This window comes from the organism of the source record quoted next, unplaced genomic scaffold (assembly GCF_019419815.1).
Source record: "Pyrus x bretschneideri cultivar Hongxiangsu unplaced genomic scaffold, Pyrus_bretschneideri_v1 Contig29, whole genome shotgun sequence".
Classification (NCBI taxonomy): Eukaryota; Viridiplantae; Streptophyta; class Magnoliopsida; order Rosales; family Rosaceae; genus Pyrus; species Pyrus x bretschneideri.
This window is the reverse complement of record NW_025999601.1, coordinates 3,803,669-3,875,757: the sequence shown is the minus strand read 5'-3', so window position 1 is coordinate 3,875,757 and position 72,089 is coordinate 3,803,669. Positions and strand designations below refer to the sequence as shown.

General features: G+C 36.6%; 4 protein-coding genes, 1 long non-coding RNA gene and 1 pseudogene across 7 annotated transcripts; 4 read left to right on the top strand and 2 right to left on the bottom strand.

Annotated features, from left to right (window-relative positions):
• Positions 1-3,699: 3,699 nt before the first annotated feature.
• On the top strand, positions 3,700-11,255 carry LOC103929875 (annotated as a pseudogene).
• An 8,952-nt stretch (positions 11,256-20,207) lies between these two features.
• LOC125479473 lies at positions 20,208-26,440 on the top strand. The gene is made up of 3 exons (XR_007260033.1): positions 20,208-20,413; positions 21,306-26,286; positions 26,381-26,440. It is a non-coding gene; the product is annotated as an uncharacterized LOC125479473 (long non-coding RNA).
• Positions 26,441-33,008: 6,568 nt separating this feature from the next.
• LOC103929867 lies at positions 33,009-34,233 on the top strand. The gene is made up of 2 exons (XM_009339128.3): positions 33,009-33,698; positions 33,815-34,233. Exons 1-2 carry the CDS (start codon positions 33,293-33,295, stop codon positions 34,000-34,002), a joined length of 594 nt encoding a protein of 197 aa, XP_009337403.2. The 5' UTR covers positions 33,009-33,292; the 3' UTR covers positions 34,003-34,233.
• A 10,123-nt stretch (positions 34,234-44,356) lies between these two features.
• Positions 44,357-45,734, bottom strand: LOC125479457 (polyubiquitin-like). The gene is made up of 2 exons (XM_048588740.1): positions 45,673-45,734; positions 44,357-44,846 (listed from the first exon to the last, which is right to left on the bottom strand). The coding sequence occupies exons 1-2, from the start codon at positions 45,732-45,734 to the stop codon at positions 44,357-44,359; spliced, it is 552 nt and encodes a 183-aa protein (XP_048444697.1).
• A 2,960-nt stretch (positions 45,735-48,694) lies between these two features.
• LOC103929866 (histone deacetylase HDT1) lies at positions 48,695-52,102 on the top strand. The gene is made up of 10 exons (XM_009339126.3): positions 48,695-48,837; positions 49,378-49,448; positions 49,536-49,741; positions 50,348-50,373; positions 50,476-50,523; positions 50,614-50,786; positions 51,139-51,216; positions 51,325-51,409; positions 51,631-51,763; positions 51,853-52,102. Exons 1-10 carry the CDS (start codon positions 48,825-48,827, stop codon positions 51,911-51,913), a joined length of 894 nt encoding a protein of 297 aa, XP_009337401.2. The 5' UTR covers positions 48,695-48,824; the 3' UTR covers positions 51,914-52,102.
• Positions 52,103-53,661: 1,559 nt separating this feature from the next.
• LOC103929865 (splicing factor U2af small subunit B) lies at positions 53,662-57,471 on the bottom strand. Of its 3 annotated transcripts, none has more exons than XM_009339125.3 (6): positions 57,089-57,471; positions 56,455-56,541; positions 56,256-56,337; positions 55,991-56,117; positions 54,837-55,268; positions 53,662-54,558 (listed from the first exon to the last, which is right to left on the bottom strand). In XM_009339125.3, exons 1-5 carry the CDS (start codon positions 57,323-57,325, stop codon positions 54,869-54,871), a joined length of 933 nt encoding a protein of 310 aa, XP_009337400.2. In that variant the 5' UTR covers positions 57,326-57,471; the 3' UTR covers positions 53,662-54,558; positions 54,837-54,868. The 3 variants fall into 3 exon arrangements, with proteins under 3 accessions (XP_009337400.2, XP_009337399.2, XP_009337398.2); XM_009339124.3 differs by having other exon boundaries at positions 53,662-54,032; XM_009339123.2 differs by having other exon boundaries at positions 53,662-53,959; positions 57,089-57,470.
• Positions 57,472-72,089: the final 14,618 nt, after the last annotated feature.

Here is a 72,089-nt window from a genome sequence, read left to right as displayed (position 1 = left end):
AATGAAAATAAATTTTATTAAAACTTATTGCAGTATATATAGTAATTTAAGATAGTTTGACACAAAAGAATAAAAAAATATAGTTTTTATTTTTATTTTAGAAAGAAAAATCTACATAGTTACAACTCCGTCCCACCTTTCCCACACCAATCCCATCAGTGGAGTCCGTTCACTTACCTCTCTCACATTACCCAATGTTCTAATTGCAATATCAGAGATTTGGATGCCATTCAGATCCAAATTGTGGGGATTCTAAAGATCATCACATTGTAGCAATTTGTCGTATATTGTCCGGTTAAAAATTATTTTAAATTTTATTATTTAAAATTAAACATAAATAGTACATAACCAAAACTGATCACACGATATACCATAAATGATCATGATGTGATGTGAGGATTCCTAGAATCCTCACAAAGAGAATCCAGAGAAGATTCTTATCCCAATATCAAAGATAAAATAGTGCAAAAAATATTAAAGAAATCAATTCTTGCTTTTTATGATAACAAGGAAGATCCTCGCTGGATTCTCTTTGTAAGGATCTTGGGGATCCTCCAATCATATTTGTTCATCATATATCATGCAGTTAAAAATTATTGTAAATTTTTTTTATTTACAATTGAATATAAACAGTACCTGACAAAACCTAACCGCACGTTATACGATGAACGAATGTGATTGGAGGATCTCCGGGATCCTCTCTTATGATAAGGTCTAGTGGTAGACATGACTGTAAAAAGTGTGATGGGTACACGCAAGACCTTTTGACGTCTTGAAAATCGAAAACCCCTTATTTTGTATTATTTTTCTGTTTCCTCTTTCTCCTCTCTTTCACATCGTCTTTTTTAGTTTCCTCTGTAACCTCTCTTGTTCTTCGAGTCTAGTGTTGCGAGATTTGTAGATGGGATGGTATTTAGAGCATAATAGAATACGATGACGAGAAAATTATGCACAGAGTAGAAGACAGGAGTTCGAGACGACGAGAGATGCAGAGCCAGCAATATAAGATGACCAGATTTAGTTTGCCTAGACATGCCGCCGAGCGTCTAGGTGGCTGCCTTGCTCTTCACCGATTTTGTAGATGATCTGCCCCAAATCGCCTCAGACAACCATTGCCTAGAACCTAAGCGGCTACCAAGAGCAATTTTTAGAACACTACCTTTACCTAATAAAAGGGAATAATTTCCAGAAGAAGATTCTCTCCTCTCCTAATCTCTCTCCCTTTCTTTCATTTCCTACTTGAACGGTTATGATTAAGTCACGTCAACATCTTATATTGATTCTTTTATAGAGATAATAAGACAAAAGTAAAGTGTGAGAGGAGGGGAGGGAAGAGGATGAGAATAGGAGGGGAGATAATTCTACTCCAGAATTTCCAGCCAAATTCTGACTTTCATCTAAAAAAAGGGACTAGCCATTTGATTGGTAGCACAGACTTACGTGTGTAGCAAGTGGTTTATTTATTTATTTGTGTGGAATTTCTTAGATGCTAATTCGCAATGTTTGACTTTTATTTATTTATTTTAATATAATTAGGAATTGAGTTTTTTTTTTTGGGTTTGGAGTGCTATCAAAGTTTACTGTGTTTGAGTGTGAATGATTTCAAGACTTGATGCGTTTCTTTACTTATTCTCAGGCTTATCTCGCCCTCAAATTCACTAGTATTGTGGCAACTAGTTTGGTCGAATTGATCTTTTATGTTTTGTTTACTTTTATTTGAATTGAAGGCCTATGTTTTCTTGAATGTCCTTTTAATATTTGTATAAGCTGTTTATATTATAATAAAACCGCTATCATTTCATTTCAACAAAAAAAGATTAAGTTGTAAATTACCTTATTTATGTATTGAATTTCCTCTTCAACTCATTACATCTCTGATTATAAGTCTTCATCTTATATTAGTAAGATCACTTAATAAATAAAGAAACGAAGTACACATGTAATAAGAACTAGTGTTACCACATATTTCATACAAAGGTTTTTATCATGAAGGTTCCTAAAATTGACCAAACTCCTCATTTTGGTTCCTAAAATTTGCTGCTGCAAATTAATATGGTTATTTTGTTAGGATTCCGTAAAAACTTTTGTTACGTGCTGTTTTGGCATGTGTAGGCTCATATAACCAATTATACAACACCACATGCATTACACAATTATAATTTTTTAAATCGATGTTAGATAAGGAAGAAGGGTGACCGGCAAGAGTTGGTGCCTAGGATGATGACAAATGACCCAAATGTTAATTTGGCTATCTACGACTTTTAGCAATGTTAGCTATTTTAGCTTAAGTCAAAATATAAATATTACTTTTTCCTAACTTAACAACCCAAACTCTTTTTCTTCTCCTAAAGCCCACAAACAATGCAAATTTATAGTTTTTAAAGTGTAGTAAAAGTTTAACTTTCTCTCTCTTCCGAGCTAAATTTAGTTAGTTACCGTTTACAAAATTAAGATAGTCATTTAGCTAGCATGTTAAAGTTTGATTTTTCTACATTTTTTGTTAAAGTAGCCAAAAACCTTATTTAGCTTGGTTGTTGTAGATGCTCTTATAGCACAATCACTAACTTGTCCAAGAGTCATATTTTAGTCCCTCGACTAGAATAAAATTACAAAATAATTAGATATAAGACTAAGTACGTTAGTCAGTTATTAAATTTAATCTTGAAGTTTCGCTTATCAATTTAGATTTATTGACTTATGATCTACCTACACAATATTCCAAATTTACGATGATGACTTAGCATATTTTTAAGGATGTATTTTTACAATTATTTCGAATATCATTTTGCACCATTATTTGATTGGTGCACCCTTGATTATTTTAGCTTTGTTTCAATTGCCCCATTACATCTTTTGCACCGTTATCTTATTTTATGCATTTTTAATAGGACATCGTTGTTAGTATTCTAAAAATCTCATTTTGCACTTCAAATTTTTTATAATTAGAAAGAAAAATACACTTGTGAGAGAAATGTAGAATGAGATTTTTGAAATGTTAATAACAACTCCCTTTTAATATTGTATTTTATTTTCTTTGTTATACTACTTTGAACATTTGTATCATCGTGTCATTAATCACCGAACAATTTACAATAGCAGTTCAACTACTATCACTGTACTACACCAAGTAGGATGATAACTTGAGATAGCATAAAACCACCCAATAAAGTATCATGTGAAAATGTTCAGTTTATTTGGTCTTCAATTGAGTACCCCAGGCCCAAATTCAAGACATGGGCTAAGATTTAAACCTCAACAAAGAAACTAGGCCACATAATCAATGTTTAAAATTTCTTAGAGATAGTCGATATTTTCATCAAAATATCCAAAAAATTATAGAAAGATATGGAAATTGGAGATGAAGTCTAAACTTCATATCATATCGGAGAAACTCTTAAGTTTAGTTTAAAATCGATAAAGATCGTCAATATTTCTTACACATCTTTAAATACATTCAAACCAACGTTTGACAATTTCTAAAGTTTCATATTAAATTTTCATCATTCCCATAAAAAACCAACCAATATCAATATTTGATATACCTATTACTATTTTCACAAATTTACGTATCGATATTTCTACCAATATCGATATTTTAAACACTCCACATAACATACAAACCAATTTTACTTTATTTTCTATTTTCTATTTTTATATATTTGAATTTTATAGCGTAAAGAATACCAAACGGCAAAACCCTCTGTTTGTCCCTCTCTGCAGCTGCTTCTCTACTTATTCGACCATTTCGCCAGCTACCTTTTTCTCTTCTTCTTCTTCTCCAAAAACCCACCACAATGCCGGACCAAGACTCGCCCAAACCCACTGAATCCCAACTCAAGGACCAAGAACCCGACCCGAATTCCGACCCAGATGAGGAAAAAGCAAATCTTTCCTCCTCTGACGACTCAGAGTCCGAGTACGACTCCGACGAGTCGTCCGAGTACGAAGGAGATGGTGTTGGTGGCGCCGAAGATGGCGCCGAAGCGGATGATTCACTCAAGTACATCCGACCCGGTGAAGATATTCCCGAGGCCGATAACACACCCGAGGTGAACATGAAGCTCTTCTCTCAGGTCCTCCAGGGGAAGAGAGTGAGGAGAAGGCAGGAGGAGGAGGACAAAAGCTATGTCTTTTAAGAGGACCTCTTCGACTTTCCCGAGGACCCGGAGAATTGGAGGGAGGACTTCTTGAAGGAGTTGGGGGGGGGGGGGAGGAGATTAAGGCCGGCAGGGACCCGCCAATTGCCCCATTTTATGTCCCGTTACCGGAAGCCTTACCCGGCTATACCGGATGACCACCATGACGTTTCCAATCGCAAGGCTGTGATTGAGGAAATGGATAGGATTGAGGAGTTTCTCAAATGGGTTAGCTATGTTTTCGAAGATGGAAGCACGTATGTTTCTGTTTCTTTCTTTACTGCACTCGGATTTTGTTTCTTTTATGATGAAACGAATGTTCATTCTCTACATTCCTGCAAGATTGTATTTTTACTCCTTGTATGTTAAAAAGTTGTTTCTTTTCAGTGTTTTAACTTGTCATGTTTCTTATCACATTATGTTATGATGGTCTTTGTTGAAGGTATGAGGGCACTGTGTGGGATGACTTGGCTCATGGGAAAGGAGTCTACGTTGCCGACCCGGGACTTGTCAGGTTTGTATAGAATTTATGAATTTCAGTTGTGACCGTACTCTTATATATCGATGACTATCTTGCACATCTTTAAAATTGCTAGAAGAGAATGTTGAAAGAAAAAGAATTGTGAAAGAAAGGCAGGCTGAGCAAATGTATCTTTTTTTATTTTGTTTGTTGGGGCATATGACGGGATAGTGAGTATTTTGACATTGGCGTCCTAGGGTGCGGTGGACAAAGCTTGTATCAAAAAGATTTCATGCAGGAGATATAGTCTGCTTCATCACTATGGTTCTTTTTCGTGAGGTTGGAGTAATTTTCAAGTTCAATATACTAGCTAAAAAATAAATTGGCATTGTTACTTTGCCTTGTCTGGGGCCCCCTGTTTATCCTTATCTAAGTTTATTTAATTCGGTTAGCTTGCAAATAGTTAATTCTGTTTTATGTGAGAAATGTAATTTCATTTCCCTTCTATAGGTATGAAGGTGAATGGCTTCAAAATAACATGGAGGGTCATGGGGTTGTTGAAGTTGATATACCTGATATAGAGCCTATTCCGGGTTCCAAGTAAATTTATTATCCCTATGTTCATGTGCCCTGCTATTTCTTAGCAGTTAGTGCTTTAAGAGTTCTTTCTCTGCATTATAAACTAATTGAGTTACTCGTTACCCTCTTGTAAGGCTTGAAGCGCAAATGCGTGCTGAAGGGCACATAATATCAAGAGATTATATGACCCCGGAAGACAAGGAATGGCTGGAGATGGATATTGAAGACAGCATTCTTCTTCAAGCAGGAGGGCAGACTGAGGTACCCTTTTATGAAAGAGATGAGTGGATCAGACAATTTGGGAGGAAACTGTAAGTTAAAGTGTTTTTATGTTACATCAGTTGTAATGTTTTTTTGATGAATTTTATTTAATATTAAAAATTGGATTTATTTAAGATTGGAAGGGGAGGTTAGCTTTTTAATATGTTATCTTGATATGGCTATTTGTATGGATTATCAAGTAAAATCAAGTAAGATAATTGGTCAATGGGCTTGAGTTCCTAAAGTTGCGTCATCTTGAATAAGATGTCACTCCCCCTTCTTTAGTAGCCAACCCTTAGGATCTTATTTAGACGGTGTCAAGAATGTCAAAACAAGCCGCCAGAAAATATCTGGTGCTGAATAGTCCCATAGACAGTCTAGGTGTGAGTATAGAGTAGCTAGCTTTTGGCATCTCTTCCCTTCTTACCAATCAGAAGAGGTGAAATGGGCATGAGGGCTTTTAATTTACAATTTTCATATATCATTATCAAGGCATTTGCAAGTTTTACTGTACAACTGTAGAAGACAAATGGATATTCTTTTTCTGAGACTGGTTTTGTGATTTTATTTAATGATCTTTCTTTGTCATGGAGAAAGGTCGGTATCGTTATGCTGGTCAGTGGAAGCATGCCAGAATGCATGGATGCGGGGTATATGAAGTCAATGAGCCTACCATTTAGGTAGGTGCATGGAATATAAGCCATTTCTTTTCATAAATTCACTAAACACGTAGAGTCAACATTAAGATACGGAAGAGGTCAAAAGAGTAGAGAAATATTGCCTCTTATCAAGTACAAGTGGAGGTTTTTTCCTGTTGTTTGTCACAATAAAATACACGAAGCAACATCTTTGAAATTAGATTGAACCATGTAGATTGAGTGACCACAATATATGGGGTAGTAAGACATACAAAGTGAAAGTTGTACAATATTCAGCAGAAAGAGGACTGTTTAGATTCAAGACATGGCTAATTGATCTGGAAAAATAACTTTAATAGCAAAACTGATGTACCGGTATAAATTCTTTGCTTTATTTTATGAAGTTTATTATTGTAAGTTTAAGTGGTGCATCATTAGTTAGTTTTATATTTCTCCAATTTTCATTTTCAGTTTTTATATTTTAAAGAATATCTATAGCTTTCCTTGACCTATAACGATACTGATATATCTATTCATATTCCTTTGAATTGAGACCACCAATGTTTCCATAAAACATCAATACTTTTTCTTTTTGTTTTCTACTACTTCTAATCCGAATATGATGTAGAACCTGTCTCCCAATCTACGAGTAATAAACCAAGTTGTAAACTACCCTAGGGCTTCATAAGAACTTAATAACATCTCTTAACTCAAAATTAGATCCCTAGGTTACAACGACAGCCTCTCTCTAATAAATGTGGGACAGTGGGAAATCCCAGTATACTCTCGAGCAATACAAGATGCTTGTAGGGGATGCTAGTGAAAAAATTGACAGTGGAAAGTAATGAAATAACATGTAGGGCATCAAATAATGTGAAAGTTCTGCCCCTGTTTGTAACAGCTTCATACTATATTATGGCTATTGAGTTAAGGTACTTTATCTTCTCTTTGCATGCAGGGTAGGTTCTATTTTGGGGAGTTAGTGGAGGATGATACTGGTTGTGATGAGGATGTATCAGCGGTAAAAATATATGTTCCCTCTTTGATGTATTATACTTACATTACAAGTACAGAGGTGAAAGTTACCATCTGTGCGAAGATTTCACTAATGTGTTGGTTGCTTTTCAGCTGCATGCGGGTATGTGGCTGCTGCTAAGGCTAATATGTTTGTCAACAAGCCTGATGGAAGTATGTTTTTAATACTAATAATTGCCTTCCATGGATGTTAAGTTGCAAATTGTTGTATCTTGTAGAAACTGAAATTTGAACTCAACTTTTATAGTTGGAAGTTTCTGGCCAGAGGTTAACTAAATATGCACTAAAACATATACCGTTGTTGTCAGGAATATGACTTGCATGTTGTTAGTATTTATTCACGGATTAAATTGTCCATATAGATAGCATTTGAGGACATTGACCAAAAAGGAACGATAGCATTTCAGCAGACTATGGAGTGTACGCATTATTTTTACTGAAGAGATACCAGTAGTTCTTGAACACCCCTTATAAGTTTGCATATGTTTAGTTGAGCGCTTTTTGGGGCCTTGCTCCATTTATTATTAATATTTTTCTGATAATCTAGCCCTCAGAAATTGCAGATTTTGTTGATTTTGTAAATTTGTGTACACAGGAACTTTGAATTACTATTGTAATTTTTGCATCATGTAGATCTGGTTTATACCATAAGATCCGTTCAGCTTCTGTGTAGTCTGTGATCTCTCCTTGGTTCATGACAATGGAATTTCTTTTCTTTTAAAGTGGTTAGGGAAGAAAGGGGACCTTATGGTGATCCTCAACATCCCTACTTTTATGAAGATGATGATGTTTGGATGGCACCAGGCTTCATAAACCAATTTTATGAAGTAAGTTATCATCAATTGTTTATGGCTGGTAAAAATTTTCACATAAAACAAATGGAAGTAAATCAATATACCTTAATTAGTCAGGAAATTGATTGGTTAGGTTTAAGAAGTTGAGTATGTAATATTTCTTTTCTCATAGAAAAGTGTTTATACTTCTTTGTCAGGTACCTGATTATTGGAAAACATATGTGCATGAGGTCGATGAAGAAAGGGAAATGTGGATGAACTCTTTCTATAAAGCTCCACTGAGGATACCCATGCCCGCTGAGCTTGAATACTGGTGGTCAAGGGGTATTAATTTCATCATCCATAGACATACCCCCTCTCCCCCATCTCGCATCCATTTAAAAAAATTTGCTCTGCACATCCACCCATTTTTTTGGAGTGCAGAATGTTAGAGATCTTCCCAACATACGAAAAACTCAATTTTATGAACGCTTTTATCTTTCCATTGTAAAATTGAGAGGTGTTACCTAGCCACATAAGCCAGTGGCTTCTTCATAGAATTCCGTTTAGTGTTCTGTTTCTCCGAATATAATGTGTGGTTTGGTCTTCGGCCAAAAGGGACAAAGTTAAGTTGCATACTAAATATATGTTACATTTGCTTGATCAGATGAAACTCCAGAATTTGTTCTTGTTAACAAGGAACCAGAGCCTGATCCTGAAGACCCATCGAAGCTTGTATATACTGAAGATCCCATAATCCTACACACACGAACTGGACGGGTAATCAACTATATTAATGATGAAAAATATGGGGTGTGCTTATTTTGGCAGCCGCTTCTGAAAGATGGGGAAGAGGTGGACCCAAAAAAGGTGGAGTTCCTTCCCCTTGGTTTTGATGAGTTCTATGGAAGAAATGTTGATGCGAAGAAGAAAAATTTATGGATGCGTGTAGTATCAGCGGTAGAAAATGCATGCAAGCCCATTTTTGAAAAAGTAGAGAAATGGACTGAAGAGAAGAGGAAAGCCGGTGAGTTGAAGTTGAAGTTGATTGAAAAAGAACTTGAACTTGTAGAGGCTGAGTTGTGCCTAGAAGAGGTAATTGAGGATGTGGATGAGGAGTTAAAGAGGAGAGAGAAAGAGGAGAAGAAGGTCGAAGTGGGTTTGCAGGAGGAAGAAGATACTTCTGCTGCATCGGCTAAGCAAGATGAGAAACCCTTAGTTGAAGAGGATGAAGATGAAGATGAAGAGGAAGATGAAGATGAGGATGATGTTGCGCCATCAAGTTTTGGTTCTGCAACTGCAGATCAAGATGCAACTAAAATTGGCCAGAAGGGAAACAAACCTGGGAAATCTCCATTTTCTTCGTCTACATTGGCATTTGCGTCAAGTAGCCTCGTCTCTGGAGTGAGTTCTGAACTTTTCATTTACAAAATATTTCTTGGAATTTCATTTCATAAAGTTGTTGTGATAAGTCAGCGTTTATGAATAGAATGTCTTGTGGTGTTAAGACATATATGCTATCCAGGGCCTTAGATTCCAAAAATGAAAACCGTAGCCAATCAATATATTAGCAAGCAGTAGGAAAATTTATATTGTGGTTGTCCAAATGATGTCATGGTTTTGGATCAAGTAAGCATCTTTTCCTTTCCTCTTAGCCAAGCAACTTCATAAAGAATTTGTCTATAATTTTTGGATTAGAAATCATAGACTTATATATCGCTGCACCAGGTTTATATTTATATTATTTAATAAGGATTTGGTATAGGTAAAAAGCTAGTGCGTGGTGTCCTCTTAATGAGCAGTTGTGCCGTCTGATTAGCTGTTTACTGGTTGATGGATGAGTCATGACGATTAGAGTTCTGAACTCATAATCCACTATTGTAGAGGCTTTGATTGATCTTTTGTGTCTAGTTAACGTTGATGACAGTTAATATTTGCATTAAGGATTTAAACTGTTGAACTTGATTGCTTTCATGATTGAAACAAGAACCCTTCTTGTCTTTATGAACTACACACTTTGTCATCTTTCCATGTGTAAAAATGCTCCTACGAAATTTATCAATATGCCTCAGCAAGAAGAATTTTGATAGAATACGCAAGTCACATATAAATTGGTAGAATGAGTTAATTAGTCTGTCTACGAAGTATGTAATTGGAGCATAGGTCCAATTAGTCTGACTACCATAAATCCAGGCGTGTGCATCTATCGATGTGCAGTTGGGGACATTATTGTGGTAGCTCAGATTTAAGATTCACTTAACCAAATGATTTTTGAGTTATGGGAACTTATCTATATATCCAACAAGTTGTTGCAACTTATGGTAGTAGTGTCCTTCAGAAGTTAGACTATGTCTAATGGATTGATCATAAACGGTGTCACTTTCTAACCCATCTTGTTTGTCTGAAATACGTTGAAGATTGAGGGCACTCTAAATAATGCCAGCAGCCTTTATTTTATATTACGTTGCATTAGTTAATAATCCGTATTTGAAAGTAGTGGCTGGTGATTGTCGCATAAAATATGAAGACTTTTAATCGGTATATCAGCTGGTGTTTTCAATTTGACCATACCCCGTACTAAGAGAACGCAGTTTGAGTGATGCCTGTCAATTTGAACTAGTTCTTAAGACTTATTTTTTGGCTGTGCAGGTTCCATCCAGGTTACAACAATCTCGACTTGGAAAAGGAGTAGAGCAATGCCGAACGCAACTATTCCCTCATGCAATGAAGACTCTAGTTGCCTCCCAGCTGTTTCAGTCAGTTTCCCTCCTGTGGCTGGTCCAAAAGTAAACTTGAAAGCCACTAGCCAAAGACAGTTGAACTTCGAAGCCGAAAACTTCTCAAATGGGAGGTTATGTCGGATACGGCCCATATCTCAATTTCGCTCACCTCATTCAACATCTATGGATACCAGAATCAGCCCAAAAGAGATGAGATCAAGAAACCATAGTTGGCCGCGTGTAGCACAAGGGACGGAATCATACAGCGTTTTGTCTCTCCACACCCCGGTATATTGTTTGAACCCCTATGAAGAAACTATACATGGCAAACCGCAACTATCTTCCAAGTTAACATAACACTGGTACGCTATGGCGGTGAAAGAGGGTCAGTTTTGTAAGCGCCACATTTTTTTCTAGCTTAAATTTCATATACATACTCGAGGTTCTCCCTCCAAACCGAACCAAGATGGAAATGAAGATGACGATGATTTGAGTTTGAATGTCTTTTAGGTGTCGTGAAGAGGGCCTATGTAGCGACATTGTCACGGTTATTGTATTCTTGTAATTCTCAATATCGCTGTATGTATGCGTTTTAGGTTAATAATAATATGGAGGATGTTAAGTGTAACTCCTCCGGGGCTCCAAAATTTTCATTTCCTTGGATCGTCTCATACTTATGAATCGTAGACAACCTTCGGTAGATTGCAAAAGATTTCGAGGTTAAAGATTTACGAGTATTGCTATTATCTGTGTTTGCAACCAGAGAATTCCAGCTTCCACGTTATGGTGATGGAGATGTTGCTTAGATTGCAAGTTTAGTTGGGAAGTCTCTCAGTAGTCGCATGGCAATGCCTACTTGTCGATAAGAGTAGCATGTTAGTTGGATACAGTTCCTAAGTTCTTTGGTTTGTCCATCTCAATTAAAAAGAGTAGTGCACAAAGCAATTTGGGTGAAAGTATAAAATAAGTTGAAATGCCTAATTAATGTTAATCTCTCCCTAACAATTGATAATATTAGTGAGAAGCAATCATATTGTAGAAGGAAAAACGCCCCTCACCTTTAGTGCAATAATAGTCGGGTGCAGTTACAGTTGGATATATATATATATATATATATATATATATTTTGTTGAGTATATTGATATTTTTCCATTAAAATGAGAGGAAGTTATTTTATATTGAGAGATACGAATGGATATCAAATCTCACATAAATTTGATATCTAAGTGCTAATATTTGTTGCTAATAGACTCACATAAATTTGATATTGAGAGATACGAATGGATATCAAATCTCACACCGTTTCAAATCCATCATTTACTCAAAAAATTAAATTGATATATGAAAGGTAATTTAGAGGTCAAATTAAGTCTCTTCATAGTTGTTTAGGTAAATGTGATGTCTGTATATAAGAAATTAAGCACCGTAACTTTGATTTGCATTAAATGTGTGATCCATCTGCTTTTTCTTTTTCTCCACTTCATGATTGGTTTACCTTGTTTTTTTTTTTTTTTTTTTTCTCTTATCAATATATTAACGTCAAATATAAAAATCATTCTCATAGCACTCAAATTTACATGTCATTACGGCCTAAGATGTAAATATTTTCATCCTAACTTGATGTGTATGAATACTTTAATTCTGAAATGAATTGGAGATGGACCGTATCGTATTTACGTACTCACCTAAACTTTGGGAGAACGCCGAAATCTCACAAGCCAGCCAGCCACCTACAATTACTTGTTCTTGACTATTAAAAATGGCGGCAGCATGAGCATTCCAACATGGCTGCGCTTTACTTTTAATCGAAATTAATTACAAATTTAAATTAGAATCAAATTAAAAGTGGTCCAAAAGATGGTGAGTCAAGTTTTTAAGTCCACATTCTTCAGCATAAAGATAACAATGTTTTATTAGTATAGTCACTTAGTTTACGATCTAGTGATATTTTTTTTTACTTGTAAGTGAAAGGTTTTAGGTTCGATTTTCACCAAAAATGAATTTGAACCACATTATTCGACTGGCCTATTGTGAGACTTAACCCGCTTTCCCACCCCTAAGTGTAGATAATATCATTTATTCAAAAGAAAAAAAAATATCTTTATTAGTATAGTTTGTATTGAAAAACCGTTATTAGTATAATTTTTAGTTTTTCAAGAGAGATGCTTTGGACTATTTCTTCAATTCTGTGTTCTATGTATTATCGGTTGGTGTGTTTGGTGGAAACAAAGACACCACTAATTGAGATTATTTTTTAATATGAATGATATTAGAGAAAGAGGAAGAACCGAACATAAGACCTTCCTTGAGTATGCACTTAACAATTTGATCACTTACAACTCTCTTGTAATGAGGTTCTTCTTTGTTATTTATTAGATGTGAGGATCCAATTCTAAAATTAATTGGTAATAGGAGAAAAAACTCAAAGAGTATTTAAACTCTAAGTAGTCTTCGCTTCCTAAATATGGCGTCATTTGAACCTAACACAAGGGGCAATATAAAAAGATTAGTTTTTTTTCCTAGTACTTAAATATAGCTTTCGTCGAACAGAATACATAGATTGTTTATAGAATATATTGAGGATACCCATAACACTAGTTTCTTAAATTGTAACTACTAATATCTTACCTTTGGAATTATTATTCAAAGAAAAGGCAAAATCTTAAGTCATGTGTTAACACGCTTTATTTATTAATACTATACCACAAATTATAAACTTGATTGATCATACACGATTAGAATAATATGTATTAATTATATGTTTGTGTGCCACTCAATAATTTTCCGTCATTTTAAATGTAATATGGATCTAAAGTGGCTTGTCAAATACTTGGAGTTTCTTAGTTATTACTTTTTCTTATACTTATGTATACCAACTGATGTTTTCATGAAGTTACAATTGTCCCATGCTCTTATTTAGCCAAGTGTTATTTATAGGGTACTTACTATTTACATACTTTCAATAGAAACAAGTTCGCATCCAACATATTAGAGCTTTCAACATTACAAGCAAACTTTATTTATGAAACTAAAGAAAATAAATAAATAAAGAAAAGCCTGTCCAGGCACGGCACCATGACCAATTATATATCTGGACCAATATCCCGCCAAACAAAACCAAATACATAACAAGTAGTAGAAAATTAAGCCATGTCCACAAGAAATAGAAGTTTGAATATTTCCAAGTAGTGAACACAAAAACGGGGCGGCATTCATGCATGCGCGCTCGTGCATGAGAGTGACTGACGTCAAGATATACGAGAAGAACTTGCATGTCACGCGTACACTGTTAAAGGGAGTTCCATGCTAATGAAATAAAAACATGCATAAGTTTCTATTCAAATATCTTTGATATTTTAGCACAGACGTCACGTTAAGTATATCCGTACTATGTAAGTTGTTCTCGAGATAGAGATGGAGAATTATTGTGTCAGCAGCCAAAGATAGAGCCAAAGCTGATCCATATGGACTTGTCGTATGCATTGTTTGTCCCCTTGAATTGTAAGACGGTTTTGGAATCGAATAATGGGCGAGTCCAAGTGCATGGACCTAGTTTAGACTCTTGCGTTGCAATTTGCATGAATTTATGCCGATCGAGACTGCGACTTGGCCCTTTTTGCTCACGTATTTTGTTTGCGTAGCTTAGCTTAGCTTATATGCTAGCTGTCTTGCTAGACCAACCTGCACTAGTGATGCCTCCTTTTGTTTCTTGTCTTCTTTCATCAATCAATTTGGTAGAAGTCACCTACCCTAGATAGACAATCATGTGGTTATTGAAAGAACTATGTGTGTGTGTAGATAAATGAATTTATATAAGCACCAACTTATCCGAAGCTGTCTCTGACATTTCGGAGGTTCTGTGCAAGTTTATAATAGAGCACTTCTTAAGTAATTTTTCTCTAATAGTCCGAACTACTCGGAATACAGGAAATGAATGGTCATGATTGAATTAAAAAAATACTATTTTTATTTACCTATCAATCTAATAAATAAAAGGCCAAGCTACGCAGTCTGGACTACTGAAGACTTATTGCTTCTTAAGATAGCATTTGAAGTTTTTTTGGACAATGTATTCAAGCCAAATTCAACAAACAATCACAATTTCTACTTAATATGTTCATATGAAATATAAGAGGATGAAAATCTAGGGGGTGGGGGTGCCTAAAATTGGGAGCTTTGTGCCACTGAACCGCTTACACATCTCAACACCGTCTCTAAATCTATCTTTTATATTTTTGTCACATTATTCATGAGGATAATTAATCAAGAATTGAAATCTAACGAAACCAATTACATATTTACCAATATAAAAGTTTACTACCAAATGTATAAATCATGTGAGTCATCATAAATTATACTAGAATAAAGGGAAAGAATATATTTGGGTTAGTTGTAAAATGGATTGGATAAGATGGCACGATCTTATCCCTTTGAAGATGTAATAAGTTCATAAGAAAAGCCAAAAAGAAAAGTTGCTTATGAATTCCATTGATCCCGCAAATGATATCGAAGGGAGAAAACGAAAGGATATATTTATAAGACGAAAGCGAAGATGTTACGTATAAGAAGTCAATTTGTTAATGCTAAGAGACTGGGATGGGATGGCAACCCATATCATCCTCTGCATATTTCTTTATGCAACGGTCATCACTCGGATAAATACTCGTATGGTGGCCCTTTTCATTCGCAATAAATAATATTTGATTTGTGGTTTTACCTATCAGAAACTCCGATTGACCTATACGGCTATATAGAAAACTGGATTAGATACGTATCGTGATTGGTGTTTATTTTTATTTTTATTTTTTATTTAAATGGTACCATATTCATTAATAAGAAATAGATACGTACATCAATGAGAATAGGGTCTTAACAAAGGATCTCGATAAAAAGGGGACATTGACGATACTAGAAATGCAAAGGGGACATTGACGATACGTACATCTCATTCCATACAAAGGGGACATTGACGATACTAGAAATGCAAATTCGAGGGTGAATTTTCTCTAACCCGGAGAGGATGATGCAGATCGGTTGGCCATTACATTTATTGAATCATTGGGATAAAATGAATGACTATAACCAATCAGAAGAACTTAATAACAACCATTAGTAGCTCCTAATAATAGACAGGGCGTTTTGGACCTTTTTTGGCTGATTGGATTACTTTCTTTATGTAATTTTCAGTTTTTTTGTCATTTTAAGTTTATTGCCTTTTTTTTCTGAATGTATGTTACAAAATGGTTATAAATACCACATCTTTCTGTAAAATGGGGGAGCTGGACTTTTTTAATTAATGAAAATACTCAGAGTGTTTCCCTGTTTCAGTTTTGTGCCTTTCTCTTTGTGAGATTGTTCAGCTTTTGTTTCTAGTGTCTACGTCGTAGGCTGGTACTAGAACTAAAGTTTATAGGGTTCTCAAGTCTCTCCTTGCACTATAAGATAGTGGACCCTACTTATCCATTATATCTATCATTTTAATTCGTTTTTGTCTACTACGCCATACATCACACTCCCACATTCTCTCTCACTTCTTTCTCTCTCCTTCAATTTTAAAAACAAAATAAAAAGTTTCACAGACACTTTGTGTGTGGGTGTGTGTGTGTGTGTGTGTGTGTGTGTGTGTGAGAGAGAGAGAGAACGTGGGAATGGAGAGAAATTTATGATTATATTTTTTTAAATTAGATATATGCTAACATATGGGTGACGGAAGAAAAAAACAAAAAAATTTGATTTGTGTGAAATTACATTACTGCCAAGGTTCTAAAAGACACTAGACGCTAGTCAGGCTGTGGATTGGGGCCTAGTACCTAAGCTACTAGGCGGAGTCTAGGCGGACTAGGCAGATTTAAGTAAATCTAATATATTTCATGTAAATAAGTGTCTACTTATACTTAAAATATATATAATTTCATCATAAACTTCAAAATAGAATGACATATATATGATGAAGTATTGGAACATAATAAAAACATAGGGAACAAGGATGTAATGTGTGTTCATTTAAGTATGCAACAAGTCTCTTACAATTTATTGAAAAAGTAAATAAAATGCAAAATGAAAGTTATCTTTTTCTGTCTAAGTGAGCCTGACCTAGGTAGGTGCCTAGGCAGGTCTGGACGGGCTAGGCAAGTGCCTAGGTATTCTAGGTGGGCGCCTTAGCAGATCTAGGCGCATTTTCTTAATTTTCAAACGTCTAGGTATTAATTGGGACGGTGGCCAACCACCTAGCGCCTAAGCGGGACTTAGGCAGAGATTTTTAGAACAGTGATTATTGCCTATTATTTTAGTTGTGATATAAGACCAGATTGTCTTTTCACCATCTTTTGGTTGACAAAATTTTTTTTATTAATAAGTATTTTAGATTAGATAACCTTCAAAGTTTTTAACCATCTCATAAAGTAGTAATGTTACATATATCAAACCTATTTATTACATCACATATTTGCATGGCTATGATCCTCTTACTTGTACCAAATTTAGTTATCATATCTCTCACGGGGCATAATCAACGTTTGCACTTTTCAAGCAAAGAGATTTCTGATATGATATGCCACATGGCAATTGATAAAGTGAAAAGGTTTACCGATTTGTGGAAGTGTCTATCATTAAGTGAGTGCGTAAACTTTACTTTTTCTTTGGAGGCTTATTAGAATTGGCTTACTTGACTTAAAACCTAATAGGAAACGTAATTTCTTTTTATTCAATCGCTCACACACACAATTAGGAACAATGGAGAGAGAGAAGAGAAGAACAAAGGAGAAAGAAGAACAGAAGCACATGTACATGTGTATAAATTAATTAAATTGGCTCATCCTATATTTCGATTATTGTTCATTCTCTTTTTTTTTTTTTTTTTTTTTTTTTTTTTTTTTTTTTTTATGATACTCGTTCTCCGTCAATCAAATCGTGCATTTTCCTCCTCTCCTCCAAAAAGTGAAGAGAAAAAAAGTTCGCCCTTAAATCACGTGCCACACATGCATGATACACCAGCAAGTGGATCCGCCCATTTGTTTCTCTTCTTTAACACTGCCGACCACCACCACCACATAACTGTTGGCCAACAGTAAATGGTGAACCCATCTTGCCCTGCCGGCCAAAATATTGTAGGTTGTGTGGTGCTCTTACCATGCACCAACCCGTGACGATGCCATAAAATAAGTGGGTGAGATAGACAACGACATATAATACCAAATAAATAAGCTAAAATTCAAAATAATAATAATAATAATAATAAATAAGCTAAATCCCATGCATTTTAACCGAGATTTTTTTAAGTCGGACCATAATATTGCCTATGTTATTAATTTTCTGAAAATTTCAAAAACGCCCTTTATTTACAGGCAATTGAAAAATGAACAAACTAAAATAGTTAGGACTAACATAGTAAAACCATAAATTGGAAAAAAAAATAGAAGAAATAAAACTGGTAACACGTGTTGCCATTTAGTACTATGATTTAGTAGTATTCATTTTCACTTGTAAGTGAGGAGACTTAAGTTCGATTCTTGCCAAAAGACGAATTTGAACTATATTATTGCTGGCTCATTCTGAGGCTTAGCCCACTCCCCTTTAGTGAAGATAATATCATTTGTACAATATTATAATAAATATATTTAAATTCGTCTAGGTGACACCAACCCATCACCTTTCTAACTCTTAACGTCTTTTAAAACTATGTGTTTATATCTCTTCAAATACACAATCAGATTTTCAGTAATTCTGCAATAGAATCTAGATTTGTATCTTTTATTTAAAAGTTTGTCTCTCCTTTGAAAATATGAGATTTTTCCTATATTATAAGAGATAAATGTACAAATGTAAAAACTAAAATTCAAATTTTGTAAAATCGTCCATAGGCGTCTATTTATAAAAATATTTTCTGCATGTACAAATGTGAAAGGGGATATTTACGTGCAAGAGTGCGAGAGCAAGAGCTTGCACGTGTAGAAAGGTAATATGAAAACTTTCACCATCGCAATAAAAAATATGAGTTATTGTATTATTATATGGTAACTCTAATTCAATTTTTGATGTTCATCAACTCATGAATCGGCACGTGATGTAATTAGATGATATGTAATATAAATAGATGACTCAAACACGATCCGGTTGGCACTTTACTTGGTGTCCATTAAATAAGCTTAAATAAACATTAATGGTTTATGTGGTAGTGCCAATAATATCACAAATTTTTTAGTCATTCATTTTCAGTTATCACTAAGGAAATATCATCCATTCATTTTTCTAACCATTTTCGTTTGCCTAACTTAACATCCAATTACATAGTAGAGTAGGCAGCATTAGAGATGAGAAAAATACTAGCGGTTATGGGTAATCCCAGCTACTTGATCATTTAAATTTTACAGTTACGGTTATAAATAATCGTTTAAATAAATGAACAATTATAAATATAATCGTTTATCCGTGAAATTTAACTAGGTGGTTATGGGTATTAACTTCGATTATAAACGGTTAACTATTTACCTGTTTATTTTATATATGTAAAATTAACACAAATCACGTTCTCTATTGGACAAAACTTAGATCAATGTTATTGACTATTCTGTAGTTAATTATAATATAATGTAGCTCATTATATATTATGTTAATACTTTACATTATGGGTTAAATAACCCAAGAATATTGTCTTCTAAACAATTTTTATAGCCTAAGAATACTTAGCAAATATTATATTACCTTCATTGGTAACAGTTAAAAATATCGTCCGTAAACTATTATTTCAATTATTAGAATGATACAAGGACTTAAAAAATTAAAATACGGAAATGTATGATGAATGTACTATTGTGACATCCCGTCCCGGAAATATCGAAACGTACATTTGAAATTACAAATTTTACCCCTAGTTCGTTACATTTACGTGTAGTGTTGTGTTGTGTAGTGTTGTAGGACCACACACACTCACACACTCTCTTTTTCTCCCGTGTTTTCCTCTCCCTCTGTCTCTTTTCTGTCATTTCTCTCTCTCTCTCCCCCAAGCTCCGTTCTTTCTTCTTCTTTCTTCAAAAACGTACGGACGACACCCAAATCACCCAAACCTTGATGGATCGAAGAAACTAAGGACACCATCGAACTCGTGAAGCTCGTACGAGTGCAACCATACCATTTTCAGGTAAGAAATCATTCGTTTTCACATCGTTTCGACTTTGGCCGATTCGAGTACTGTTCATGCAAGATTAATCTAGTTAGTTTTTGGACTTTTGAAGCTTGTAGATGTGTTAGTGAGGTCCTAAGGAACCTCGGAGTACTTCGTTGGAGAAGTTTGGACGTCGGGATCATCGTGGTCAAAGTTGGCCGGAGCTTTCGAGGGGTTTTCCGGCGAAACCACGGCGAGTTAGGGGTCAAGGCAGGTATGGATGTGTTCGTCTCGTCAATACCTTCATTTTGATATATAGTACGTCGAAAATGGTTAAGAAATGAAGAAGTTATGACAGTTTGAAATTTACCCAGAAATTCCGGCAAAACACTATTTCCGGCGAAACCAGTCCGGCGACGCGAGGAAGAAGACGCGCGCGTGGGCAGCGCGTGAACAGGGCGCGTGGGGGCGCGTGCCAGCTCCAAATTGAGTTCTGAAAATTGTCACGCGTTCGTGACGTCGTGTAGATCACCGTGGTATATTCATACACCCAAATTGAGTAACGTATGAGAAAGTTATGGACGAATGTTTGGTGTATGTGCGTTAAATAACGTCAATTTGGTTACTTTTTGTTTAGGTGAAAATATTACAGAAGAAGAATGTAACCAACCTAGGGGAGGCTCAGAGACCTATGAGACGTCGATGTGATCAGTGAGTGGGCAGTTATTTTTCAGTATATATATATACGTATGCTTGACGTATTTTAAAAGAAATACGAATTAAATATCCTGTCATATATGCATCATATTTTAATATGTGCATTACCATAATTATGCATACTGTTGCATGGTGCTGAGGAGGCCCAGGTAAGCTACATTTGAAATACATTTGATATACGTATGAAATACATCATCACATGCATTAGTAGTGGCATACATTTATATATGTGTATTTGGTGCTGTGGACGCACAGGTAAGTGCCAGGTAAGTGGTATTCATGTTTGTATTCAGTAGTAGCTTGAGCATTTATTGAGCGTGGAGCTCTATTTGAGCGTGGAGCTCTATTTGAGCGTGGAGCTCTATTTGAGCGTGGAGCTCTATTGATGTGAATTATGCTTGAGCATTTATTGAGCGTGGAGCTCTATTTGAGCGTGGAGCTCTATTTGAGCGTGGAGCTCTATTGATGTGAATTATGCTTGAGCATTTATTGAGCGTGGAGCTCTATTTGAGCGTGGAGCTCTATTTGAGCGTGGAGCTCTATTGATGTGAATTATGCTTGAGCATTTATTGAGCGTGGAGCTCTATTTGAGCGTGGAGCTCTATTGATGTGAATTACGCTTGAGCATTTATATTTGATTATGAGATTCTGTTGTGGCATATTCTCGAGCATAAATGGCATATTATAGAACATGAATGGCATATTCTTGAGCATGAATGGCATACTATAAGAGCATGATTGGCATATTTATACATACGTATATATGTTTATTTTCTGGGAAACTATATTTGTTTTACGGCGAGGGGTTAGTATATTCAAAGAGAAAAGAAGGTTTTGAATAAGTTTGTTTTGCTGACCCACTCAACTTTGCTTTGCGCCCCTCCAGGTTCAAGAATTGAAAAGGTGTGGTGACTACGAGGAAATTCAACGGTGTTCTGACAGAATGGCCAAAAATTAGGTCTCACCTTTGGGTGTTTCATCTTAGAAATTGTATCTTTAAAGCTTCCGTACTGTGTAAATGGTTACGTCACTCTCACGTGACGGCCAGCATGCCCTCCTTCGGGACGGGGTGTGTCAAGTTGGTATCAGAGCCTAAGTTTCAATCTTGGACATCTTGATAAGTTCTAGTGAATTCTGTCAGAACTACACCGCCTCGTAGCAAACCACGTAGTTAGAGGAACTTAGTCTCCCTGATTTAGCTGTTAGGTGAAACTATTATTTTGGTGATTCAGTATATTATCTAAAGGGATATTTTAAGATGGGTTATGAGTTGAATTTGAATCACCTTATGAAATGATGAACCTGAGGGAGCAAAGTGATGGATTAACCAATTGGAAAAGATGTTTTAGATTATGCAAGTCAAAGGAATCTTCCTTTTGACAGAAGGGTTGAGACGACTACCTGGTTTGAGTTATGAACTTGTATCCTGGTGGAAACAGGAGTATAATTCGTTGTCACCGAAGGAAACAGCCGATTGAGAATTGTTTAAGGACTTGTTTAAAGAAAAGAATTATTTCCTTTGGCATCTTACGATGGTAGAAAGCAAGAGTTTGCAAATGTGAGACAAGGAAAGCTGACGATCAATGAGTATTATAGAAAGTTCTCAGACTTGTCTCGTCCCATTTGAATATTGCTGCTATTTTGATTGAAGTGTTATATTGTTTTAGGCTGGGTGGCATAAGGCAGTGGTACTTTGGGTGACCACTATCCATTGTAATTCTTACCAGGAGTATACAAGATGTTGTTGAGCCTTAAGGACTCTGAGATTATGTTCAGCGAGTGTAAAGAAGAATGATAAAGGAATGGGAATCAAAAGAGGACGATAAAGTTAATGATTCGTCATATCAAGAATATAGAAAGATTCGGAACTTCAAAAGAAGTGAAGCTAATTCTAGTTCTTTTGGCAAAGGTTTTAATGCCATTGACCAGAAGCGAAGTGATAGATGTATTGATAATCCCAGATCTCAGAGACAAGGTGATTTTAGTAAAAGAAATGTACCTTTGGGCTGTAGGTACAATAATGGACACCTTTGAGAATGTAGGCGAGAAAGCAGTGGACGCTTTACAAGTGGATAGATGGGACATAGAACTGCAAATTATGTCCAAAGCCAACAGAAGCCCTAGCAGTCTTCTTTGCCACAACTGGCGCCGATCCAGCAAGTTCCTGGATCTATTAATTATGGTCAGTTAGGTCGTGGTGTACATGAAAGAAGTATTTACACTAATAGAGGTTGTGGGAGACAACAACAAGCCCAGGGATGTGTTAACTACACATCACTGCAAGATACTCAGAATTATTTGGTTTTGATTAGGGGTACGATAATTATTCTTAATGACTTAGCTAGAGTCTATTTGTTAATAATGTAGAAATTTTACGTTATTATTGTTATTGCCTAGAAAGTAGTATTTAAACGCGGTTGAGACGTGTGTATGTATTTCCTAATGAGTGGCAAAATAGTAATATTACACCCTCGAGAGTTGTTGCTTACTTATCGAGACAACGATGATTTATCAGTATTGCGGGCTGCAGACCGTAATATTAATAACTTATTCGTGGATTCGTTAAGCAAGTAAACCGGTAGGTTATCCTATGTTAGTATCGTACTTATTCAGAATGCTCGGTATTAGTAGAGTATGTATTGTTGTTAGCTACTTTTGTTCCATTAGATTGTAGATCTCAAGGTTATTCTAGAGCATATTATGTTATATACATAATATGATGAGTTGGTTATGAGCCATATATGCAGCCGAGGGCTGAGTTGATTAGAATGAAAGAGTATGAGCTATGTTTATAGCCGAATGTTGAATGGATTATATGTTATTTTCCATCGGTTTGGATGACTAGAGATTACTTTTGTAAGTATGCAAAGTGAAGAGAGGCAGACCGTTAATTATGCTGTGAGAGCAAATAGATTATTATCAAAAGGCTGCCAAGGATATTTATATCATGTGGTGCTAAGTGATGTCACTCCTAGTAGTGTGGAAGAAGTGGGAGTAGTCAAACATTTACCTGACGTTTTCCCTGAGAATTTACCTGGATGGCTACCAGTTAAAGATGTAGAGTTCACTATGGATTTGTCTCCAGGTACAAACCATATATTGTAGAATGTTGCCTTTTGAACTAAGAGAATTGGAAATTGGTTGATAAAGGTTTTTATTCAACCTAGTACATTACGTTGGGGGAACCCCAGTTTATTGGTGAGAAAGAAAATGGACTTTAAAGACTATCCATTGATTATAGACCATGGAATCGGGTAACGATTGAGAACCGTGATCCATGATGGTGTACTGATGTTTAATGAATCAGCTCAGAAGTATTTGTGTATTTTCTAAGTTTGACTTGAGGTCTGGATATTATTAGTTGAAGATTATCGGTGAGGATGCCCGTATGATAACTTTCAGGACTCGTTAAGGTCATTTCAAGTTTTGGTGATGCCATTCAGAGTGACGAATGCATCTACTACTTTATGAATTTGATGAATAAAGTATTCCAATGATATCTAGACCGATTTGTTATTGTTGCTATTGAAAAGATTGATAAGACTAGAGCAAAGTATGCTAAACATCTTAAATTGGTATTGCAAAGATCGAGGGAACGTCGATTATATGCTAAGTTTAGCAAATGCCAATGTTGGATGAATCAAGTAGCATTTTTGAAGATATATTATATCTGCTTCAGGTACTCAAGTGAATTCTTAAAAGGTAGCAGAAATTGAGAATTTAGAACAACCACGAATCGTGATTGGGATTCGGAGTTATCCTAGCTTAACAAGCTATCATGGACGGTTCGTGAAAAAATTTTTCAGTCATTGCTTTGTCATTGACGAGATGGTTGAGAAAAGAGGTTATGTATGAGTGGGAAGGAAATTGTGAGCAAAGGATTCAACAACTGAAGTATTTCCTCACTCATGCACGTAATCTAGTATTCCCAGAGAATAGTAGTAATCATAAATTTTAGTGATGTTTCTTAAATGGTATGGGATGCATGTTGATGCAAATGTTAGGGTGATTACATACGTTTCACGACGAAAGGAACCTCATGAAATGAATTACCCTACTGGTGATTTGGAAGTCATGATTACCATTCTTGCTGTGAAGTTATGAAGACATTATATTTGGTAAGAATGCAAGATTTTTACGAATCCAAAAAGTCTCCAATATCCATTACTTGGAAGGATTTTGATATGAGGCACCGAAGGTGGATTGAATTGTTTAATGAACATGATTGTACGACCAGGGTGATCGTAAAATTGTTCTAGCTGATGCACTTGGTGAAAAGACGGTGGTAAGAGTTGATGTCTGGCACGCTTGCCAAGATTGTCTTCTTGTGGATTGGAAATCAACTGAAGTAAAGTTGAGAATGGAAGTTTGAGAAGAAGTTGTAATTGCTAATTTTCAAGTTAAGTCTTTTTAGTAAGGTCGTACTCAAGACTCAAATGGTTAACGAAGAAAATTAAGAATTGACCAAGGCAAAGAAAGAAGGGAAAAAGAAAGATTGCTGAGTTCGAGGATAGGATGGTTATGATTGAACTTGAAGTGATAGTTGATCAATGTACCAAGTTAGTACATTTACTCCAGTGTTGAGTAACAACCACAGTGCAACAGTACTTATATGTTTTATGGAAAAAAGATTTGGGTTACGGAACTGCTGAGTTTCTTAAGTATGTTGGTTGCACAGTTTCCAAAGTAACGCCATAAGGACCATGAAATGTGTCGATTTTTGTTGATTTGTGGAAGAAATACTTCTGGATAGAGAAGATTCGATCACGAAAGAGTTTTGGTAGGCCCTAAAACTATGGATGAGTCTTCTCAAATTATTCAGGTGATTAAGTTTAACCTGAGAGTAGCCAGGAATGGCAAAAGAGATTAATAGTTGAACATGTCACTAATCGAGTGTTTAACGTAGATGATCTTATAATTTTGAAGTTTTCACTTTAGAAAGTATGATACGGCTTGAAAAGGAAAGCAAATTAAGTCCTAAGTACCTCGGACTTTATGTGATCATCGAAGAGTAGGTGAAGTTGCTTGATTTACTTCCAGAGTTATTGTAAAAGCATGATGTGTTTCATGATTCAACATTTTTAGAAATTTCATCATGAAAAGAAATAGTGAGATTTGGAAAGGAGACAAAATAAGTCTTAAACACATCAGACCGTTTTTGACCACTAAAGGAATCGATGAAGTTGCATACAAGTGGTGATGTCTTCGAAATTGGTTAAGGTGCATAATGTATTATATTTCGATGTGTTGTCACTAGGTGGCAGATTCGTCACATGGATTTCCGGTGCAACTATTGAGAATTAATCCGGATTAGACTGGTTGAGGAACCAAGGACGACTTTGGATTGGAAAAAAGAATGTATTGAGAATTAAGACAGTGTAATTGGTGAAAGTTTTGTGGAGGAATCATTCAGTCGAGGAAGCTACATGGGTGACAGAAGATCGAATGAGGGATTTGTATTCTAGATTGTTCTTCGATCACTAGGGGTTATATGTGGTTGTTTTGAATTTCGGGACGAAATTCTATTAAGGAGGGTAGGTTGTGACATCCCGTCCCGGAAATATCGAAACGTACATTTGAAATTACAAATTTTACCCCTAGTTCGTTACATTTACGTGTAGTGTTGTGTTGTGTAGTGTTGTAGGACCACACACACTCACACACTCTCTTTTTCTCCCGTGTTTTCCTCTCCCTCTGTCTCTTTTCTGTCATTTCTCTCTCTCTCTCCCCCAAGCTCCGTTCTTTCTTCTTCTTTCTTCAAAAACGTACGGACGACACCCAAATCACCCAAACCTTGATGGATCGAAGAAACTAAGGACACCATCGAACTCGTGAAGCTCGTACGAGTGCAACCATACCATTTTCAGGTAAGAAATCATTCGTTTTCACGTCGTTTCGACTTTGGCCGATTCGAGTACTGTTCATGCAAGATTAATCTAGTTAGTTTTTGGACTTTTGAAGCTTGTAGATGTGTTAGTGAGGTCCTAAGGAACCTCGGAGTACTTCGTTGGAGAAGTTTGGACGTCGGGATCATCGTGGTCAAAGTTGGCCGGAGCTTTCGAGGGGTTTTCCGGCGAATCCACGGCGAGTTAGGGGTCAAGGCAGGTATGGATGTGTTCGTCTCGTCAATACCTTCATTTTGATATATAGTACGTCGAAAATGGTTAAGAAATGAAGAAGTTATGACAGTTTGAAATTTACCCAGAAATTCCGGCAAAACACTATTTCCGGCGAAACCAGTCCGGCGACGCGAGGAAGAAGACGCGCGCGTGGGCAGCGCGTGAACAGGGCGCGTGGGGGCGCGTGCCAGCTCCAAATTGAGTTCTGAAAATTGTCACGCGTTCGTGACGTCGTGTAGATCACCGTGGTATATTCATACACCCAAATTGAGTAACGTATGAGAAAGTTATGGACGAATGTTTGGTGTATGTGCGTTAAATAACGTCAATTTGGTTACTTTTTGTTTAGGTGAAAATATTACAGAAGAAGAATGTAACCAACCTAGGGGAGGCTCAGAGACCTATGAGACGTCGATGTGATCAGTGAGTGGGCAGTTATTTTTCAGTATATATATATACGTATGCTTGACGTATTTTAAAAGAAATACGAATTAAATATCCTGTCATATATGCATCATATTTTAATATGTGCATTACCATAATTATGCATACTGTTGCATGGTGCTGAGGAGGCCCAGGTAAGCTACATTTGAAATACATTTGATATACGTATGAAATACATCATCACATGCATTAGTAGTGGCATACATTTATATATGTGTATTTGGTGCTGTGGACGCACAGGTAAGTGCCAGGTAAGTGGTATTCATGTTTGTATTCAGTAGTAGCTTGAGCATTTATTGAGCGTGGAGCTCTATTTGAGCGTGGAGCTCTATTTGAGCGTGGAGCTCTATTTGAGCGTGGAGCTCTATTGATGTGAATTATGCTTGAGCATTTATTGAGCGTGGAGCTCTATTTGAGCGTGGAGCTCTATTTGAGCGTGGAGCTCTATTGATGTGAATTATGCTTGAGCATTTATTGAGCGTGGAGCTCTATTTGAGCGTGGAGCTCTATTTGAGCGTGGAGCTCTATTGATGTGAATTATGCTTGAGCATTTATTGAGCGTGGAGCTCTATTTGAGCGTGGAGCTCTATTGATGTGAATTACGCTTGAGCATTTATATTTGATTATGAGATTCTGTTGTGGCATATTCTCGAGCATAAATGGCATATTATAGAACATGAATGGCATATTCTTGAGCATGAATGGCATACTATAAGAGCATGATTGGCATATTTATACATACGTATATATGTTTATTTTCTGGGAAACTATATTTGTTTTACGGCGAGGGGTTAGTATATTCAAAGAGAAAAGAAGGTTTTGAATAAGTTTGTTTTGCTGACCCACTCAACTTTGCTTTGCGCCCCTCCAGGTTCAAGAATTGAAAAGGTGTGGTGACTACGAGGAAATTCAACGGTGTTCTGACAGAATGGCCAAAAATTAGGTCTCACCTTTGGGTGTTTCATCTTAGAAATTGTATCTTTAAAGCTTCCGTACTGTGTAAATGGTTACGTCACTCTCACGTGACGGCCAGCATGCCCTCCTTCGGGACGGGGTGTGTCAACTATAACGGTGTTTAATTGTTAAAAAATAAAATTATGACAAATTTTTTTTTTTTAATTTTCAAGTTGTTAAAAAACATATAGACGGGTGAAAAAGGGATAATGGGAAAAAAAGGATAAATGGATTAAAAAGGGTAAATGGGTAAATGAGTATTAAACGGTTACGGTTAAATGAGTACACGGTTATTATTATGGTTAACTGTTTATAAATGGTTATGGGTATGGGTATAACCATTTAGGCAATTATTTAACAGGTAAACTGTTATGTGGGTACAAGCATAAACAGTTATGGATAAATAACTGCAATTACTCGTCTGTCATAACCGTTGCTCATCCCTAAGCAGCACTATATATTTTAAGTTCAAGTGCCAAAAATATCACAATTATTTTAACCTAAATTATTTGCCCACCACTCCAAACTACTTTTGTATAATCTTAAAATCTGTGGTCCAAATAAAACTTGTCCCCTGCTAAATGTGTTATGTCCATTAATAATGCATCCAATGTATGGTGGGAATATTCTCGTAACTTGTATATTGCTTGGAAGCATCCTATTGCCCCCCTCTCACCTTATTGTAGGAGGGCATGTTAGCTTACCATCATAAATTATGATGTATGTTGATCGTATATCTAATCATTTATCACATGTTATTTCACTTAATTTTGATTTTTTTTTTTCAAATTGAAAAAGTAATATTTAATGTGAAAGTGAACTAGAATTAGGTGAAAAGACATGCGACTGATGTTTAGATGTATGGTGAGCAAACACCATAGTTATAATGGAGAGCTTAAAATCCTCCCTTATTATAGGGATGCAAAGTTTATACTAATTCGCTTAAATGGTTTCTTCCTTTTTTTCTTTTTCTCTTAGACATATATTTGATTATCGATGTACTAAAAAAAAAAGAAAAAACTTGATTATCAATTTGACAAAAAAAAAAAAAAAAAAAAGAAAAGAAAAGAAAAGAAAGTCTATCCAATATTGACATCTTAACTTGCATAAATATCTTTTTTTTGTGAAAGCAATATTTCAGCTAGACTATACTAGAAAAAAGAAGATGGTTCAAATCCGACAGTTGATCAAGGAAAATATCCTAATGATTATCAGAACAATTCACCATTTGCAAATATCTTTAATCATATGGGTGGGCTCGGTTTGGTTTTTTGTCAAAATTGAAATCGAACTAAAACTTCGGTTCGGTTCAATTTTATTTCGGTTTGGTTTTGTAACAACCTGTCTCTAATTTTACGTGTTTATTAATTTTAAAAGAGTGAATTGACGAAAGTACCCCTAGAGACGAGGTTATTGACTTTCGTAGACCGTTATTTCATGACGCTTATGAGCTATTATTCTACCATATTCTTGAGCTATTATGGACATACATTTATAAAGCGTAAAGGGATTCGGTTCGGTTTGATTCGGTTCAGTTCGGTTTCTGAAACTCCAAAACTGAAATCGAATCAATAAGGTTCGGTTTGATTTTTTTCTTTTTCAGTTCCCTTTTTTTTTTTTTTGGGTTTCGATTTGATGTTCAGTCCCTTTTTTTTCGGTTTTTGATTTTTTGAACCCACCCCTAATTAATCATTTGATTATAAAATTAAACTACTCTATTTATGGTGTAATATAGAGGCAATTTATACATGAGTCATTTTATTTTTTCATTATTATATTAATCTTCCCGACGGTTGATTTCTTTCTGTACCTTCTTTTAACTTTCATTTATTTGTAATAAAGCACACTATCTTATTTTGACCGGAAGCGTATGAGCGCCCTTAAACGCAATAGGACTATTTTCTCGTAATAAAACATCTTCTTGTGAAAAATGAAGAAAAAAAGGATACTAACTTGAATTTTCGTTGATATTTCTTTAAAGTTGGGGAATTGTTCATCGTTTACTTTACTTGATGTAATGCTTGAGAGGTACTTGCACCAATTGTTTGCGATTAACTCGTATGTGACAAAACGCATAATTGCACCATCACCTCAAATGCCGTTTTCCGCATGACCCCTTCGTGCCACGTGACATGCGCACGTGCCGCCAGCCCTATAGTCCACTCCTATTTTGCCACGTTGACGGTGGAAGTCTACACACGCTTCAATTCCCTAGAGGCTAGAGTCTCGAGGGGCCCTGTCCTCTGCCATCATGCATGCCTACTGATGCTTCCTCAAACCACTAGCCCCACTCCAGGAAGCCATTTACTTTTCACGCGTGACCACCGTAACCCTATCCTCGCTCACCTCCACGTGCTAAGCACGTGACAAACTGGGCACATATCGCAAACAGCATAGCCGCCTTCTCTGACTGAGCAATTATTAGCTGACCTCTCACCATCGCCGGTGGTCGCACCACGATCATCCATCCGCGTGGCTCGTTGCGACGACAGATCTTACCACTAGACAGTTAAAACCCGTAACCCAAACCCACACCCGCACGCAGCTTGACCGGTTGACTGTTAACTTGAGAATTACATACGCATGTAACAAATAACTCAATTATGTAAACATGTGTTGATCCTAAAAATTACCAAATCTATATGGCACGTAGGTTAAGTAATTGATAAACTAACTACGTCCTTTGGTTGTATGCGGGGTGTGCCAACTCGTCGGGCGAGCTCGGGCAGGGAGTAAAATGTGTTGATGTCGAGTTGGATATGCTATTGACTTCTTGATCTCGTGACTGCAGCCGAGGAAGAAACATGTCTGGGCCTTCGGGTTCTAGAACCTGAAGACAAGACTGCTAGTTTTGCGAAGTTCAATATCAAATTCGGCTTTCAATGTGCCGAATTTAGTAACTTGTAACACCTCACTTCGCTGATAAGGCTAATGAGATGACCTCTACCAATAAGGATTCGAAAATCCTTCTCGACCGAGACTTGGATAGATAACCAGTCGGCCTCGACGTAGTGCTATTTATCCAAATTGAAGGTGCTCTGCGGTTAGCTGATTCTACGATAGCAGTGATGTTCATCCAAACTGAAGATGTTCGCCGGTTGCCCTCACAGTGCTGTTTATCCAAACTGAAGATGTGTTGGCGAAAAAGAAAATAAAAATCTCAAAGTGTTTGAGAGATTTCGTGTGAAGCGAAGGTTTGTGCAGGGCATTTTGTGTGTTGAATTGGAGGGGGCTTCGACGTTGCACAACCTCATGTATTTATAGTACTATTTGCTTGCTAGCCATGCTGAAGATTATCTGCCGCGGCATCAAAGCAATCAAAATAATATTCCTCAGAATATTATCTTTAATAACCTCACAGATTGCCATCCTCCTGAATTTGTTTGCGAGATCGAGACCACATGCATGCTTGAATGATAAGTGGCGATTAATTTGTGCTATTAGAGACCATGTGAGGACTCTGCATACTAATCCCATCAGAAGCCTTGCCTTATCCAATCCAAAGCCGTCACTCAAAGTCAAAGACTACCAATGCAACTACAAACTTTCTTCTTCCACCATGTATGTCCATATGCATGCAAGGTAAATTGCAATTTAATTGCAATATCACTGGAGATATCATCATTTAATTATTCTCAATTCTTATCTTTTGTATGCCCTAAAAGAGACCATGTCCATTTCGAACTATACTTCCCTTCAGATGGCACCATGATTATCACTTTTCGATGATAATCATCACCAACTCTTTGCTTGGTCAAGTTCCAAGTTCATCCATTCTCATCCATGCAGAACATGCTAATCCCTTTTAAGTGTCTTTGTGCTGATCACTCCACACATGCACGAATTGCATGGAAAGTCTCTCACCCGCATGCATATGCATCACGCATGGAAGAAAATCTGTTACGCCTTGGACTACAAATCAAACCAGCTAGATTTTAAGACAAAACCAAGTCTAAATAATTTAATATATTATTAAGGGATATTATCATGACCAAAAAAATTACAATATTATTCCTTAATAATAACTAAAAATTATCCCGACTAAGCCATCTAACAGTTAAAACTTCACTCACTCAACGACCTCGATCGTTGGGGCCGATTGTGTAATTTTGGGTCCAAACAACATGCCAATACTAACATTGTCATTTAGTCCAATAATATTGTTTTTTTTGTCAAACAATTGATTTGTTAAATTAGATGTTAAATTAGAGAAATGGAATTCGGACCCACGCCAATGTGCAAGAGCCACTTTTCTCTACCATTGTGGTAGAGCTAATTGCTTCGTCCAATAATATGTTAGTACATATTTTATTGTTTTAAATAATTATATACAAACTCGGGTTTGAAATCCACCGCTGGTATGGAAGCTAAACTTGTGGTTAGGGAGAGGCTAAAATGTCTTTGTCAGTCTTCTCGACCTTCGGAATGGGTGGATAATCGTGGCTTGCCATTAGTTTTCTCATTTAAAAAATAATAATTATATACAAAATGTCCCATAATAAAAATCTAATATCCAGTTCAAGAAATAAAAATCAAATATTCAATCAACCAGTAAAATAATCTTCAACCCAAATAACAAATAGAAAAAAAAACATAATTATAGTATAAAATATTTACTACATAAAACACCAAAATTACGTTAATGAAAAAATTAACTAAAGTGTAAACATTTTTTTTTATATATACAACAAGGGAAAGTATTTAATAAAATGACCACAATCATAATAAGTTACGATAGATTGATCTTTTTGACACCATCCCAAACATAAAAATTATTAAAATGAAATCATGAACTACTAATAGCATCTACCAAAAAAATTTACTTCTATGTAAACACGTGCCAAAAAAGTACAATCGAAAAAAGCGGCCATCCACTAGATATCTTCAATAATTTAGATAAATTACGTCACAATACGATTGAAATCCTGAAATACTAATAGGAAAAAACCCTTCCGCGTCCCTCCCTCTATTTAACCGGAAATAGCCAGTACCCGGTCACCACTCTTGGAAAAGTCGTGTTAATTTCTAGGCTACCCCTTATCTTGTCGTGGGTATAAATACAGACGTGGGCGGGGGCTGATTTAAAGCTCTCTCCCCAATTCTATTGTATTTTCCCTTTTGCCGTCGTCGGATTCTGGTTATTACAGTTATACCAATCAGGTTATGATCGCTGTCGGCTACCGGAAATTTGGGAGCCGAAGCTCTTCCCCTGCTCTCGGCTTCCCTCGCCCCAGGTATTTCCGATACCGACGCTTGAGGTAATCGGTAACTGCTCCACCCGCTCGAAAACGAAACGCCACAAAAGTAGTTATTTCCGTTGTTGTCCTATAGATATTACATTATTTTTTTACGGAGCATGCCCAGCCCGAAGAGTTCTAGCCGGAGGGGGCAGCCGGAAGAGAAGAACCGCAGGCCGAGACCGCTCTCCGACAGATCATCGTCGTTCCACGGCCAGTTTCCCGAGGTGGCGACGCAGCAGCTTCGGAGGCCGAAAACGGTGCCGGACATGGCGTCGTTCAGGAACGCGGTGGGAACGATGGCGTCGTCGATGGATTTACGGCCAAAGCTGACGAAGCTGCTCCTCAACGTTACGATCCAGGGGAGCGTCGGGGCCATACAGGTCGTGATGTCGCCGGAACTGACGGTAGGAGATCTGGTCGCGGCGGCCGTGCGGCAATACGGGAAGGAAGGTCGCCGTCCGATCTTGCCTTCCGTCGAGCCGTCGTTGTTCGACCTCCATTACTCGCAGTTCAGCTTAGAAAGTAAGCGTTTATTGTCTTTTCGCCTTATAAAATCAACGTCCCCGATTTAATTTCGTATGCGATTGATTGACACGTGTCCGGCGCGTATTGATTGTGGTAATTATCTGTGGGGCCAGGTTTGGATAGGGAGGAGAAGCTGATGGAGTTGGGATCCAGGAACTTTTTTCTGTGCCCTAACGCAAAAGCCGTGGGCGGTTGCGGTGGCGGTGGAGTGACGGCGTCGTCCGCGTCATGTTCAAAAGAGGCGGAGAAAGTTTCAAGGAATGGGTTTGCGTGGCTGAAGTTCATGAATTTCATGTTGTAGTTGGGATTAATTAGTTTGGCCACAATTAATTAAATGTTAATTATTTGAAAATTGCATGTGGCAGTGTATATATGTAGGTGTGTCGTAGAAGAAGGTTTTCTAATTCAGGATTTTATTAGCACAAGAAAATGGCTTAATAATAAGCTTTAGAATTTTGGAGGGAGCTTTCTCTTGATATGTGTAATGTTCCTTGAATTATATAATAAGCACTTGCAATTTGTACAGTTCAAATTTTGGTTGTATTTGACATCAATTATGCATCTTTAGGCATTCAAAAAAAATTTGAATGGGGTTTTCCTGAATTTTCAAGTTTGCCCACTCACTTTAGCACTCCATAATCCATATGTCAATTTTTTTTTTTTAACAAAAAGGGTCCAACACTTATTACTACGTTCTAGCTGTCGGTATTCTTCACTTACCGTGAGTATAAAAAGTAATGTTAGGAAATCTAAATTTGTAGACAAAATTACAAATTAAATGATGTGTTACTAATGGGAATGAACATGTTCATCAACTTTTAAATTATAATTCAACCATTAAATTTCATGACATTAATTTATAAAAAAAAAATTATCTATAAATTTTATCGAGTATAAAAATATCATTATAAATTAAAAATAAGAAGATAATTTAGGGTGAATCTCAAATATGTATAACAATTGATAATATTATTTAGATGAGGAGTGTAGTTATAATATTTAATGCCGCCTCATCCTTCTTCTATTATCATGATTAAAGTGTGTAAAACCATCCTCCATCATTATTGTTTGATTAAAAAGGATGTGTACAATCACCAGCTAGATTATGGTAGGGCACGCGTAACTGCTAACTTTTAAGTGGTGGTTGGTCAGTGTAATCATGCACTAGTATTATGATCGGAACACGAATAGTATATCACATGTTTTTATATAAGTAGTGAAATGTTTTATTTTTTAAGTTATTAACATTTTAGCATACATATCCTACTATTTATATGGTGGCACATGATATACAATCCCGTATTTCGGTCACACTAAAAAATCTCTCTATATATACTCATTTTCTAATTTGGCAAATCAAAAGATGAAACGCAAGTAACCCTTTACCACAATGGTAGAAAAGTATTGAGCCCTTACATAATGACATGGGTTTAAACCCCGTCAATAGCTACTCTAACAACTAATATAACAAAATCTATTGTTTGATTAAAAAAAAAAAAAGGATGATACAATCTTTTGTTTTTAAAAAGTCCAAGGAAAATTAAACAACATATGTACTATTATTTAAAACAATAAAACATGTGCTAAAATAATATTCGGCCAAATCTAAAATGCAAGTATACAAAGTATACACTAGTGAGTATCTAAGTATTATCCAAAGTTATTTGAAGAGTGTCAATTTTTAAAAGTAGTTTCAATGAAAATAAAATCACTCAATAGTTTAATAGATACATGCTCTTTGTTCAAAGGGATCATCATTTTTGGATTAAAAAAAGGGCTAGTTGTAAGGCCCGTTTCACATTAAACTTCGATGATCCAAACATTCTATTTTGTAAGTCTCAATTCATAGATCATTTTTGCAAAAATTCAATTTAATCTGAAAACCACATGATGCAATTTCATTGTTTCTTGTAAAACAAATTGTTCGTCAATTTCTTTGAACTCAAGTAGATGTCTCAAATATTTTCAACTTGGCTTATATTTTGCAAAAATGATCTACGAGGTCCAACTTGAAAAATAAACGGTTCGAATCGTTGAAGTTCGATGTGCCGTGAGTCCCATAACTAATCCCCATTTGACATGAACGTTGTATTTTAGTTTAGTTGGAAAATATATATATTTTTTTAAGTTTGTTCAGTAGACCATGTTAAACTGTCTTTTAAATAGAGGTGAGTTCTATTTGTATTGGTGACCCTTATTTCTTTTTCAGACAAGTAGTATAATGTATTGTGATCTACGAAAATGTATTTTTATGTGCTTAACGATATATGATCAGACCTGGCAATTCATCAACTTTTATACGCGAGAACTTCAGCCCTCGACTTGGTCGTGAAAAGTATATGGTCACTTCGTTGACTTGCAACTTGTAAGATTAATGGGATCATATGCCAGTCACAGAAAGAGAACAACTTCCCTTTTTTTTTTTGTTTTTTTTTTTTTTTGGTCAAAAAGAACAAATTGCTTTAATTATCGTGCTTATGGGCGTCAAGCCTTTTTATCAGTGTTCTAAAAAAGGGTCTAGGTGGCCGCCTAGATACTGGGCGTGGTAGTGCCGGTGCAATTAGGTAGGCGCTCTTAGGCGTCCTGGGCGATCTAGGCAGCTGTCTAGGTGGCGGTCTAGGCAGAGTGGAGGTTTCCTAGGAAGAAATTCCATCGTTTCGACTCCTTCTCTCTGTGCACCACAACTTTCTTAGTTGTTGCTCCCTATCTCTGAAATCCATCGAAGAAGAGGAACTTACAGCGCAAAACAGAAGAAGAGGAAACAAGAAAAAAAGGAAGAATGTACAGAAGCAAAACGAAAAGAAAAAGAAAGAAGAAGAAGTGGAAAGCAAAGAAGACAAAGACGATGAGAAAAAGGAACGAATAAAAATGAATAAACATTTTTAATTTTCAAGGCATCAATAAAGGAGTCTATTGACTGATGTAAGGGATGGGGACTAGGGGTGAAGGATAAGGGTCACACCACACAAGTGGTGTTTTTGGAAATTTGGGAGGATGCATGCACCTTTTCACATATTTTTATTTTTATGACAATTAGATATAATCATTCAAAATATCTTAACTAATATGGCATATATGTGTGTTTTTAAATTTTGAACTTTGGATACTAATTTTGCATTTTATCATTTTATTTATTTATTATTGTATTCATGAATTTCATACAAGTATACTTTTTTGTAAGTGTCAATATGCACTTACTTACAAGATATACAAGAAATTTACCTAAATCCGCCTGGGCCACCTAGGCATGCGCCTAGACTCTGCCTAGGCGCTAGGCACCAGCCCGTCCCCTGACTAGTGCCTAGCGTTTTTTAGAACCTTGTTTTTTATACAGAGACATGAGTTTTCAATGCTTATGAATATGTTATTTAGGTGGATTGTGACCACTGGCTGATGCAGGGGAAGGGATCAGCTGATCCTATTTGGTGAATCTTCATATATGATTTGGATGCTATTCATTTGAAGGTTGTAGTTGTCCTACATATATGATCTCCAACTGCTTGATAAAATGTCTTAAAGAAGAGTTCTCATTCTTATTATTTTAATTATATCCTTTTAATTATATTCTTGCTTGATAAAATGTCTTAAAGAAGAGTTGTCATACTTATTATTTTTTATAAAAATATCAACTTGGGCATTATATTCTTGCTATGTGTTCAAGTAGTGAATTTTCTCAATTGAAAGGAATTGGTAGTGATAGGGCTTTTACCACGTGCAAAAGTAGGGATAAAAAAACTTAAAAATATTTGCAAGAGTACAAGGTTATCGTAGTATAGCAACTCAAGTAAGGTCGTTTTCCACAATGATTGAATGAATAATTTATGTAGATACCAAATCTTAATTAATTATTTGAAGCAAAGATTGGAAAAGGTCGATTTTGAATTTAAAAATAATAAAAAAGAATTTAATTAAAAAGGTTAAAGAATTAGCAAAGTAAAGAAAACAAAAGAAAACGTTTTGAAAACCAAATTATAAAAGCCTTGGGTTCCACCGTCCCCTTAACAATCCTATGCAATTTTACCAATTACTTATGAATTTCTGCATACATGGTTTGAAGGTTAGGTTTTTCTAATGCATATTTTCCTCGTGATGTTCAAGCAAAAACATATATTTAACATGCAACCCGTCTGTGATGTTCAGATCAAATATAAATATGCAAGACTCATTAAGTTTTGTGAAACCCTTTGAAAAACCACGCAACCCTTAAGAGCGTGATCCTTAAGTGAATTTACAATTACTAATCACTAGAAGCCCTCTCCAATTTCAGGGTAATGTTCCAACAGAAATTGCATCAAATTAGTTGTCTAAAAACCCTAATGGTCGTAAATCACTAACACAATTAGATAGTTTAATCACGATGATTAATAATTCAAAGCAAGCATGCATCTATTCATAAGCAAATTAATAAAATCACATATTCATGCTAAGGCTCATGGCTTCGCCCTAGCAAACGGAAATTAGTTACGAACAACTATAAAAACTAAAGAAAATATATTAACTAGAAGAAGGATTGAAAACACCTTGTAGGTAAAAAGTCTGAAGTTCCAACAGAAATTGCATCAAATTACTTATCTAAAAACCCCAATGGTCGCAAATCACTAACACAATTAGATAGTTTAATCACGATGATTAATAATTCAAAGCAAGCATGCATCTATTCATAAGCAAATTAATAAAATCACATATTCATGCTAAGGCTCATGGCTTCGCCCTAGCAAACGGAAATTAGTTACGAACAACTATAAAAACTAAAGAAAATATATTAACTAGAAAAATGATTGAAAACACCTTGTAGGTAAAAAGTCTGAAGTTCTCCAAAATAATGCATGCGTTCTCCCACCAAAACCCTAATGGCTAAAAAGCCTTATTTATACTACTCCAAATTAAAACCCTCATAGAAATGGTTTTCTAAAACTAGGAAATAAAATAACAAAATAATAACTAGAAATTACATTTCTATTATGACTAGGAAATCTGCCCAGCAGAGAAATAACCACATTTCTAGATCTTCAGGGCTCCAAAACAGGCCCAAAATGATTCAAATTAACGATTAGGACCTCCTCTTCAAGTTCTAAGAAGAGCCCCAAGTCCAAAATCCATCATCTTCCAGCCCAAAAGTCGCAAATAAGCTTTGCAGCCCAATCTGCCAGCACTGCACGCCAGACATAAATTAATTCGCCATGATCAGATGCTTCGAGATGAAACTATGAAATTTTGATACAACCTTCTTGATAGATTCATGAACCCGCTCCAATTGGAATCACTCAAAAATTCCACCGTTTGATTACTTTATGCTCAAAACAAGTTCACATGTTCTACATTAAAAACACATAGCAAAACATCAAAATCTCACCAAAATAATAACCAAAATATACCAAGAATAGGGAATAAAATATAGTATAAAATCGACCCATCAGGTAGTCTTGCAAAAAAAATGGTGGAGATGGGGAGGAACTTAGTATATAATCATGTGTATTTGCTAATTATGTTTCCTTTGGTTATACCGGTTGCTATTGCTTTAGTAGAGAGAGTCTTTTTCCACTATTAATATTGTGAAATGGGAGATCAATGGTTGAGTGATAGCACGATGGTCTATATTGAGAGCAATATTTTTTTCCATTGATAACAAAATTATATTCCACAATTTTCAAAATATGAAAACATGTCGTGGATAATTGTAACTTCTGTTGTTATTTGTTCAATAAACTATGAATGATGAAACTATGGTTTAATTTCTAAAGTTATTATATATCTAAAAAATGTTTGTGAACTTTTATATGTAGCCCTCCAAATAATTTTTCTTGGATCCGCCACTGATTGTGACTCAATGTAGACTCCACTTTTGAAATACAGTTTTAATCCTATTATGTAACAATGAAGAAGAACAACAAATATGCGATATTAAGTACAAATGACACACAATAATACTTTTACATGGTAAAACCTGATAGGATTTTTAGTACCTGCACAAATAGGGTTAAAATCACTGAAAATACTTGCAAGAATACAAGGTAATTATAGTATAAATACTCATGTAAGGTCGTTGTCCAGATTTTATCAAAGATTTGAGATTTATGAATTTGAAAAGATTAGATAAACAATAAAAAAATTGGAAATTTGGAAATAATGGCAGCAAAGAAGAAAAACGTATTTTAAAATTAACAATTTAGAGAAATCTAGGGTTTAGCTGTCACCGTCTCCATCCTATGCAATTCTATCAATTACTTATGAATTTCCGCATACATGCTTTGAATGTTAGATTTTCCTAATGCATATTTTCTTTTTGATGTTCAAGCGAAAACTTATATCTAATATGCAATCTGTCTGTGATGTTCAGATAAAATATAAACATGCAAGACTCATCAAGTTTCGTAAAAACCCTTTAAAAAACCATGCAACTCTTAAGAGCGTGATGTTTGCCTTAAGTGAGCTTACAACTACTAATCACAAGAAGCCTTCCTCAATTTCAGGGTGATGTTCCAATAGAAATTGCATTAAATTACTTGTCTAAATCAATCAATAAAATATATAAATAGTTTCGCAGTGATTAATAATTCAAAGCAAGCATGCATCCATTCATAAGCAAATTAATAAAATTACATATTCATGCTAAGGTTCATGGCCTAACCCTAGCAAAGGAATTAGTTACACATATTCATAATAAAAATCAAAGAAAATATCATTAACTAAAAAAAAGAATGAAAACACCTTGTAGGTAAAAAATTTGAAATTCTCCAAAGCTTGCTAAATTCTCTCCATGTTGCGTTCAGAACCCTAATGGCTAAAAAGTCTTATTTATACTACTCCAAATTAAAACCCTCCACACAAGGCGCGTTCCTAAACGGGTTATGTCTTTACCGTTGGAGGCACTGCAATCTCTTGGAGGTCAACTAAATAAACCTTAGTTGTCACTTCGTTTAACCATGCTGAAATTCTTGCCATAGATGAAGCAACTTGGGAATGCTTTTGGTTGAGAGGAGTTGTGGGTTATATTCGAAAGCTCTTGCAATCTTTATCACGTCGTTGATGTCTCGAAGGTGATCTTTGAAGACAACACAGCATGCATTGAACAACTCAAGAAAGGTTACATCAAATGAGACAACACCAATCACATTGCGTTGAAGTTATTCTTTTCACATCAACAATAAGTGCATCAGAAGATTGAAGTCACGTAAATCCGTTCACAAGATAATCTGGCCGACCTTTTCACCAAATCACTGCTGAAGACGACATTTTAGAAGTTTATTCATGGAATTGGTATGCGTAAACTTTCTGAGTTGTAACTTTACTATTTCTCTTTGGAATTTTGTCAAACTCAGGGGGAGAATCTTGAAGATACTTGCTTGATCTTAATGTAATCTTTTTCCCTACGATTAGGAGCATTTTTCCCATTGGATTTTTGCTACCTAACTAGGTTTTAACGAGGCACCCACATTGGGCTAGTCATATCCCTGATGACATCCCGTAGACGTTTCTTTTGACTTTGCAATTCTCACGCATTTTTCCTTAGACTATGGATTTTGTCCCTACGCGAGTTTTTGCCATGGCCTTAGGGTTTTTTAGTGAGACTTACTACTTATGCAAGTTCCTACCTTATTGAGAATAAGCGTTGTTCCTTAGAATCAGTGTCGACGAGTCGACTTCCTCGACTTTTGCATGATGCTGAAGCTACATTGAGTATTTACACACTCAAGGGGGAGTGTTGTAAACTTTCCTAGTTTAAGTGTGATTGTATAAATCCTAGATTAGATTTGATTCTAGTTATCCTTTCCTATTACAACTTGTATTACTTGGGGAAGAAGGAATATCTTCTCTCCTTTTACTACTATAAATAAAGGCACAATGTAGGAGGGATAACAACACACATTCCCCTACAATTCTACAAACACATCTCTCTCAATCTCTCTCCCTCTACCACCGGCTCCCTTTAACCTTGTCAGATAAAATAGACCACAACAGTGGGGGTTTAATTGCACTATATTTCAATTTTGTTTTGTAAAACTTGTTGGTCAGTAGTCAAATTTGTGTATGCCTAGATTGTGGGGCTTATCAAAAATTTAATTGCTTGCTTTATGAAGGAAATCGATAATAATTTTATTGGCTTCGTGATTATAAATGGGATAGAGGAATCAAATATGGAAAACCTTTTTTGGCATTGTTATCTATTTGTAATATATGAAAATTGGTTGTCATTAATAACATTTTGGATATTGAAATTTTTGGTGAAAATATTATTCTTCTTATAATCTTTCTGCTAAGAACCAAAATGATACCTAGAGGATCCTAGCTTGTAGTCATGATCTGATGCCAACAACATCCGTTTGAAGTGAGAAATAAGGGAGTAAGTCCATCCTGGAATACTTGGTATTTATAGCGTCTTTGGCTAACAAATTATGTATATATCTTGAACAGGTATACTTCAAATTTTCATGATCATTACTTTGACATCATATCTTGCATGCCTAACACTCATGTGAAATATAAATCTAGTTTTAAATTCAAATGAGAATTCACGAGGGTCCCTATCCATTCTGTTTTATCAATGTTCTTATTTCTTGGATGATTTTAATTTCTAATCGTCATTGGTAACAAAAGGGAAACTGCCTTCGATCGGATTTACGCTTTGGGGAAAAGTTTTAGTCCATTAATGGAGTTTTCAATTTCTTGTTATTAAGCCATTCAATTTGTTAAGTGATATTATAGTTAATAGTCTATTTATACAAACTTTTTCCAGTCTTTAACTTTACTCATGGTTAAACGAACTTGGGATCAAAAGTTTTTATTTTTTTTATTTTTTTAAAGTAGACAAACTCATTCTACTTCGTAAAGGTAATTTATGAGCTATTGAAAAATTATAGGTTCTGTTCAATATTTTGAAAATTTGGATGCTTGTTACAGTTGTTCAAAATGCAAATGTCATCTTAATTAGTGCTTAATATTTTGGTTAAAGAGATTTAATGTGGGGGTTACAAATTTTTAATTAGTTCATGCCAATTAAGTATATTAATTAATATTATTTTTCAAGTGAATATTATATTCATATATTTTGTGAGTATGTATTGAATGAGAATTACAACATGTTATGACATGAGATTATATTCTAATGTTATTTCATTACTATGAATTTGTGGGGTGTTTATGGTTAACATGCTATAATATTTATGAGATATCTGTTTAATACTTGCAAATTATTATTTTTATTTCTTCAACTTGTTGGGGTACATCTCAGCATAAGGCATTGGAAAAGTTATATTCTGGGTATAAAATACGTAAGAGGTAGTCTTGATTAATGACTGATGTGCGACATGCAGGTTGAAGAGTTGAGGCTAATTAAGTGGCCTAAACCTGTTTGAGATTTTCAATTATTTAAGGGAAATACAAATTTATTTACCGCATATGATATAATTAATTTGAATCTTCCTTCTTTCTTATTTTCTAGTAATGCGGCTAAGAGAATAAGACATGTTACATTTTAAATTGATTAATTCGCATTTCTTCACTGATCTTTATGGCTGCCATATTGTTTTCCACAATGTCAATACAATTTAATTAAGAAACAATATTGACATATAAATTTTATAGCATCTTTAAACTGTGGGGGTCTCTTCATCTCAATTTTGCTTGGAGGAATTAATTAGTTGCTTTGACCGTGTGATTATGAATATTATAAATGAGCTTTGCTATGCATCTTTTGGATGTAGTAAATTTCTGGATATCATTCAAAATTGTGGGGGTTGGAGGAGAACCTGATATACTGGATAAATTTTGACATACTTGAAATTTTGTTCATGGCATTAGATTCATCTTGAATACGTTAGAAACTAATTTTGTTCTCACCAAGTTGGGTATGAAAATTAAGTGTGGCCACTATGATACTAGCACTCAGTTGGTGAGATGTAAAGGATTTAGACAGGTGTACCGAAAAGTTCTCATCGACCATTGCAGAGGCATATTTTGAATGCTAAATATTTTGAGGTACTGTATAGTTTATATTAATTAGAAATGGATGGTAATTTTTATTAAACAGCTTATGGTGATGTTATACATGTAATTGCCATATTATGTTGAGATGTCATGCTTGGGAGAGATATCTTAAATAGATAGGCAGGTTCACTTTGGATTGGAACATGAGTTGATAATCGTTGGAAAAGATATTTGTTTGAGGCTTAATAACCTCTTTGTTATATCCCATTTTATATGGAAGGGACCAACTTTGTTGGAGTCTAATATTGTTATATCCCTTTGTGGAATAGACCAATTTATTTGGTTTGAGATATCCCACTATTTATGGAAGGGATAAACCGGTTCATCATCTGTGATATCATAGCTATAAGAGCATAAGCTGAATGACTTATGCATATGTATTTGATATAATTATTTTGAGGTCAGAATTGGATCTAGGATATCATCTAACAAATCCACTAAGCTAAATGCTAGTGATGATTGTTACATCAAGGGGGATGATACTTGTGTTGACAATATCCAAAGGTTGTTAGAGTTGTTACCAAAATTAGTTAGTTAAATAGCTTAGGCTGCAAGTTAGTCATGATGGCTATATAAACTGTATTCTCATAATTGTAAAGATTAATTCAGTATCAATGTAATCAATTACTTTCTCTCTCTCTCTTATTCTCTTTCTGCATTTCTGTGCTTCTCTACACTACTGTTAATATGGTATCAGAGCTCTCGACCTCGAGAGTAATTGTCTTTCCTGTTAGGGTTTTGACAAAAATCTGCATACCTCCTCTCAATCGCAGAACCAAGTAGAGAGTCGACTCTTTCTGAATATTATAATCGGCTAGGCCATCCTCCAACTGCTTTCCGGCAAAGATCAGCCTTTGCTGGTCCGGGGGAATTCCCTCCTTATCTTGGATCTTGGCCTTGACGTTGTCAATAGTGTCCGAGCTCTCGACTTCCAGAGTAATCGTCTTCCCGGTTAGGGTTTTGACGAAGATCTGCATACCTCCTCGGAGACGGAGGACAAGATGAAGAGTCGATTCCTTCTGGATATTGTAATCTGCCAGGGTTCGGCCATCTTCCAATTGCTTGCCGGCGAAGATAAGCCTCTGCTGATCCGGAGGAATACCCTCCTTATCCTGGATCTTGGCCTTGACGTTGTCGATCGTATCCGAACTCTCGACCTGCCTATAACATCAATCAAGAGTGATGGTAACCCAACCTATGTGAATGGAGATCCCATGAAGTAAGTTCATATGGGTAAGAACAAGTCACTTGTTGATTAGGCATGCATTATCAATTTATGTCAATAACTTTGTTGAACGTCTATCTCTATGGTGTAGATAGTGCAACTACTGCAATGTGTGAGGTTGAACTTATGTTCTTAATGAATACTATAGCCTATATATAGATGGTGTGCTTGACTGCAGTGCATACTTGATGGATTCACCTATTTGAGTGTGGGAGTGGGGCTGCTCCTTATGAGCTTAGGTAGGTTCTCTAGAGCACCTATGAGTATCCAGGTGGACGCATGGCCTATTCGCGCCAACCTGCTAGAACATGATCAATTCCGAGGATTCAATGTGGATGGTCAATCCCATGATTCATGCAAAGAAATATTGGTTCATAGAAAATTTAATATTCACCAAATTTCTGTGAGTTAAGACTAGCTCGTCCTAAGGCTAGTTCATAGTCCAAAAGACACTAGTTCTAATGCGTTCGATTCTCACTTTCCTTTGGTATTTCCTTGTCCTCTTTAAACTTGTGTTACTCAAATTCCTCTTAGTGGTTTGATTTGTATTTTAAAATATATGGGGGATTGTTAGAATTTTATAGGGTATTTCAAAATACAAACCAATACTCATTATGACAATTCATTTTTCTTCAAATCCATTTATTTATTGAATTAAAATTCTAGCCAATAATGTTGCCATTATTCTCAATAATTGGGACGTTGGTATTATACTACTAAGTCTAATATTGTTAGTTAGCCAATTGGTCTTATGCAGCTTACCATGTACTGATGTCAGTTTTCTTTCCAAAATAAAAACTGATACTTCCATTATATTCTAACATTGGGGGTAATAACGTTACACTTTTATAGTATAATAATACTCTTTGAATTAATTCTCCTTTATTGACCAACGTCTCTTTGGGATAGTTCTATTATATACTTGGTTATCTCTTTGTTGGAAAAATGGATAAAAAGACAATCATCTCCTCTTCTTTTCTTTTCTATCTTTTTGATTCACCATTCTTGAAAACATTATTATATTCTTCACTCCCTCCATACCAAAGGAAAGAAGCGAGTTGTTCACTTGATCCATGTATTATGAGTGTACACTTACAGGGATCATAGGTTGTTGTATCATGGAGGGTAGGGCACCATAACCTGCTACACCGAGACATTACCTTAGAGGGGCGAAATCTACTCTTAAGGATAGTGACTACACGCCTCAACCTAAAATCTTGGTCTAATCAAGGATCGACGAATAGCGTTCTCTACCTACAAAAGATAAGTATTTTATCTTATTTGGTTTATTTTATTTAATAAATTGTGGTGATAAAAATATGATATACTGATATTAATTATCGCCAACATTTCCAACACCCTGCACAATGCACACAATAGAAGGCACACAACAAATCAAAGAATCCACTAAAGAATAAGACTTTTACAAGACTCAACTTGACAAAATACTTACTAGACTTGAAGCTTTACCAAATACTTTTGTTGTGCAGTACTCCTTCCTTTGCACTCATTCGGATGATCACGTCACACACAACGTCCACCTCATGAGCAAATAGATGCACACAACTTGGTCACGAAGAATGATAATATATGAATGTGAATTCAAGGTTTCTAAAGCTTTCATAAAGTTGCTTTCAAAACCTAGCAAACCTTAAGCCTCTCCGTTTTCTCTAAGATGAAATAGTGCGTATTAGGGTTTATGCAAAAGGTGAAGAGAGAACAATGAGACTTTGTTATTTGTAGGGAATTCAACGCGTAATTTCTAGGCAATATCAAAACTGATTTCTTCTAAAAATAGCCTAAAATAAAAAAAGTCATAAATTCCTATATTAACTAAACGATTTGATCTCACACTTATTAATGCTTCTAATGAAACCCAAAAGTCCTAGGCTTTCAAGTACTTCATCGCCTTAGCATTAAAAGAACTAGATGTGTACCATTCCTCTAATAATACAACTGTTTCTAATTCTCCCATCAATTTGGGATGTTATTGGCTTTTTTTTATCCCTTGTATCTGGTGTCGACGATGCTTCAATGAGATGAGTGATCCCACAAAATGCTTGGCCATCACCTTGATCTCATCTTCTCGTTTTCTCCGTCTGTTAGTTCCTTTGAGGCCATTGGACAAAGCTCTCTCTTTCATTCTTCTGCATGTCATGATATTAAGAGTGTATATGTCTACTCACCACGAGACGTGCTTCTCAAATATGGCAGCATTTTGTTAATGCTCAAAATTGAAAGGTCAAAAAAGACCAATTCAATTAACCCTTGGACTAAAGACTTTAAAGTGATGGACAACAAGGTCTAAGTAGTTCACCCTTAAAGTTGAGCTACAAACATTGTAGTGCTTTGTATATGAGTTACAAAGAAGTACTAGGTAATAGTGTAATATTTCCTCTTCTTTCTTGGTTTGACCCCTTATAAAAGGAAATCGTCCATCTTATATAGGCCTCCAATAAGCCCCAAAAGTCCTGGACTCTCCAGTATTTCACTCTTGTATAATTAAATGAACTAGATGTCTAGCCTTGCCTTGTTGGCTAGTCCTTCCTTACTCAGTCGACATGTGAAGGCGAAGTGACACCTACTCAGGGGCTAGTTGCAAACTTTTCTGGGCAAACGTGTATCGGGCACTTTGCTCGGTCCTGAGGAGCTGAAGAGACACCGACTCGAGCGTTTTGTCTGACAACCTTTATGTCCTTTCATAGGCTTCTATTCTCGCTGATGGCCAACACACATCCCAAATTCGATGTCAGAGTAGGCCTGTCTCTAGGGTTTCATGCTATAAAGTTGTCAATTTGCCAACTTTCTTCAAGCGGTTGGAAAGTAGTTTCTTGATAGGTGTTGGGCTTCTTTACTGATAGTCAATCAAGACCAGTAAGCGGTCGCCTATAGCGGTCTAGCCTCCTTCCCTTGGTTCTAATGGCTAGCTATAAGCTTAATGACTTGGTCTTCTTCTCCTTCGTTGGGCCTTCTTAGGCCTGTATTATTATAGGGGTCTAAAAGGACCACGCGTTAACAAAAATAATTCAGTCATTAATTGTATTCCTAAATGAATGCACATGGATATTATTCATATAGTCCACGAGATATTCTCATTAAGTTGTGTTAACTAAGTAATCAGAGACGAGACTTATAACTAAAGACTAAATGAAAATCAAGATGAACAATTACAAACACATATTGAATACAATCTATTAAAGATGCTAACTAAAAAGGAATTTATTAATTAAAATTTTCTCAATGCATATTAATGAGTTACATTGAAGATTTTCAGTAATTTCCTCAAATACACTCAAGTTCACTTTCTCCCTCAATATTTAAATAAATGAAATATTGGTCGAAAAAGTAAACGACTGCGGATCAAGTGTGAAACAAGTTGTTTTCTTTGCCATGAATGGTGAAGAAAACTAAATAACAATGACATAAAGAAAAAAAAAATGACAATCATAAAGTGAAAAATAGATAAAAAAGAAATGAGATTTGGAATCATTTAGAAATCTTCTGAGATATACATTTGAAATTTAGTTGAGTGATCGGGGATCCCTTCGTTAATGAGCATCTTTAAACTGGATTTTGAAAATCTTATCTCCGTTGTGCAAAAATCTCTCTCCTTTGCAACATAATTCGGATTAATTTCCTATTAGAACCACATAAGATCCTTTTCAAATCCGGAGACTCCGTAATTAGATTTTATTTAATTACTCTTTCTGATTTGGGCTTCGGCCCGCTTTAAACCAAAGCCCAGGCCCAAACTTCGATGAGAAGAAGTCTTCAAAAAACCTAGCACGAAACCTGGCGGCAATTCCCTTATAAAATGCCCCTTAAACCCTCTTTCGCCTCTTCAATCGCGCTCTCTCAAAAACCCTAACCCAAAACCCTAGCCCCCTTTTCTCTCACTCTCTCTCAGGTCTTCAATGGAGTTTTGGGGTGAGCCGACTCTTCCTACATCTCTTTTATTACTCGTTTCGCATGATTTCGGTGTCTAGGGTTACCTGCTGTTATGATTTGCGCTTCTCTTCTGAGAAAATATGCTTTCTGTGTTTTGGTATTTTGTATTTTTTTTTTCTTTACTGGTTGTGTTTTATTGCTACGCTTTTCGGTACCAATAAATTTTTGGATGTGCTTCTGCACGCTGGAGATTGTTGTTGTTGCTAAAATGTTTGTGTTCCTTGTATGGGTCTGAAGTTGTTTGTGTTGTTTCTGTTTAGAAATCGGTGTGATCATTTTGCTAGTTTTTGAGTTGATGATTTTCAGCCAGTATTTCGGGTTTACGGTCTCTTAAACGGCAGTCTGCACGGTTTCCTTTCCTTGGTTTTGTAGTAAAAATGTGGATTTAAAAGGACAATGGAGGTTATTCTGCTTTTTATGGGTCTGCAATGAAATGTGTCTGGATATTTTGGGTTTGCAGATGTTATGCTCTTAATGATTGTTGTACTCTGAATAACGATCCCGTTTTCGTTGGTTTAGGTGTTGAAGTGAAGGCTGGAGAGCCTCTAAAAGTAGTGCCAGAGGAAAGCTCTGTTATCCACTTGTCACAGGTTAATTGATTTGTCTACTAATTTTTCTTTGTAATCACGGTACATGGCATGTGTTCGCAAGTTTATTAATAGTTTCTTGTTCTCTAGGCAACTCTGGGCGAGTTGAAAAAGGGAGGTGATCAGTGTGTTATCCATGTCAAGGTTGGGAACCAAAAGCTTGTTTTGGCAAATCTCTCATCTGATAAAATGCCTCAGATTCCCTTTGACTTGGTCTTTGACAAAGAGTTCGAGCTCTCGCACAACTTGAAAAGTGGGAGTGTCCACTTCTGTGGTTATCAAACTTGCCTCGCAGAATATCCTTTTAATCGTTTGTGTTTATGCTGACTTGATTGTTGGATGATGATATTTACACTTACTTTCTAAGTGCCTTAAACTTGTTAAGATATGGTGGAGTCTCATCTTAAATGCTGTGTTAGTTGTTTGTTTCTCTACTGCTATTTTTTTTTTCTGTTGTTGGTTACCCTCTTAGGATAACCTTTAGTTGGGTCTTTGATTTTTTTCGTACCTCAGCGGGTGTAGTATTGTTGGACTGGGTTGGGTTGAGCACCCTGAAATTGGGAACAAGTTAATTGGCTCATAATACCATATTGTTGCATTGTTTTTCCAAAATTAAGTTTATTGTAATTTTATCAAGTTTTTGTGTTGACTGTTGTAGAGAGGTATTCAAAACTGTCGGCAGTTGTACCTATTGCTTTTGGGATGAAAAATATACAAGTTCATTATTATATTTTTTCCTCCATGCTAGTTATCTTTTTAGGAAAACAAGTTTTTGTGAACTGGGGTTTTAAATTGCATGAAAACTAATATAATGCTGATTTTGTAATTTAGTGTTGATTAATATTGCAATATTTAGTGTTTCTCCATTGCTTCCTTGACTACTTGCTCTGTTATGGTGCCACTGAATCGGATGAGGAGGACCATTCTGGTAAGTTCTATTATATTTTACCTTTCTGTTTTCTGTTTTCTGTTTATCATGAATTTATTATTCAACCTTCGCTCATATGGTTACAATTTTCCATGTATGTAGTATTCACAGATTCAGAAGAGGATCTCCCACTGAATTTTACCGACAATGGTAAATGCTGCACTTGGACTTATCTTAATTTTCGTGCAGGAATGTGTCGTAAGTTGAATTCATTCTTACCAGTGTTTGGATTGTGCGCAGGTAAAGTTGTTGCAGCAAAGCCAGCTCCACCCAAGACTAATGCTGTCAAACCAGAATCTTCTGGAAAGCAGAAGGTTAATATTGTAGAGCCAATTAAGGATGAGGATGATTCTGATGACTCAGATGATGTTGATGATTCTGATGACGATGATGACGATAGAAGTTCTGATGAGGTAACCAAAAGGGTTTCATAAGAATATGGCTGTTCTTTTAATAATTATAATTGAAATTTGTTCTGAATTGTCCCAAAAAGTATACAGATTATGAACTTTTTGCACATTGACGATGTCTTTTGACATCCCCTTTGGCCTTTTTGTGTCATCCACAAGTCAACTTATTTCAACTGCTGTGTTTTTAGCCAATGTCTAAAATTAGTTTGAGCTTTAGTTTTTTTAACTCTTTTAGTTCAGAAAATTTGTTCGTGGGCTGTGCTTCAACTTGTTTGTTGTTGGAGGTTCTTGGGTCAAACCGGTTTCTTGCTTGTATCTAATAAATAACTTTCAAAATTTGCGTTTCCTATTGTAGGACATGCTTGGAGCTGATAGCAGTGATGAAGATGATGACGACAGTGAGGAAGAAGAGGAGACCCCAACTCCTAAGAAGGTAATCAAATGAATTCATTTGGTTCCCGTTTGTTTGCCTTTTGCTTCCGGATTTTTAACTTACTATTTATGCGAGTTCTAATTGTTCATAATTTGATAATTTATCTAGAACTCCAAGAAAAGGCCCAATGAATCTGCTCCGAAAACTCCCGTCTCTGCTAAGAAGGCAAAGCAAGTTACTCCACAGAAGACTGGTACCTTTCCTCTCTCACACAGAAAAGCATTATTTAGTATAATATTTCCGCGAATGATTCTTCCTGTTTTCTAGCTTTAGTAATCGAATTAGGAATTTATCTTGCGTGTCAACATGTGATGTAAATGTATAACGTTTGGGGGAAACTCAACATGCAAAATAAATTCCTAATTCTATAAATTTATCTCATTTACTTAGCGCAATTGGTTGCTTCTGTTACAGATGGAAAGAAGGGTGCCCACACTGCTACACCACACCCTGCAAAGGGAGGAAAGACGCCTGCTACCTCTGACAAGTCCAAGCCACAAACACCCAAGTCTGCTGGCGGTGATCACTCTTGCAAGCCATGCAACAAGTACGTTGAAAAACTGTTTTTTTTCTTTACTATCAGGTGTCTTATCGTATTTTGTTGCTGGTTTTCATGTGGTGTTTTGCTGTTCGCAGGTCATTTAACTCCGATGGTGCTCTTTCGTCTCACAAGAAGGCCAAGCACAGCGCTAAGTAGAACGAGAGGGATGTACGGAAGCGTGACATGTCTATGATATGTAATATTTTTGATAATTGAGATTACAGAGGGTTGGGCGTAGTGGTTGTCCTCGTGGTTTTTGAGATCGTCGGCGTGTCCTCGTGGTTTTAGGTCCCTTTGTATTGGATATTGCTCATGAATCTGAAGTTAGGCGTAATATGTTTTGAATCTCCTAATCTCACTACACACTCGTGATGTTTGTTTTTTGTTTGATTTATTCAATTTGATAGTCAGAAGTTGATTTATTCAGTTCGACAACTAGAGAGTGGTTGGTTGGCGAGAGTGTTTGGATATCATTTTTCTTATCTAAATAATGCGGTTTAAATCTTATATATTATTCTTATTAGAGCTGCGATAATGTCTCGTAGGCGGTAACAAATTGGTATTTTACCATAATATAATCTCACAGCTTCAATCCTAACATAATCAAGATTGGCATGAACGTGGTGTAGGGTATGGTTAGCCGGAACACCGCAACTTGCCAACTACGGCGGCCGGATCTTTCATTAACGTGCCGGTTTGGTGCGTGAAATGGGTTCTAGGTAATGAACACCCTAATATCAACACACTAGCGGGTGCCTTTTTTCTCCCTATATCCGAAGTTTATAGTAATAGAGAGATGCATAAAAAGACAATTTTATCCGCATTATTAAGCATGAAGTGCACTAATTGAGCAGGCTTTAGAGTAAGAAATGCTACCAACCTTTTCCAACTGCTTACCTTCTTTGTTCATCGTATAAAAGTGTAGAAAAAAGATTGCGAGGAAATGAATATACATTAATCCCTTTGAATCCTTTCCCACGTAGCAAATGCAGTGATTACGTATGGATAATTACCTAATTATTAGGATTTAGGAATGATTTCGAATTGGTCTTAACCATTTGAAACATTCTAAGTACAGTAAAACCTCTATAAAGTCATAAAGTTGGGACTAAACAATTTTAACTTTAAAGAGGTTAGTACTTAATAAAACTGTTGTATCATTGACAAATATTACTATATGAATGTGTGTGTTTCTTTAATATGGAGTTTATTTCCATACAAAATTGGTCTTACATTAGGACCGAAATTATTTTACGAGTGATATGGCATATTTTTTGTATCGTTGACAAATATTACTGTTTGAATGTGCATTTCTTTGATATGAAACCAAGAAATGTTATAACTCAAAGTGGAGTTTATTTTTATTATATATATAACTGGTCTCAAGTTAAGATCAAAATTATTTTATAACTTAGGTCATTACTTTACAGAGTATTACTTAAAGGGTTTTACTGTGACTGTAACTGCATAACAAAATTGGACGTCTGCCCCAAATTGACCCCTTTTAGCAAGCAAATTGGGGATTAAATTTAGCTGATGGGATGAAGATTTCTTATTAAAAGACGAAAAAATGATGGAAAAAGAGTGATTGGTTGCTTGCATGAATCTTAATCAGGTAAGGTTATGGCGGTCTTGGTCTGTTCACCCTTAGATGATATCACACCAAATGCGCCCTTAAAGCCTCGGATTAGCAAGGTCCTCCATCCACCATGGTAGCTAATATATACAATTTTTACGTTTCTCTTATGTTAATTTTTGTTATTTGATCATCTTCAATTCATTTAATCTAACAACTAAAAATTAAGAGAAGTGTGAAAAGTAAAATGGGATGTAGATAGCATCACACTGGACAAAAACTTAATGCTTTAAAATTCACCAAAATATATATGAAATGAGACGTAATGTTGGAGAAGCATAGTCTATCATTAAAAGAGAGACCATAATATGATCATGCCAACTAAAAACGTCAAATGATAATCCTTGAACATTCAAAAATGTAAACCAACTGGTTCAACAACATGAGAGATTTTGTTTGCCACACTCAACCTGCACCACAATTAGACTACTACTACTACCAACAGTAATAACCTGCAACATTCGTTCGAACGATGGAACACGAAGATACTTTCATACTCCTGGATCGAAACCTGAAACATCGAATAATCAGACTCTCCTGAATCCTGAAACACTGCACGAGCAAACCTGTACACAAATTCCATGGTAAGCTGCAATGAAAAGAAAAAGGCTCGGACCATAGAAGCAGGGAAACCTGAACCTGCAAAACTTATCAAGAATGTAAGATCATGACTTTTTTCATTCCGTAAACTGAAACAGAAAAATAAACAAAGCTACAAAGGGAGAAGAATACAAAACCCAAGACAGAACCATGACATTCGATCTTTCACTACTCTTGATTTGTGATTGTCACAGAACCTGACTGTAAATTATGAATGCATGAATACAAGCAAACCAATTTCACACGTCTGTAATATATCAACTAGGGATTGGTTTACACGGAAATAAAAAAATGCCTATTTGATTAAACTAAGTTAGATCAGCCTTTTTTTTTTTTTTTTGTTTCAAAATATCCAGTTCAAACAGCGTTCTAGCATTCATACAGCCGAAGAGACAAGGCTTTGTTGTTATTGTTTTTAAAATTTCCGGAAGCTAATAGAGAACTAGGGCATTAGGGGAAAGATATATTCAGGTATATCATGCAGGAAGCACGCAGTCATACATATGAATTAGATTAAAAAAGTCATATCAATTCCACATCACAAAAGTGTGAACCTGCACACCACCTGCACATTGGAAAATGTGCTGTAAGCTATATTTATTGAACAAATGCTTACTGTTGAAACATAAATTTCTTTTGTGATTGAGCACGCATAATTTATGTTGATATGTATGCATGTGTGTACGCATTGGGGGCCGGGGGGGGAGGGGAGGTGGGGGGGGGGGGTGGTGGAGAGAGAGAGAGAGTATCTCTGTATGTGTGCGCGCGTCTACATATATGTATATTTACAGAGAGAGAGTGAGGAAAAACCAGACAAAAGCTTTATAATATCAGTAGTCATACCCTCATTTCTCTGGAAGTTGCTATTGCTGCTCTTACTCATGGCCATTGTACTGATTTTCCATATGTGCATGCCCATCATTGTTGCTTCTGTCAGTGTTGACCTTACTAGCATTTTCATTCTGTTCTTTTTCCATATTCCACTGCTCAATTTTGGCCCGTCTCTCCTCACTTCCTTCTCTAACTGGACTGTGGTTTCTTCTTCTTCCAGGGCTTCTACTTCTACTGCGTCCTCTCTTTCGACCAGGGCTTAGAGTCTTGTTCCTCCGGCTCCAGCTTTCAGGATAACGATCATCATCATCATACCTTCTGCTATAAGCACGGCTCCCATGAGAGTGTTCTTCATAACTACGATGCCTGTAAGGGCTGCGACTCCTGCTTCGACTGCGGCTGTGCCTTCTCCGATGGCTCCTGAATAGTTCACGCCTCAATTCCCTGACATTGTAAGTTTATAAGCTTTAAAACCCCTCCAATCCATTTCCAACCATTGGGCTAAAATAAGCCTTGGGGAAAAAATATATCTCTGGGCTAAATTCCCAGCTTAAATTATTCTGGACCCACCAAACTGTCATATTTCAAACTTTTTTTTTTTTTTTTTTTTTACTTATAATCTAACGGCTATGATCAAATCTAATAGTAAAAAAGAGATTTGATGGCCCAAAATTAAATCTAACATCTAAAATAATGTAAGAAAATTATTTAAATCAAATTTAACTTAAGACTTTATAAATACCTACTATTTGTATGATTTTTAATTACTTATCAGAATTTAAATATTATTAAATTAAAATGTTCATAAAAATAAATTCAGATAAGTTACATAAATTTTATTTTCATAAAAGTTACCGAGAAAAAAAAAAAAGGCTAAAATCATTATTTAATAATCTTGGGCAAAAATTTTAAGCCATAACCGTTAGAGGAGAAAAGCAGTCTTTAGGTTATGGCTAAAATTTTTCTGGCTTAAATTTTAAAGCTTTATCCCCAAGGGTTGGAGATGGTCTTAGTGCACATACTATCCTTTGTTCAAAAAAAAAAAAAAAAAAAAAAAAAAAAAAAACAAAACAACAAACAAACAAACAAACAAACAAAGAAATTATGAGTAAATTTAATTTATCAGTAAATTCTGCAATAAGTAAAGATCATCAAGTAAAGCTTACCTGCCAATCCTTTTCAGGTGCATAAAATTGCAGTATCCACCACGGTTGCATGTATTCTCCTCATATTGCCTGCAGGTGGCTTCACGGAAGTCTGTCACTGGTGAATAGTCAACAATGATAGGACGACCTGCAAATGATTTACGATGGGACAGAAGTTCAGCATATAATAACCATATAATTTAGGCCTAAATGGAGATATAAACGATACCTAGTAGAAACCTTGAGACCAAATTCTAAAGATGAAAGATACAGAGAACACACTAACCAGCATAAAATCTTCCACTCAGGTTCCGAAGCGCATTTGCAGCATGATCTTCCTCCCTAAACTGAACGTACACATTGCCCACCTGCCCAAATCGATAAATTTCCCGGTAGAACCAAATATCAATAATCTTTCTGTTGAAACAAAAAATAAAAAGAGGAAAACTGAACAAGAGCTTAACTCTCCGTTCAATATAACATACCATGTGGTCGGCTAGGTTGTCACAGACATTCAGACTTTCAATGTCGCCATACTTACTCAACTCCTGAAATAGATCCTCATAAAACTCCTGCAGTTCCCATACATCAAAATTTTAATTGTTGGGCGTATCACATACAGAATACAAATGGATTTGCACAAACGCTAAAGGTTTTCAACTATTTCACAGCTGTGCATTAAGGGCTTTAAGGTAACAAAAGATCGTACAAAAGTTTATTTTGTACCGAACGCACCCTACAACCGATTTCGTAATTTTATTCAACTCTACTTTGTCTCCTCTCCAACTAAAAATACTAGCAAGAGATAAAATCTTCAATTTCGTTTCCGACTTTTTGTTGAATAGTATTAACGATTCAATTTTTAATCACAGCAATTCAGGTAAGTTCACAAATGGGGGAATTGCAGAGACTCTAATATGGATAACAAAAAACCCTAATTCAGAGAAACAGCACATAATTAAATGATAAAGCAAATCAAATAAAAACAGCACAAATTCAATTCGGTTTCCGTTGAATCATGGGTTTAGTTGCACAAAACAACACCACATTAAAGCAAATCCGGCAAAAGGGTTTTCAATTTTCAATACAAAGAAGAAGAAAAAGAAGGTTGAGGGAGACCTCAAAGTGCCTCTGCATCTGGCGGGGGTCGATGGGCTGGCCCTGGGCGTCGACGCCGGGGGTGATCATATCGGGCCGCTGGTACATGTTGGAGAGCAGGAGCGTGGGGCTGACGCTGGGCTTAGTGTGGAGTCTGGAACAGCGGTCGCCGTGCCTGCAAGCCCCAATTTTGAAGTAGAAAGGGCAGTTCACTCGGTCCTTCTCCGTCCCGAATATCGAAGCCAAGTGCTCCGCCATGGCTGTCTTCGATTCTGCTGTGGTTGTGAATTAATGGGCGGAGGGAGGAAGCTTATACGGTGGCCGGAGGCGGGGGGTGGGCTATAAATATTGAGGAAAGGGGAGACAGGAAGTGGCTGTTTGCAATTGTGGTTCTGGTTCTCTTCTAGAGGGTTCGTTCGGACAGTGGGACGTGTTTATGTGAAATTGGGATCACGTGAGGGTTAGCATTAGATCACGTGGCCGCTCATCAATTACAATTATCGTTGAATTAGATCTGATAATTTCTTACATAACCTATTAACACGACACGTAAATAAAACGAAAGTAACGGATTTTGGATCGACATGATAACGAATTGGGTCATTATTAGGTTACATGATAAGAAACCGTTAATAACGGTTCTTAACAAGTTTACACAATAATGACACTTAGGTAACCTATTTCAATACGTTAAAAAATGTTAATTTGATGATTTTAAATTTTTAAACTACTAAAAAAACTTATTATAAAATATAATAGTCATTTTGTATCTGTATATATTGTATATTAAATATGTATTATTGTATTATTATTCTATATAAATTTAATAAATTTAAGTTTATTTATTTATTTTTATAATATATTATAGGCAAAGAGTGAGATTAAAAAATTATAAAACACATTAGAAGTAAAAATATCAAGTAATTTAAAAATACCAAAACACATTAAAAAATTATAATAATTAATTTACAAGTGTGAAAAATGTAAAAAAAAAATTGGCGAATGCTCGTGATCGCATCATCTACGCTTTGAGGATGGGTATATCATTGTTTGAACTTTTAGAATCATACAAACCCTCATGAATAGTATTTTTAAGGAGTTTAAAATAAATAAAATTCATAATCATTAATGTACAAGTCTGAAAAATATGAAAGCATATATAAACGCTCGTGATTCCATCCTCAACTTTGAAACGTAACTCTTTTTGTTTTGCATATCCTAGACATGGTACTTCCTATATAATGTAGGGAGGTTTCACAAAACACTCCTGGTGCTATTCACTTTTAACGAAAAACCACATTTATACATTTCCCTGGTACTATTCACTATACCTTTAAAAGGGCTTTTCATTAAAAGAGAAATTTTTTTTGGACTTTTCGTTAGTTTTCCTATTAATTAGGCTCTTACTTTGGGGTATGTAATACTTGATAGGCAAATTATTATTATTATTTTTTTTAATTTTTATGTTCTAAACTAATATTTATGTGACAATATGCTATGCATATACTAATTTAGTATTATATTTTCCATTTTTTTTTGGTCAAATTATGTTTATCATTTTCATTATTTATTGATTTAAAATATATTTTTTAACGGGTAATGAGTTGGGTCATATTACCTGATAACATTAACGGGTCGGTTTCAGGTCGGGTCATATTATCTGTTTACCTTAACATGTGTTATACGACACAACCCATTAAGATATCGGATATGTCACAAAAACACACGACATGAATGTTAGGTTTAGAAGGAATGATAGAAATGGTATAGTCTTCGAAAATAAAACTCGTCATCAGTGGGAAATTGTTGTGCATGCACAACAACTATGAGAGAAATTTACAGATGGTGAATAGGCTCAATGGGGTTGGTGCTCATGCTACTTAGCAACCACTATTGGCAAGAATGGTGAAAAGTAGCTTATTTGTAACAAAAGCCGAACTACTTTCTCCTCGAGTTGTCGAATGTATTGTCGCGAGAGAAAGACTTATGTTTGCTTTTGAGGTGGAGAGCATTTTAGAGAATGAAGATGTTCGGGCAAGATTTCCCTCGCATAGCTCCCCAGGGGTATGGCACTTTGTATGTTGTCGGGCGAGTTCTTACTGCTTCGTGTATTGCAGGTTAAGTTAGTATTTTGTTTGAAATGTGCCTTTGTGGGGCCTTTAGTGTCTGCCTTGAGGCTCGTAATCAAAACTAATAAGGGTTTGAGCATGCCATTGTTATCTTAGTATAAAAGATTGTTAGATAGGTGTGATTTAAGTTAATTACTTGTGCCCTAAGTTACTTAAACTTCTTGTTATCAAATGAATGTCACAGATGAGTTAAGTCTGCATTAAGTTCTTTTTCTTGCCTTGTAAACAAGGATTTTTAGTTCATAATCTTGTACGTCCAAAACAAAGGGAGTTCAGGGCCCTTTCAACCACTTCCTCGATCATAGTTTACTTTTAATGAAAACATGTTCATTAATTTAACTAGCTTCGAATGCAAATGGAACTCTTAAGTAGAAAACAGTTGGAAACATCTTGAATACATGCTGAAAAGTACATTAAGCAACATATCTACTAAATAAAAGTACAAACAAAGAGACTCAGGCAAGATTTCACCTTGTCGGGTAAGGTTGAACTTTTTGCAACCTCTTTTCTTTGGGTTTACAGATGGTTGTATGCTAAAAAGAATGGAGAGTAAATAGGTTTTACGCGAGGGAATCAATACCACAACACTAAGGGAAGGTAGCAAAGCTTCTATACTAGACAAAATATAGCTTTTCCTAAGGGAACTATAACTAAAAGGATTGAATCTGGACAAGTTTCAGCTTTCTGGGTATGAACTGGCTTGAGAGAAAAGTTTGTATGTCTTTTGATTGATTGATTGAGTGTCCTTGTCTATAGTATTTATTTCTCTTTTTATAGGCAAGTTGGCTCGACTCTTTTGGTTTTACTCTTGGCCGATGACTTTCGGAGGGCAGTGAGTCATCTCTTATTTACTTCCTTATGCCATCAGAAAGTGCGTTTTGGTTGGTGGTGAGTTGATCTCTGTCAACCATCACTTCAATCATAGGCACATGGCGTATACTTTAACTGAAATGACTTTAATTCATTTTAGGCTTGTCGACTGGGCTTCGGGCAAGTCTTCATTTGCTTTAGCATCCTTGCTCATCCTTATCATAAAGCCTAATGTTAAATATTAACCCAAACAGTGCCCCCTTTAATCATTGTTAAGTCTGTTAATTGAGACATTAATAATGATTAAATACTAGCCGCATGTTTTAACTTGGGACTTGCACCATTTAAACAATTGTTTTTGAATAAACCCTTGCACTAACTCATGATCTCTAACGTTAACTAACTGCTTGTTAAATAACCTCCATTTAAATTTCTCAGTCAATACTTCTAGCAATCCTTATTCTCTGAGTTTCCAGAATTTCCTTGCCTTCCCAGTTTTTTCTTGCTATCTACTATCAATCTCTTTCCTTTTCTTCTTAAAAAATAATCAATTAATGGCACCTAAACTTCGCCCTACATGCGAGTCTGGTGAAAGGATCATCAACCTACGTCGCCGACTCAACGGCCTTCATCGCATTTGGGATTGCCTGAACCTCTCCATATTCTTCAAGGAATGAGGTGTCCACTTTCTGGGGCCAGCCTAAACTGCTCTAGTTCCTATCCTAGTGGAAAATAACATGCATGCTGCTAATTGGTTCACTCTCAGCTCCTACTTTGCCGAGGCTGGCATTTCGGCCTCCAAAATAGCCAATTTTCGAAGGGGCTTCCCACTGATGATGGATGAAGCTTGGTCGCAGTGGGTGGACGAGCTCAAGCCCATCTGGTAACAGAAGTGGATGGCCAATAGAATCTATGAGTTCATCATGCTCTCTAAGGTCACAGTTATAGCCAAACCCGAGCTCCTAACCACGGCTTTCCTTTTCTAGAACAATGAGACTAACACATTCGACTTTAGGATAGGTCTCATATCTCTTACAGACCTAGACATGGCTCTAGTCTTTGGGCTAAGGCCATTGGACATGTGCGTGGACGTCACCCACGACTGATCTTCACTCTCTTGCCCAACTGCTGAAAGCTCGGGCTCATCTGATTCCATCACTTGTCTAGAGTATAATGATAGGAGCATTTTTATGTGACTTAATTGGCTTGTTCTCATGCATTTATGTTGTTTTTCCTTAGTTAGTTTAGTGTTTAAAGTCATTTTCGTGCAATTTCAGGTTTTAGTGTCAAAGTATGCAAAAAGAAGCAATTTGGAGCATTCTAGAGCATTTTTGGGCCAAGATTGGATAGTGCAAGCATGGAGGCATGAGGATGGACGAATTTGAAGGCTTGAATTCAGTTAGGGAGCTGCAAGGGGGCCTAAAAACCTTATTTCTAGAAGGCTTTATCTATTCACACATGGTGCCTAATTTCTGTATTGGAAGAACAAGCCGTCCTAGCTTGTCACTAGCCGTCCTAGCTTGTCTCCTAGCCGTCCTAGCTTGTCACTAGCCGTCCTACCTTGTCTCCTAGCCGTCCTAGCTTGTCACTAGCCGTCCTACCTTGTCTCCTAGCCATCCTAGCTTGTCACTAGCCGTCCTACCTTGTCTCCTAGCCGTCCTAGCTTGTCACTAGCCGTCCTAGCTTGTCACTAGCCGTCCTAGCTTGTCTCCTAGCCGTCCTAGCTTGTCTCCTAGCCGTCCTAGCTTGTCACTAGCCGTCCTACCTTGTCCAAGCTACACACACATATCCTTTAAGTGTTTCATGTATAGAATTTCTGGTACAAAAAAACATTTTGGTTTCAACTAAGTTCAAAACCTTTCCTAGCCCTATAAATAAGGCTTTGCAGCAAGGCACTAAGGGGATCACTCATTCACCCAATTTTCGTCCATTCATCTAGCCACACCACTCTTCACATCCTAAAATCCTAGAAACACAATTCCAACCAAACACTACACCTTGCCGTGCCTATCCTCCATCCAATTCCATAATCCCTGATCCTAAAACACATCCCAACCATCCCATCCACCTTTGTGCCGTAGCAAGGAGAAAGAAGGAAGGACTCTTGGATGCTCAAGCTTCGTCGTTGGTGCATTCTAGGTGTAATTCGTTTTATGATTTCAATGTTTAATTTATTTTCCTTTCATTTTGCTATGAACATGAGTGGCTAAACCCCTATTGGTTAGGGGTGATTTCGAAGCCATAACTATGTGTGCAAGTTGATTTGATAAATTCCAGTTATGAGTTCTTGAATCGTGAATGCAATTGGCTTAACTGTGCGAGTAATAACGTATTTGTGTTTGTTAATTAGGGGTCGACACTTAATTGGCTTGCATGAATATGATGCTAGAATATAAGTTTGTTTCACATAATTGTCACACACTTATATGCACAAGTAGTGAAGATTGCTAGTCACAATCGCGTTAAGTTCAATTCCTAGCATAAGTGTCATGATGTCATAGTCACAAGTGCTTTGTTAATGCTTATAGTTTTCATTGAACGTAATGATCTTTGATTGTATCTTTATTATGATGTCATGTAAGGAACTTTTGAAGAATGCTTTGGGTTGTCGTATGATGTCATCCAATTCAATAACACAAGGAAAACTTGAGAATTAACTAGTGATGTCACGGTTAATTTGGGGCATTGTCATTCATAATTCTATGAAGGAATAACTGGAAATCGAGTCATTTGCATACTTGTCATGTGTGGAGAAAGAACCCCTAACTAGTCCATCATCCATTAAAAACCCCAAAAACGTTTCAAGATCAGTTTTACTTTGCAATCTGTTTTCTCAACTTTAATTTCGTCCAAATCAAATCCCCCTTTACTTTGAAGTCTCAATTTAGTTAGAAATTGTTTTGGTTCATGTTTTTAAGTGTTTTGAGTCATGTTTTCAACCAATTTCGTCCAAATTAGTGTAGGTGCTCAAAACTGCCCAGAAAGTGGTTTTTAGGCAGTTTTGAGTCTTCTAGTTGCTGTTTTGAGTTTTTGTTTTGTTTTAGTGCTTTAACTTTGGTTTTTCATTCTTTGAGTCCAAATTAGTGTTTTTAACTTTGTTTTGGACTTCTTAGGTCAGTTTTCAAGAGTTTAGCAATCCCTCCTAATCCCCGGTTTTGAACGATCCCTACTTACATACTTTGCTACAATTGTCAGAAGAGGGTTTAATTTGTGTGCTTAATATATTTACGCATCAAATTTTTGGCGCCGTTGCCGGGGATTAGCAACTTTGCTAAATCCCTTGGATTGTTTTTGTTTCATTTATTTCACTTTGTTTCTGATTTTGTTTTAGTTTCTGACCTATTTTTGTTTCTTGTTTTTTTTTAGGTACTAGTGCATGACGCGGAGTTCTCAAACTGTGCATGCACATATCTTAGACTTTAACGACGATTTTGAACGTGATTTGAGAAGAAAGAGGAGGCATCCCAAACATAGTGAACCTAGTTCAAGTTCAGAGGCCGAATCTGAGTTTGAAGAAGTGGAAGAAGAAGTTATGGCAGCGGACAATCGGACCATTAAAGAGCTTTCGGCCTCAGGGTTGGCCAATGCCGCACCATTATGCATTCAATACCCCGCGGCTGCCCAAGGCAAGACCGATGAATTCGAGTTGAAGTCAAGCTTGTTGCACCACATTCCTAAATACCATGGGCTTTCCATGGAAGATCCAAACAAGCATCTTAAAGAGTTTGAAGTAGTTTGTTCAAGCATGACTCCCGTCAATGTTGACGGAAGTATTTTGAAGATGAAAGCTTTTCCGTTCTCTTTAATGGATAAAGCTAAGGATTGGTTATACGAGTTGGCTCCTGGCACTGTCACTTCATGGGAGAGTATGAAAAGAGCGTTTTTGGAGAAGTTTTTCCCAACTTCTCGCATCATTCTTCTTCGTAAAAAAATAAGTGGAATTCAACAAGATGAAGGTGAGTCTTTTCCTGCATACTATGAACGTTTTAAATCACTTGTTGCTTCTTGTCCACAGCATCAGATGAAGGAGGAGCTACTTTTGCAATACTTCTACGAGGGCCTCCTACCATTAGAACGTCAAATGCTCGATGCCTCGGCAGGTGGAGCATTAGTGGACAAAACACCTATGGCTGCCAAGACCTTGATTTCTAATCGAGCGTTGAACGATCAACAATACGAAGGAGTAGGCCAAAGAGGACCCCCACGGCAACATGTTCATGAGGTAAGTTCTACTTCCGACATTAATTCACAATTGGCTAATCTTACTTCTATTGTGTCTCAGTTGGCCGAGGGCATGAAGATGCAAGGACCAATTGTATGTGGCGTATGTTCTATGCATGGACATGCCTCTGAAAAATGTCCACAGTTGATTGAAAATGGTGGATGGGAAAGCGCCAATGCAATTGGGTTTCAAGGCCAAAACCAACCAAGGAACGATCCTTATTCCAACACATATAATCCCGGTTGGAGAGACCACCCAAATTTCAAATGGAGGGAGCCCCAACAATCTCAAAACCAAGGAGGCTTTAGGCAACAACCCCCTGGGTTCTTTCCCAAAACCTACGGCCCACCCCAAAATCAAGCCCAATCCGGCCCAAGTGCCTCAGGTACGTCCCTTGACAATGATGCACTTCTTAAGATACTAACTAAGTTGTCTAATGGGCAGGACGATCAAGCTAAGGCTATGCAAAACCAAGACAAAAGGGTGGATCAATTGGAGAAACAAATGGGGCAAATTGCCGAGTTTATGGGGCAGTTTCGTGAACAAGGAAAGCTCCCTAGTTCCACCGTTCCAAATCCAAAGGGAAGCTTCGAAAGTGCAAAGGCCATAACCTTGAGAAGTGGAGAAGAGATTGGGGCAGATCCTACACCATCACAATCAGGTCCCAAAGGTGATGAAAACTTGCAAATTGAAGAGGAAGAATCAAGCAAACCCACGGCAAAGGTGGGAAAGTCTTTGCCGCAAGTTCCTAGTGCCCCAAAACTGTCTAATTCGGCCAAAAAGGGTAAGAATGTGTCAAATTCAGTTTCTACTAATGCTTTTCCTTCGAATGCTCCTTTTCCTAGTAGGTTTATGCAAACAAGGAAGGAAGAAGCTGAAAAGGACATCCTTGAGACATTTAGGAAAGTTCAAGTGAACATACCCTTGTTGGATGCAATCAAGCAAGTCCCTAGATACGCCAAGTTTTTGAAGGAGTTGTGCACCACTAGGAAGAGGATGTCGACCAAGGAAGTGGTAAAAGTAGGTGAGAATGTGTCCGCCATCTTGCAACGCAAACTACCTCCCAAATGCAAAGATCCGGGTAGTTTCACCATTCCTTGTGTCATAGGTAACACTAGATTTGAATCTGCCATGCTTGACTTAGGTGCTTCTATAAATGTTATGCCATATTCCATATATGCATCTATGAACCTAGGAGCATTGAAAAAGGATGGTGTTATCATACAATTGGCCGATAGATCTAATGCCTATCCAAAGGGAGTTTTGGAAGATGTTTTGGTGCAGGTTAATCATTTGATCTTTCCGGCGGATTTCTATGTCCTTGAGATGGATGAATCGGATCATGCAACCTCGCTGCCCATTCTACTTGGAAGGCCATTCATGAAAACGGCCCGGACTAAGATTGACGTGTTTAATGGAACTTTGTCCATGGAATTTGATGGGGAAGTTGTTAATTTCAATCTTTCCGATTCTATTAAGTATCCTAGTGAAGATCATTCATGTTTCTCTATTGATACTGTTGACTCTTTGGCGCAGGGATACCTTGAAGATTTGAATGATGATATGCTTGAAAAAGTCATTACAAGTGGTGTAGAAGTCAAAACCAAGGGAGCAACATCCATGCAACCCCACGGCACAAATACACTATCCTATGCCGTGCCTCCTAGTGAGGATTTTCTTGAAGTAGTTGCTGCCCTTGAGTCATCACCAATACATGATGGTAAGTTTCCTAACAAAGAGTCCATTCCCATTTCGACTAACAAGTTGCTTCCATCCATAATTCAGGTACCTATCCTTGAACTCAAACCTTTGCCAAGCCATTTGAAGTACATTTTCTTGGGAAAAAATGAGACACTGCCTGCCATCATATCATCATCCCTCACGGCACAAGAGGAGGAAAAACTCATGCATGTGTTGAAGGAGTACAAATCTGCCCTAGGATGGACATTGGCCGATATCAAAGGTATAAGCCCCACAACTTGTATGCATCACATATTTCTTGAGGAGGGGACCAAACCAACTAGAGAGGCTCAACGCCGTCTTAACCCTCCAATGATGGAAGTTGTGAAAAAAGAGATAATCAAACTTCTTGATTGTGGAGTCATTTATCCTATCTCCGATAGTCGTTGGGTTTCACCTATCCAATGTGTGCCTAAGAAATCCGGAGTGACGGTTGTGGAGAATGCCGAGAATGAGCTTGTACCCATGAGAATCCAAACCGGTTGGCGTGTATGCATCGATTATAGGAAGATAAATGCCACCACAAGGAAGGACCACTTCCCATTGCCGTTCCTAGATCAAATGTTGGAAAGGTTAGCGGGTCATTCTTTTTATTGCTTTCTTGATGGATATTCAGGTTATAATCAAATTGTCATTGCCCCGGATGATCAAGAAAAGACCACTTTTACTTGTCCCTTTGGAACATTTGCATATCGACGCATGCCATTTGGTTTGTGCAATGCCCCTGCCACGTTTCAAAGGTGTATGGTAAGCATATTTTCTGATTATGTTGAAAGGATTATTGAAATATTCATGGATGACTTTAGTGTTTTTGGTGATTCTTTTGATAAATGCTTGGATAATCTCACGTTAATCTTGAAACGTTGTGTTGAAACAAACCTTGTTTTAAATTGGGAAAAATGCCATTTTATGGTTAAACAAGGTATTGTTTTGGGTCATATAATCTCTGAAAAAGGAATTGAAGTTGATAAGTCTAAAGTAGATCTTGTACGCTACTTACCCTCTCCTACTTCGGTTAGAGAGGTTCGTTCTTTTCTTGGTCATGCAGGATTCTATAGACGATTTATCAAGGACTTTTCCAAGATTGCACAACCCCTATGCCGCCTCCTCCAAAAAGATGTGTCTTTTGAGTTCAACGAGGCATGCGAGAAGTCATTCAAGCATCTCAAAGAGCTCCTAACCACGGCACCCATCATAACTCCCCCGGATTGGTCCATTCCATTTGAATTGATGTGTGATGCCTCGGATTATGCACTTGGGGCTGTTTTGGGTCAAAGGAAAAATAAACAGTCACATGTTATTTATTATGCTTCCCGCACTTTAAATGATGCTCAATTGAATTATTCTACAACCGAAAAAGAACTCTTGGCGGTTGTATTTGCTTTAGATAAGTTTAGATCATATCTTATTGGCACTAAAGTAATTGTTTTCACTGACCATGCAGCCTTGAAGTATCTTTTCACCAAAAAGGAGGCCAAACCAAGGCTCATTCGTTGGATGCTCCTACTTCAAGAGTTCGATATTGAAATTAGGGACAAGAAAGGTTGTGAAAACGTGGTGGCTGACCACTTGAGTAGATTGGTGCGTGAAGAAGAGTCCCTCCCCATTTCTGAGATGTTTCCGGATGAACAACTTCTGTCCATTGAGGTAAGTACCCCTTGGTATGCCGATTTGGTCAATTTCTTGGTGACTAAGCAAGTTCCTAACACCCTAAGCAAGGTCCAACGTGATAAATTGATACATGATGCAAGATTTTATGTGTGGGATGATCCATATCTATGGAAATATTGCCCAGATCAGATTATTAGAAGATGTGTGCCAACTTCTGATTTTAACTCAATTCTAGCATTTTGTCATTCTTATGCATGTGGAGGCCATTTTGGTACCCAAAGGACAGCTCGTAAAGTGTTAGAATCTGGTTTTTATTGGCCTACATTGTTCAAAGATGCTAGAATGTTTTGCTTAACATGTGATAGATGTCAAAGAACAGGTTCTATTGGTGCAAAAGACCAAATGCCGCAAACACCCATCTTCAATGTTGAAATCTTTGATGTTTGGGGTATTGATTTCATGGGTCCTTTTCCTTCTTCATTTGGTTTCACTTATATTTTGCTTGCGGTTGATTATGTTTCTAAATGGGTAGAAGCAAAAGCTACCCGTACTAACGATTCTAGAGTGGTTTCAGATTTCATCAAGACTAACATTTTCTCTAGATTTGGGATGCCGCGGGTATTTATAAGTGATGGAGGTTCACATTTCTGCAATAGGACCATTGAGGCACTCTTCAAGAAGTACAATGTCAAGCATAAGGTTTCAACACCTTATCACCCACAAACAAGTGGCCAAGCCGAAGTATCAAATAGAGAGGTCAAGCAAATCTTGGAGAAGACCGTGGGGCCTAACCGGAAGGATTGGAGCATGCGTTTAGACGATGCACTATGGGCATATCGCACTGCCTACAAAACACCCCTAGGGATGTCTCCATTTCGGCTAGTTTATGGAAAACCTTGTCACTTACCCGTGGAGCTAGAGCATAAGGCACATTGGGCCATCAAAACGTTCAATTTGGACTTAGATGCTGCTGGAATGCATCGGAAGCTCCAATTGAATGAGCTTGAGGAACTAAGGAATGAAGCCTACGAGAATGCCCGCATTTACAAGGAAAAGACGAAGGCGTTTCATGACAAGATGATTAGGGGCAAAACCTTCACAATTGGGCAGAAAGTTTTACTTTTTAATTCTCGTTTACGTTTATTTCCCGGAAAGTTACGTTCTAAATGGATTGGACCTTTTGTTGTTACTAATGTTTTTCCACATGGTGCAGTTCAAGTCCAAAGCTTAAGGAATGGGGTGGAATTCAAGGTCAACGGACATAGATTGAAGCCATACTATGAGAATGCCATGGGGCAGGTTGTGGAGGAGATCTCACTCCATGCCGTGGGCACCAATGGTGCCTGAACGTGTTCTTCGTCCGGCTGCAAGACGTTAAAGAAAGCGCTACTTGGGAGGCAACCCATGCCATTCAACAAAGGAAGACCTAGAAAGCACTCCAATTCCAGATTTGCGTTCCTAAACCCTTCTCTTTGTTGATTCCTTCTAATCTGCCTATCTAGTTGTTTTGCTTGCTGTTTGTGTGTTTCTTTGTGTGATTCTATGCTTAAAACATTGAGGACAATGTTTGATTTAAGTGTGGGGGGGTAACTAAGTGTTTTTCATTCAAATTCGTGGGATTTTATCACCCATTATTTCAAAACTTGTTCCTTGCTGTTTTTAAGTGTTTTTAAGCAGTTTTGGTGTGTTTTAGTATGTTTTGAAGTAAAAATCCGAAAATCAAAGAAAAATTTGAAAAATTTGTTTTAAAAAACCCAAAAAAGAGTTGTTTTTGTGTGTTTGTTTGTGTCTTAGGGTACCTTCCAACACAATGATGAGGATTTGGTTTTTAAATACATGGTTGTTAAAGAGAGTGATTAACATGGATGAAAGTTTGATTTACTCTATGTTTATGCTTGGTTGTGGTTATAACTTATGAATTCACATGCAATCATAAAAAATAAAAAAAAAAAAAAAATCAGTTTTTGTAACATGCTTGAAGGAAGGAACTCAAATTAACGCTACAACCTTGTGAGACTTGAACCTAAACGTTTATTTGGAGAGTTCAAATCTGTGCATTCTTTGTTTTCTAAAATCGTTGCATGATCTCATTATTCTTTGCTTGGTTGCTACTTAGAAGGCGTTTCATCATTTAGTTCCAAACACTAGAAGTCATGCCCATTTCATTCAAAGCATGGTATTGATTAGCATAACACATATTCAAGATGAAGTTGTGTAGTGACCACCACTTTAGCCAAAAAGCCGTGTGCCCTACTCCATTATATGTTTAGGTGTTAACCCCATTGAGCCTTGTTTAGCCTTTTCTTTGTTAACCCACATTACCCTCACCTAGCCTAGATTAGGACTATCCATACCCTCGTTCTTAAAGTTTAGTAAGCATGATTCAAATGGAATTCCTTTATGACAGAAACCAAGTGTGGGGGAAGTTTTTATTTTGAGAATTATGTGCCATAAGCACGGGTAGAAAGAAAAGAAAAGAAAAATTCGTGGAAAAAAAAAAAAAAAAAAGTATGAAAAGAGTTGAACAATATGAGAAAAAGAGTTCCAAGGTGTTGTTTGTTGAAGAAAGGGTCCAAAAAGTTGAATTCGGCCCCAAGAAGTTGTTTAAAGTCTTCCCCTTGTATTTTTAAGTTAATTTCTGCAAACTAAGTGAATTTTAAGTCTTAATTTCATTACTTTGCTTACTAATGCTTGAAGAACGTTTGTTTTCCCTATCCTTTCTTTGTTAACCAATACCCCAAGCCTCGTTGCAACCCTTAAACTTCTATCTTGAGTGTTATGTGTTTCAATTTGTTGAGTTTGAATTTGGTATGAGCATATGGTGTCACTGGTTCTCGCATCTAAGTAGTAGCATTCCATTCATGAGATCATATCTAAACATGCCTATTAAGTCCGGAAATTGCGTTCTTTGTGATACATATATGTGAGCATTCGTTTTTATATCTACATCAATTCTCTCACATATAACTAGTATAGGGTGTGTAGTTAGAAAATCTGAGTGAAAATAGAGTGCAAATCTATTAAGGATTGAGGGAATTCTCTAAGGCATGTTACTACATTCAAAACATTGTTTTAATTGGTTAATTGTGAACTAGTAAGTAGTGACTATGATTAAGCATGTGCTTAAGTGTTAAATTGACTCAAATCTGTGGGAATGATAATCTTTAACATGTCATGTGCATTGGAAATCCCTGAGGCAAACGTTGGAAGGTTTAGATTATGTTTGTTTGTTTTGTCTTGTTTTATTTCTTTGTTTTGCTCGAGGACTAGCAAAAGCTAAGTGTGGGGGAATTTGATAGGAGCATTTTTATGTGACTTAATTGGCTTGTTCTCATGCATTTATGTTGTTTTTCCTTAGTTAGTTTAGTGTTTAAAGTCATTTTCGTGCAATTTCAGGTTTTAGTGTCAAAGTATGCAAAAAGAAGCAATTTGGAGCATTCTAGAGCATTTTTGGGCCAAGATTGGATAGTGCAAGCATGGAGGCATGAGGATGGACGAATTTGAAGGCTTGAATTCAGTTAGGGAGCTGCAAGGGGGCCTAAAAACCTTATTTCTAGAAGGCTTTATCTATTCACACATGGTGCCTAATTTCTGTATTGGAAGAACAAGCCGTCCTAGCTTGTCACTAGCCGTCCTAGCTTGTCTCCTAGCCGTCCTAGCTTGTCTCCTAGCCGTCCTAGCTTGTCACTAGCCGTCCTACCTTGTCTCCTAGCCGTCCTAGCTTGTCACTAGCCGTCCTACCTTGTCTCCTAGCCATCCTAGCTTGTCACTAGCCGTCCTACCTTGTCTCCTAGCCGTCCTAGCTTGTCACTAGCCGTCCTAGCTTGTCACTAGCCGTCCTAGCTTGTCTCCTAGCCGTCCTAGCTTGTCTCCTAGCCGTCCTAGCTTGTCACTAGCCATCCTACCTTGTCCAAGCTACACACACATATCCTTTAAGTGTTTCATGTATAGAATTTCTGGTACAAAAAAACATTTTGGTTTCAACTAAGTTCAAAACCTTTCCTAGCCCTATAAATAAGGCTTTGCAGCAAGGCACTAAGGGGATCACTCATTCACCCAATTTTCGTCCATTCATCTAGCCACACCACTCTTCACATCCTAAAATCCTAGAAACACAATTCCAACCAAACACTACACCTTGCCGTGCCTATCCTCCATCCAATTCCATAATCCCTGATCCTAAAACACATCCCAACCATCCCATCCACCTTTGTGCCGTAGCAAGGAGAAAGAAGGAAGGACTCTTGGATGCTCAAGCTTCGTCGTTGGTGCATTCTAGGTGTAATTCGTTTTATGATTTCAATGTTTAATTTATTTTCCTTTCATTTTGCTATGAACATGAGTGGCTAAACCCCTATTGGTTAGGGGTGATTTCGAAGCCATAACTATGTGTGCAAGTTGATTTGATAAATTCCAGTTATGAGTTCTTGAATCGTGAATGCAATTGGCTTAACTGTGCGAGTAATAACGTATTTGTGTTTGTTAATTAGGGGTCGACACTTAATTGGCT

What these genes read in the sequence shown, in the direction of transcription:
- LOC103929865 (XM_009339125.3), bottom strand. Translation starts at nt 57,325, where the DNA reads ATGGCGGAGCACTTGGCTTCGATATTCGGGACGGAGAAGGACCGAGTG. An exon ending in GAGTGGAAGATTTTATGCTG is followed by an intron (nt 56,118 to 56,255) that starts GTTAGTGTGTTC and finishes AATCATTTGCAG; the next exon opens with GTCGTCCTATCATTGTTGAC. An exon ending in CACCTGAAAAGGATTGGCAG is followed by an intron (nt 55,269 to 55,990) that starts GTAAGCTTTACT and finishes TTACAATGTCAG; the next exon opens with GGAATTGAGGCGTGAACTAT.
- LOC103929866 (XM_009339126.3), top strand. An exon ending in CTGTTATCCACTTGTCACAG is followed by an intron (nt 49,449 to 49,535) that starts GTTAATTGATTT and finishes CTTGTTCTCTAG; the next exon opens with GCAACTCTGGGCGAGTTGAA. An exon ending in ACGATAGAAGTTCTGATGAG is followed by an intron (nt 50,787 to 51,138) that starts GTAACCAAAAGG and finishes TTCCTATTGTAG; the next exon opens with GACATGCTTGGAGCTGATAG.
- LOC125479457 (XM_048588740.1), bottom strand. Translation starts at nt 45,734, where the DNA reads ATGTTAGAATATAATGGAAGTATCAGTTTTTATTTTGGAAAGAAAACT. An exon ending in AAAACTGACATCAGTACATG is followed by an intron (nt 44,847 to 45,672) that starts GTAAGCTGCATA and finishes TTGATGTTATAG; the next exon opens with GCAGGTCGAGAGTTCGGATA.
- LOC103929867 (XM_009339128.3), top strand. Translation starts at nt 33,293, where the DNA reads ATGCCCAGCCCGAAGAGTTCTAGCCGGAGGGGGCAGCCGGAAGAGAAG. An exon ending in CTCGCAGTTCAGCTTAGAAA is followed by an intron (nt 33,699 to 33,814) that starts GTAAGCGTTTAT and finishes CTGTGGGGCCAG; the next exon opens with GTTTGGATAGGGAGGAGAAG.